Source organism: Rhinopithecus roxellana, chromosome 6, assembly GCF_007565055.1.
Source record: "Rhinopithecus roxellana isolate Shanxi Qingling chromosome 6, ASM756505v1, whole genome shotgun sequence".
Classification (NCBI taxonomy): Eukaryota; Metazoa; Chordata; class Mammalia; order Primates; family Cercopithecidae; genus Rhinopithecus; species Rhinopithecus roxellana.
Genome location: NC_044554.1, coordinates 12,069,597 through 12,141,685, shown reverse-complemented (window position 1 = coordinate 12,141,685; position 72,089 = coordinate 12,069,597). Strand labels below are relative to the sequence as shown.

General features: G+C 40.4%; 1 protein-coding gene across 3 annotated transcripts; it reads left to right on the top strand.

Annotated features, from left to right (window-relative positions):
- The first annotated feature begins 26,941 nt into the window (after nt 1-26,941).
- Nucleotides 26,942-71,117, top strand: PIK3CG (phosphatidylinositol-4,5-bisphosphate 3-kinase catalytic subunit gamma). 3 transcript variants are annotated; one of them, XM_010382412.2, is made up of 11 exons: nt 26,942-27,049; nt 29,242-31,248; nt 34,234-34,299; nt 34,410-34,635; nt 36,414-36,517; nt 41,251-41,397; nt 44,151-44,241; nt 45,052-45,182; nt 46,168-46,279; nt 48,125-48,282; nt 67,403-71,117. In XM_010382412.2, the coding sequence occupies exons 2-11, from the start codon at nt 29,254-29,256 to the stop codon at nt 67,679-67,681; spliced, it is 3,309 nt and encodes a 1,102-aa protein (XP_010380714.1). In that variant the 5' UTR covers nt 26,942-27,049; nt 29,242-29,253; the 3' UTR covers nt 67,682-71,117. The 3 variants fall into 3 exon arrangements, with proteins under 3 accessions (XP_010380714.1, XP_010380715.1, XP_010380716.1); XM_010382413.2 differs by having other exon boundaries at nt 26,991-27,125; XM_010382414.2 differs by lacking the exon at nt 26,942-27,049 and adding an exon at nt 27,148-27,481.
- The last annotated feature ends 972 nt before the right edge of the window (nt 71,118-72,089 follow it).

The window sequence follows — 72,089 nt, the reverse complement described above, 5'->3', positions numbered from 1 at the left end:
TCATTCAAAAATAAAACCTATGTCGAGAAAGTCTATGAATAATTGCACCAAAGATGACACATAGTCCTGCATGTGCAATTAAGTATTCAATTTAGAAAAGGTTACACTTCACGATTCCTTGTATCATTAGCTTTTCCGACACATTTAAAGTGTGATCTACATTATGAAAATTCTGTTCACCCTCACTTTGGCAAGAGAGCACATTTAAGGAGCAATCATACTCATAACATTAGAGGTAGAATGCTGGCTTTCATTCTGGTCATGATTTTCCCCAGTAATGCATGGCTTCACACTTCCATATCTAATTCAAATTGTTTTGTTCAAAATTATCTGAAGATCTGTGCTTGGCTGCTTTTTTTCAATGGCTTTTTTTTTTTCCATCTTAGTGGGACCACACTTCTGGAAAGAACTACACTCTATTTGATGTTCCACCAAGACACTTAACCAGAGACATGTTGCACAGTTGACTTCACTGAGGCTCTGAGCCTTTCTTGTCATTAGGACAACCCCCTGAGGGGACACCCTGCTACTTACTTGTGATGCAGTCACAGGAACTTATTCAAATAAGAATTTAAATAAGATGGATTTGCAGCTTCATAGTGATTCGTGTCAACTACAAATAGGAAGTAGTTTTATAATGAAATGTTTACAATAACACATGTGAAGTTTACAATTTTAGGTACATACTTAGTTTTATCATTAATGCAGAAGTTAAATATATCTAGAAATGATTGGTGAATATTACATATGTACACACACATATATTATGTATGCGTGTGTATCTATCTATGTATCTATCTATCTATCTATCTAAATGATTGGTAAGCAAGAAGCAGTTAGCAATTAATTTTTTCACACCTGTGGGCAATCTTACCTGCTAAGTTACCCTTAACATTTTCACAATTTAGTAGTGTATAAACAAGATGCATATATTTAAGAGTTGTCAGGGGTACGGTCAGAAAATTAGCTACTCAGGTCACAAATCACTGTGAATGACTCTGAGATTTCTTGTTATTCACAATTCCCATGATTTGACATATACTAATTGAAAATACTCAGTTCATCTCACAGCCAGACATACCTCAGCTCTAGTAAAGAATGTCAAGAACTATGTTGATTCTGAAATAGTAGTGAAAACTTTCAGCCCTGGTGCCATTGAAAAAAAATGTTTTACTCAGATTATTCTCAATTCTTTCAAAACATAACAGTTACAGTTGCTAACTTTTTTTTCTGACACACAGAAAAAATATACTCCTTCCCATTAGCAATAGTGACTTATTTTTCAGTAATGTTTAACTAAGTCTCTACCTCCTAGGGAATGCAAATCAGAAGGAAAGGCCCCACGCTGTGCATTTACCCCAAACCTCCCCTGCCCATGCTGACAGCACAGAAGGCTGATCTTAGGGATTGGGAGAGCCAGGAAAGCCCTTTTAGCCACCTTTTCTCTCCCACCCCATCTCCAGGCCTATAGTTACAAGACTACAGACCGATTTGCTTCACATTAAAATAAAGATCTCGAATGGGTTCAATGTATGTTATTCAAGTGGCAGATATCCTAAAAGGCTTGACTTGATGCTACACAATCTATGCATGTGACAAAATTGTGCCATAATTTTATACAAATTTAATAAAACAAAATAAAGATTTATCTGAGAAAGGTACAACATTTGAAGTTTTCTGTTATTTATAACCAGCGGAATTGCATTTATCAGCTTCTTTTCCAAGATCGCAAGGGGCCTAGGTGTGTATAAGTTGGTACTCTTGCCCTGTCTGCCTGGATGTATGTACATTTCATTCTAGGGTCCTGTTGCCTCCCTGGGTACTTCCAGAAGGCTGAGCCTAGGCCCTTCTACTTTATTCACATACTTCCCTCACATTTCTCTCTTTCCACCAGGAATTGGGATTAGGGAGGGGTGGGAGATTGTATTTTTATCTGAAGTAAAGTCTGTTCTCCCATTACTTTGACCTAGACAAGTTGTTTTTTTCCATAGTCAACATCACAATCTATTGATAAAGTTTTGGGAACAAAATCAAGAATTTCTTACCTTCTATACACCTCTCCTAAAGCAGTGAGCACAAAACAAAAATCCATGAAAACACATCTGTGATAGCATAATTTTGTTATAGCATGACTACCATGAACTCTAGGTCTCCAACTAGCCCCCATTCTCTAGCAGAGGTAGGATAATTATGACACATTCTTGGAGGGATTGGTGAATCACATGGAAGGAAGGGGAGGCTGAATGGACAGACGGCAGGCAACCCCAGATCAGAGAGCCGGGAGGCAGAGGGGACAGTTCTACCAAAAAACTCCATTACAGTCAACCCCATTATAGTCCTGAAAGTACCACTCAGACACAGAGCTCAGAATGGGCCCTTTTGACATTTGAGCTGTTGTGAACCACTACCACCAGGATAGTCAGACCCATGGAACAGTTGACCAGCTACTACACAGACTCACTCCACACATTTTAGGAACCATGAAATAACCCACGCCACAGTTTAAATATTAGATTTTTCTAACCTTACTTCTCCCATTTTTTACGGTAGATATTTACTGTAGATATTACTGTGCATGGCTGGATGGAGGGGATGTAAAAAGGAAAATACAGAAATAAAATAAATATATGTTTTTATCTCAAATGATATCCTACTGGAAGGAAAAGAATGGAAGGAAATCAGGTAGTACTGGGTCATCTAGGTATGACAGTGACAACCTAGACTGGGGCTTTGGCTGTGGGGCACAATGAAGTGGATCTATTCCAAGAGTTATTTTGGAGTTAGCATCAACAGAACCTGAGGCTGGTTAGATGCCGTTTGTGAGAGGCAGGATGGGCCAAAGGGAATCCCCAGGTTTCTGGCATGAGCATCTGGGCAGATGGTGATGTCATTGACTGAAACAGGACATGCATGAAGAAGAGAGGGTTTGAGTGAGAAGAATGCTGCGTTCGGCTTTGGACCATTGGTTTGAGATGCCTGTGGGGCCTTTCAGCAGACTGGAGGACACTGCTGCAAATCAGAAGGGGAAGCAGCCAGCTGTGAGAAGAGTGACGCACTGTGCGGCCCTTTTTTCTCAGCAGCCAGGGAGGTCTCCTAAAGATGGGCTGAGTGGTTGGTGATTAAGTCCATTAGAGGGGAGGCAAACATCTCCTGCAGAGTAGCTGTAGGCCATTAACACACTCTGCTTCACTTTTCACTTGCATTGTCCTCAGACAAATAGCACATCTGGAAAATGAAATGCCAATTCCACATCCCTTATAGTCTGAAAATCAAAATTAGTGTTTTAATAACATGGAGAGCAAAACAAAATGGCATTCAAGGGTATATAAGTGATTATTCCACACTAAGTGAAGCCAGAACTCATGGATTGAGTTTGATATTCAAAAATCTCACAAGGTGTCTCTTTGTCATTGCTCATTAACCAACTTGGCTCACTCAATCTGTAATTCTAAACCTCAGGCTAGGTTATGCTTACATCATCTTATAGGGGAAATCAGAGAAGTGATGAAGATTATTGTTGATCAATAAACTTTTTGCAGTACATTTTCCATCACATCATCAACAGCAACTGCCCCTGTGTAGACACATTGTCTGAGAAAAATAATCCCCTTTTTCCTGAAATTGAAACCCAATGTAACCTGAACAATATTTGATCAAGCTTTTATAGGGCAGGGGTATCAATATTTCAGTGTTGCATACCAACCTAAGCTAATTTGGTCAATCAACAACTGTCAGATTAGAAGAAAGGTGGTCACCGCTACAAACTCACTACCAGGTGGATGTTATAATAGAAGTTTCAGATCAAATTGTTGCCATGGCTGGGTGCAGTGGCTCACACCTGTAATCCCACTTTGGGAGGCACAGGTAGGTGGATCCCTTGAGGTGAGAAGTTTGACACCAGCCTAGCCAAAATGGTGAAACCCCATCTCTACTAAAAATACAAAAAAATTAGCCAGACATGGTGGTATGTGCCTGTAGTCCCAGCTCTTGGGAGGCTGAGACAGTAGGATCACTTGGGCCTAGGAGGCAGAGGTTGCAGTGAGCCGAGATTACACCACTGCACTCCAGCCTGGGTGACAGAGTGAGATTCTGTCTCAAAAAAAAAAATTGTTGCCATATATATATAAATTGATTAGTAATCAGGAACAAAACCTGGCCACTCTAGGAGAAATGTCTACTCTCTGTCCTTAGATTTGAGAAAAAAATGTAAGGCAGTTTTCAAGAGTATAGAAAGGCTAAGGGTTCTTCCAGCACAGGTGTTAACGAAGGGGCATTCCAGGCAAAAGGAACAACACACACACACACACACACACAAAAACACATCTAAGGAAATAAACAATGGTAGGAAGTTCAGAGAACGATAATGACTTCCGTGTACTGGACCACACAGTGGATGTTCCAGAGCAGGAAGGAGAGGTCATATGCAACCAAGAAATATGAAGCTTGAAGCACGGAGCCTGAAAGCCAATTAGTGAACTCTCAGGGGGCCAGGCATGGTGGCTCACACCTGTAATCCCAGCACTTTGGGAGGCCAAGGCAAGCGGATCACCTGAGGCCAGGAGTTTGAGACCAGCCTGGCCAACATGGTGAAACCATCTCTACTAAAAACACAAAAATTAGCTGGGTGTGGTGCACGCCTGTAATCCCAGCTGCTCGGGAGGCTGAGGCATGAGAATTGCTTGAACCTGGGAGGCGGAGGTTGCAGTGAGCTGAGATCACGCCACTATACTCCAGCCTGGGCGACAGAGTGAGACTGTCTCAAAAAAAAAAAAAAAAAAAAAAAAGGAAACTGTTGGGAGAGCAGTGGTGAAGGCTAGAGACAGGGAAAATGCAGGAGCACACGATTATGTCTAGACAGTCACAGCAACATTCCCTGCTTGCTTCAGATGGGTTTTCATTTGTTACCTCATCAGAGTGGTCTTCTTTAATCAATTTGTAATTGCCCAAAGGGTTAGCCTTGCCCACTGCTTAGATAGAACTGATTTATCAACACAGGGAAATTGCAACAGAGAAAGAGTAATTCATGCACAGTTGGCTGTGCAGGAGATTAGAGTTTTTATATTACTCAAATCAGTATCCCCGAAAACTCGGAGATCTGAGTTTTTAAGAATAATTTGGCAGGTAGGAGTTCGGGAAGTGGGGAGTGCTGATTGGTCGGGTTGGAGATGAAATCATAGGGGGTTGAGGTGAGTTTTTATTGCTGTCTTCTGTTCCTGGGTGGGATCGCAGACCTGGTTGAGCCAGATTACAGGTCTGGGCAACGTCAGCTGGTGCATCAGAATGCAGAATCTGCAGAATATCTCAAGCACTGACCTTAGGTTTTACAAAAGTGGTGTTATTCCCAGGAGCGATTTGGGGAGGTTGAGACTCTTGCAGCCAGAGCTTGCATGGCCTCCAAACCATAATTTCTACTCTTATAGTGAATTTGTTAGTCCTGCAAAGGCACACCGGTCCTCAGGCAAGAAGGGTTTTGGTTTGGTTTGGTTTGGTTTTTTCGGGTAAAGGGCTATTATCACTTTTGTATCAGTTAAACTATAAACTATATTCCTTCCCAAGGTTAGTTCAGCCTATGCCCAGGAATGAACAGGACAGCACAGGGGTTAGAACCAAGATGGAGTCGGTTATGTCTGATTTCTTTCACTGTCATAATTTCCTCAGTTATAATTTTTGCAAAGGTGGTTTCAAATTTACCTAAAATGGCAATCCCCCTCCACCACTTTTTGTTGGCACACCTTACTCTGCTTCTTTTCCCTAGCACTTAATACCAGCTATGATTACCGTGTGTATTTTGTTTGTTTGTTTGTTTACTGCCTACCTTCCCCTACTAGATATAAATTCCAAGAGCATGGACTTTATCTGTTTTGTTCATTGCCATCACTCAGGTGCCTGGTACACAATAGACTCATTTGTTGAATGAATATAGTTAAATAAGTAGGTAGATTAAAATGTCAAAGAGCAGAGTGGCCACAATTCAGAGACCAACTGGGTGTGTGAGGTGGGAAGGCGGAAGCACTGAGGATGGTTCTGAGGTCTCTAGCTCAGTTGGCCATGTAGATGTTGATGCCATCAACCAACAGAAGTGGAACAGGTCTGGTGGAGAACGAATGAAGCATCGGGTGGGGAGAGTGTGAGTTTGGTTTTGGACATACTGGGTTCAGGTTGCCTGTAAAACCTCCCAGAGTCTCTGTTCAGTAGGCAGCTGGGAATATGGAAATGAAGCTAAGGAGAAAGGAGTTGGGCATGTGGAGACCACCTGAGTCTGAGTGACAGGAAAAGCCCTGGGATTTTCCAGGAAGAGGCACAAAGTAAGAAGAGAGCTGTGACTGTATCTGGGGGGAGAAAGCACCCTTCAAGGGGCTGGCAGAGGAAAAGGAATCAAGGAGACGTGGGGGAAGAGTCAGGGACGTGGGGGGACAGTCAGAGAAGAAGAAACCAGAGAAGAGCTGGTACCAAATGAACCAAGAGAGTATATTTTCACTTGAGAAAATGGCCAGCAATTTCAGATGCAGCAGAAGGCTGTAATGGAAGGACTAGTGAGAAGACTCCAAAGATAATTTCTAGAATATTCCCATGGTGACTCTTACTGTTTAGCATTGGGTACAATTTAGAGAATTGCTATAACTTCTATAACTTGTTTCCTTTTTAAAATTTGTCTGCCAGCCTTAGACTAAAACGATTCCTAGACATAGAGACAAAAAATTATATTTCTGTAATTGACAGCTGCCGTCCCATCTCTATGAACAGATAAATCCATGGTAAAGGAGATATTAATCCAGCATTTTAATAACACTACAATTACAGCTATTTCGGCTAATCATTAGTGTGCTCTCACTAGGTAATGAACTCCTGTCTTGGGTAATTAATGGAAACAATATGAAGTACTGTTTTGAGTATAATTTACAGATGCCAATAGTTTGCTTCAGTCATTAATTGAAGTAAATGAGGCATTTCAAGGGAGTCAACAGTGAGCTCTTGGCTAAAGGTGGTAAAATTTTCTTTGAATTGCAGCCTGTGTCTTTATTCACTCTTCTTTGTTCTCTCAAATCCACTTGCATCTGAAGAAAATAGTTATTCCACCCAAAATTGCTCTCTCCACATCAGTACCAAACATTTGCCAACTGGGTTCAATGATCCGTTCAACATTTTCACCTGCTGTTTCTGACCTGGTTGATCACCATCCACTTTAACCTTCTCTTGGAAAGCTCTTCTCCTTTGGATTTTCTGATATCAGTGCTATGGTCTGAATGTTTGTGACTGCCCCCCATTCCCCTACACCACCACCAAATTCTTACGTCAAAATCTGAACCCCAAAAGTGATAGTATTAGGAGATAAGGCCTTTGAGAAGTTATTAAGTCATAGGGGCAGAGTCCTCATGAATGGAATTAGGGTTCTGATAAAAGAGACTCCAGGCCAGGTGCAGTGGCTCTCGCCTGCAATCCCAGCACTTGGGGAAGTCGAGGCAAGTGAATCACTTGAGGTCAGGAGTTCAAGACCAGCTTGGCCAATATGGCGAAACCCCATCTCTACTAAAAATACAAAAATTAGCCAGACATGGTGGTGCATGCCTGTAATCCCAGCTACTCTGAGGCTGAGACAGGAAAATTGCTTGAACCCGGAAGGTGGGGGTTGCAGTAAGCTGAGATCAAGCCTCTGCACTCCAGCCTAGGCAACAGAGTGAGACTCCATTTAAAAAAAAAAAGAGAGAGAGAGAGAAAGAAAGACTCCAGAGAACTTTCTTGTTCCTTCTGCCAGGTGAGGAAATAGTGAGAAGACTGCCATCACCAACCTCACCAGACACCAAATCTGCTGGTGCCTTGATCTTTGACTTCCTAGCCTCTATAACCATGGGAAATAAATTTCTATTGTTTAAAGTTACCCATTTGGCTGGGTGCAGTGGCTCACGCCTGTAATCCCAACAGTTTGGAAGGTCAAGGCAGGCTGATCCCTTGAGCCCAGGAGTTTGAGATCAGCTTGGGAAACATGACAAAACCCCATCTTTACTAAAAAAAAAAAAAAAAAAAAAATTAGCCGGGCTGGTAGCCCATGCCTGTAGTCCCAGCTATTCAGCAGGCTGAGGTGGGAAGATCACAAGGAGGTCAAGGTTACAGTGAGCTATGATCACTCCACTAGACTATAGCTTGGGTGACAAAGCAAGACCTTCTCTAAAAAAAATTATACAGGGTTGGGCGCGGTGGCTCACGCCTGTAATCCTAGTACTTTGGGAGGCTGAGGCGGGTGGGTCACGAGGTCAGGAGTTCGAGACCAACCTGGCCAACATAGTGAAACCCCGTCTCTACTAAAAATACAAAAAAAAAAATTAGCTGGGCATAGTGGTGGGTGCCTGTAATTCCAGTTACTTTGGAGGCTGAGGCAGGATAATCACTTGAACCTGGGAGGCAGAGGTTGCAATGAGCCAAGATCACACCACTGCACTCCAGCCTGGGCAACAGCACAAGACTCTGTCTCAAAATAAATAAATAAATGAAGCTACCCAGTTTATGGTATTTTGCTGTGGCCCTAACGGACTAAGACAGCAAGGTTCTCTTGATTCCTCTGACTGACTCTATACTTCTTCTTTATCTCTGTATGGCTAGATTTCCCTTCTTCAACTCCCCATTGTAGCTATCTCCTAAAATTCAGTCTCCGTTTTTCAGTCTTTCTACTACATTCATCCTTGTCTTATCTATTTCTCTGCTCTCCTAAAGTCTTTTAATTGGTGGCATAGTTATACCTTCTTTGAATGTTGTATAGAACACTAACACATATAGCTATAGACAAAATATTATACACGATATATTGGTGAGGAGGCAGCCCATTCAAGTCAGTGATCAATTCAAAGGATGCTTTCATTTTGGAGTGAAAGAGGGTATTCTTACTTAGGGTATATATAAACAGAGCATTCTGAGAGAGGAAAACTGAGGATTATCTAAGGATGAGATTGTGCAGAGTTTAATTATGATTGAAGACATTTCTAAACTAGTTCAATTAAGAGAGCATTAACTTAAAGGGAAAATTATATTAAAATTGAATAGCTAACCTTGGGGCACACTATGCTAGGTGCTAATTTACATATTTTAAAAAGGCAGTTGTATTGCAGCCAATTAAAGCTATTTCTAGAGAATTCATCACAGAGGTTAAAAGTGTATTATTTATTTCACACATTTTCTTTAATAAGAATTTAATTCATTTAATATTACCTATGCTTATTTTGCTACATTTTTAAAATTAACATTTTTATCTACAAGCTTTAAGATTCTGTTTATATAAATTTTTTAGAATCTAAAATACAGGTAAAAATTACACATTTATAAGATTACCAAATTTTCAGTCATTCCTATCAGATAGTTGGTTTATTCTGGCACTTGCTGTCAGCAAATTCTCACAGCCAAAGTAAAACATTGACTTGTTTTAAGGATTAGAGGATGGCTGATAATGAAGTATAGCTTTAAAAAAGTGAATTATTTAAAAAATTATTTTACCCGGTTTCAGGAAATTTTACTATTAAAAAAAGTAAGCCCCCAATGCAATAAGTGATGTTAAAGATGTTGGCCCTTCTAATGGACTCCCTTTCCAGCTTTCCCATTTCTGCCAAAAGTGTCGTTATTTTCCTAGTCCACAGGCTCAACACTTTAGAGACTCCTTTGCCTTTGCCCACTCCTTACTTACTGATATTCAGCTTGTGTACAGTTATTATTCACTTTCCTTCTCTATTTTCAGAGCCACTACCTGGTCTAGGACATGCACGCTGCACATGGATAATGGCATGGCTTCTGCACTGATCCTCTGGCTCCCTGTCTCTCACTCCTTCAGTTATTTCTCACCAGATGGGGAATTTTTTGTGAATACACAACTACTCAGTTGGAGAGTGCTCAAAGGCTTTCTGTTGACAGTGCTGTGGTTTGAATGCTCCCTCAAAAACTCATGTTAAAATTTAATGGTGACAATAAGAGGTAGGATCTTTAACAAGTGATTAGGTTATGAGGGCTCTGCCTTCATGAATGAATTAATGAATTATTGTGGGATTAGTTATCTCAGGCATGTGCTCCTCATGAAAGTTTATCCCCCATCCTCTGTCTTGCACACTCACTTGCACTTCTGTCATGGAATGACACAGCACAAAGGTACCCTTGGACTTTCCAGCCTCCAGAACCAGGAGCCAAATAAACTATCCTTTATGAGTTACCCAGTCTGTAGCATTCTATTACAGCAGCAGAAAATGGACTAAGACAGCTGGTCATACAAAACCAAGCTGAGAACCTGGGCTTTGGTTTCTTCCATTGTAAAATGGCCATGCTGGTCTTAAGGAGTGGTTTTCAAATACTTCAGCAGCACAAAACATAAAACAGATGAAAAACAGAGCCACTCATATTAAAGTACACAAAGGAACCAAATCCTACCCACTCCCACCATTGCCCTTTCCTCATCTAAAGGACTTGCCGTTTCAGAGTTGCCAGAACTTCCATTTTTCAAAAGAAGCTAGAATTCTGAATATTCCTTTTAAAATCTAGAGTTTTTTTAAACATTGGTAACTGTGACGGTAGATTGTATGTGTCACCTAGACTATGGTGGCAAGTTGTTTAGTCAAACACTGATCTAGATGTTGCTGTGAAGGTATTCTGTAGATGTGGTTAACATATAAAATTGACTGACTTTTAGCAAAGGAGATTATCCTCAATAATGCGAGGAGTCCTCATCCAATCAGTTAAGGGCCTTGAGAGCAGAACACTGAGGTTTCCAGAGAAGAGGGAATAAAGAATTCTGACTCAAGGCTATAACACAAAAATCATATCTGAATTTCTAGCTGGTTGATTTGCCCTACAGATTTCAAACTTGCCAGCTTTCACAATCACATGAACCAATTCCTTAAAAATCATTCTTTTTCTCTCTCTCTCTCTCTCTAAATACACACACACATATATGTATGTATATATGTATTCTCTATGTGTATATACGCATGCTTTCTGTACACATATAAACATACATACACACATATATACATACATATATAGACACATATATCTTCTACTGGTTTTGTTCCTCTGAAGAACCCTCACTGATAAAGTAGCCAACTCAAATTTTTGTGAAACTCTGTGTAGGCCAAACAAAACACATACATGGGCATAGATCCTACCCCAAGCCGCCAGTTTATAACCTCAGTACCCCCACAATCCAACCCATCTCCTCAGGCATTAATGTTCACCCACACATTCCTACCACTGTACCCCTGTCTGTACCAGGGAAGCCTTTCCCATATTACCTTCCCAGTCAAATCCATTGCTTCCTAAAAGTACGAGCCAAGAGCCAAATAAACTTCAAGGCTCTTCTCTTTCAGGAAGATTCTATAATAATTTGACGCCATGATGATTTCCACACATTACTTTTAGTTTCTTCTACATTTAGCATTCATAGATTCTACGTGATACTTTATACTATGTTTACTTTTTATTTATTTATTTTTTGAGACAGGATCTCATTCTGTTGCCCAGGCTGGAGTATAGTGGTGTAACATTGGCTCACTGCAGCCTCAACCACCTGGGCTCAAGCAATCCTCCCACCTCACCCTCCTGAATAGCTGGGACCACAGTCACATGCCACCATGCCAGGCTAATTTTTGTGTTCATTGTAGAGATAGGATTTTGCCATGTTGCCCAGGCTGGTATCAAACTCCTTAGCTCAAGAAATCCACCTGCCCCAGCCTCCCAAAGTGCTGGGATTACAGGTATGAGTCACCACACCCAGCCTTATGCTACATTTATAATCTTTTTAAATTGCTCTCAAAATATTATTGACTTTGTCTCTCAAATAATAACAAAGATCTAACCTGTAGAGATTGTCTGCCATCATTCAGCAACTTGTAATGAAAACAAATTGCTCTAGAAATTAGAAGACATGAGTTCCAATCTAAACTCTGCTATGAGTTTAAGGCAGAGTGACCTTGAGAAGGTCACTAAGCATCTCTTGGCTGGAAGTCCCTCATCTGTAAATCAAGATGGAGCTAGTTAATGGCTAAACGTATTTATTGGTTACCCTGTGTCAGACTTTGTTCTACAAGCTTTGCATATATTCATTCAGTTAATCTTAGAATTTTATGAGGAGGTACTATTATACAGAATAAACAAAGATGCAGAAATGTGAAGTTACTTGTCCAAGGCAGGCTTGCAAGCAATGGAACCAGGATTTGGATCCAGGCAGTCTGGTTCCTGAGTCCATGTTCCTAACCATTACATTAAACAGACTCATAATGCATGCTGCATAATTCCAAGCAGCTCTAAAGTTCAGTAATACTACTTTTAAAATCACCTTCAGTATGCTCTTTATTATAAACATACGGACTCAATAAATGTTTGCTAAAATGAGTCAACTACTTAATTTCAGGTTTGTTACCATGATGACCTGTCAGGTTGCCTAAGCATGGTGGACTAGATTTGACTGAGACCATTTTCACAGGTCACCAGTTGTATTAGTCCGCTTTCATGCTGCTGATAAAGACATACCCAAGACCAGGCAATTTATAAAGAAACAGAGGTTTCATGGACTCACAGTTCCATGTGGCTGGAGAGGCCTCACAATCATGGTGGCAGGCGAAAGGCAGGCATGTCTTACATGGTGAAATGCAAAAGGCATGTCTCACATGGTGGCAGACAAGACAGGAAGAAGTGAAAGGGGTTTCCCCTTACAAAACCATCAGATCTCATGAGACTTATTCACTACCACAAGAACAGTATGAGGGAAACTGCCCCCATGATTCAATTATCTCCTATGAGGTCCCTCTTACAACATATGGGAATTATGGGAGCTACAATTCTAGATGAGATTTGGATGAGGACACAGTCAAACCATATCACCAGTGATGGATTCTAATCTGAAGGACTTTCAAGCACTGACTTGGCCATGAAATGCCTGTCTACATTTCATCCTATATTCAGACTTTAAGTTACTTATGAGTCAGCTTTTATCAAACATCATTTGTTTCTTGTAAATAAGATGAAAAGATGTTCCCAGAATTTGTTTCTATGGCAAGTCCTTTGAAAATGTATTACATGCTACTACTGATCATTTAGTTGGTGCCAAAATAGGCAGTTTCAGCTGATGACACAACCCTAGAATATAAGAGGTAGCTTTTGCCAATAGGAGCAGAAGCAGTGACCTTAAAAGATGAGAGTTAACCTGGGTATGGCAGATGCTGTCAATAAACCTCTCATATACCCCTCTCCCCATGTAGAAGTCTTCAGAAAACAGTACCCACAAATACCAACAGATTCCGACTTAAGGCACCTGTATCTCTCTACCCAATGGCATGTTCAGTCCAAGCTTAGGAGAGACCAGAAGTGCCCAAGAATTAATATGCACAGGAGAAACCCCCAACCAATGAAGAATAAATAATCAACTTCCTTCTCCCTCGACAGGCCAGTTCTGAGGCATGTTTCACCTATTTTCTTAGAGGATACCAGAGGAATTGAGTCCTCATGCCCAGAGTAGTCATCAATATATCCGTTACTGACTTCCCCCTTCTCTGTCTCACCATCTCATTCTTTCACCAGGCTTCCTGGGATTATTTCCCAAATAAATGACTTGCATTCAAATCCTTACCTCAATTTTGGAATCCATTATTTTTAAGGAATTTAAACTAAGCCACTGAACCTTCTATTCCATGTTTGTTCATCCCTGTATCTGTTTTAGGAGCTGAGATCTTCAAATCAATGTGGCATCATACCGCCCATATCAGCCATCTAATAGTGCTTTGAGTTTGCCACTTGGGGAAGCTACCAATTGTGCATGACAATGCTTTGCAAGACTGTATAAATATGCATTGAACACACACACACACGAAGCAAAATAATTTAGAGCAACATTTCCCAAAATACATTCTGAGGAAGAGTAGTTTCCACAGAATTTTTAATAAATTTTACTTGAAAAACCACCCTAATGTCAAATAAATTTTGGAAATGATGGGTTACAGAACAGAGGGATATTATATATACCATGATACTGTTGTGCAAAGAAAAAATCACATCTATTTTCTATACCTGATCTCATCTTCTTTCAGGGCCTTCATTCCCACCAACAAGAAAAAAATTAAACTTTCCATTTAAGAGTACCTCAGTGTTACCAATTTTGAAATGGCCTCTTTGGAGGTAAATATTTAGCTAAGTCAAGGTTCAAACTCCTGGCCAGGTGTGGCGGCTCACGCCTGTAATCCCAACACTTTGGGAGGCCAAGGTGAGTGGATCGCTTAAGGCCAGAAGTTCAAAATCAGCCTGGCCAACATGGGGAAATCTTGTCTTTACTAAAAATACAAAAAAAAAAAAAAAAAGAGCCAGGCATGGTGGCACACACCTGTAATCCCAGCTGCTTGGGAGGGTAAGGCACAACAACCTCGGAGGCAGAGATTGCAGTGAGTTGAGATCACACCACTGCACTCCAGCCTGGGTGACAGAGTGAGACTCTGTCTCAAAACAAAAACAAAAAGTTCAAACTCCCTATCAGAGCTTTTTCTCCCCTCTCAAAGGGTGTCACCACCAGCACCACCTCAAGGTGGCTTCTGGGCACAGAGTCGAGTACAAACATATCCTCATGGCAGATGGAAGACAAGGAGGACACTCTGCTCCATGTGCTGTCCTCTGGATGGCCCTCTATGCCCTTTGCTGAGGCAGACCCATCTGCCCACCATAATTACCTAGAGAGATTGTTAAGAATACAGATCCCCAATTCCTTTCTTTTTTTTTTTTTTTATTATTATACTTTAAGTTCTAGGGTACATGTGCATAACGTGCAGGTTTGTTACATATGTATACTTGTGCCATGTTGGTGTGCTGCACCCATCAACTCGTCAGCACCCATCAATTCGTCATTTATATCAGGTATAACTCCCAATGCAATCCCTCTCCCCTCCCCGCTCCCCATGATAGGCCCCAGTTTGTGATGTTCCCCTTCCCGAGTCCAAGTGATCTCATTGTTCAGTTCCCACCTATGAGTGAGAACATGCGGTGTTTGGTTTTCTGTTCTTGTGATAGTTTGCTAAGAATGATGGTTTCCAGCTGCATCCATGTCCCTACAAAGGATGCAAACTCATCCTTTGTAAGGCTGGTTCAACATTCGCAAATCAAGAAACATAATCCAGCATACAAACAGAACCAAAGACAAGAACCACATGATTATCTCAATAGATGCAGAAAAGGCTTTTGACAAAATTCAACAGCCCTTCATGCTAAAAACGCTCAATAAATTCGGTATTGATGGAACGTACCTCAAAATAATAAGAGCTATTTATGAAAAACCCACAGACAATATCATACTGAATGGGCAAAAACTGGAAAAATTCCCTTTGAAAACTGGCACAAGACAGGGATGCCCTCTCTCACCACTCCTATTCAACATAGTGTTGGAAGTTCTGGCTAGGGCAATCAGGCAAGAGAAAGAAATAGAGGGTATTCAGTTAGGAAAAGAAGAAGTCAAATTGTCCCTGTTTGCAGATGACATGATTGTATATTTAGAAAATCCCCATTGTCTCAGCCCAAAATCTCCTTAAGCTCATAAGCAACCCCAATTCCTTTCTCTGGATGTTTTGATTCAGGGAAATTGGAGGGAAACCTAGGAACCTGAGTTTTTAACAAGTTTCCCAGAGGGTTTTGATGTAGCCAGGACATAAACTGGCATTTGTGAACCATTAGTATACCCCACCCTGTTTCCTACCAAGCTTTGAACTTCATTCTGTACTATGAAATAGACTCATAACCCATTATCTCACATTAAGTTGTATATACATGGTTTAGTATTTTCATCATCTTTATTCATTTTGAGGAATATGGGGCAAAGAATATAAGGTATCCACAGTGAATCTTGGCACTATTAGCAAACATACTGATACTGCAATTTAAATACGGTAATCACAGAATTTTCAAAACAGAACTGAGGAGACAAAAGGAGAAACAAGATCATGTGGTATTAATTCTGGTTATTTCAATACCATTAAGAAGGAGAAGGTTCTAAGAAAAGCCACACAAAATCCCGTGGGAAAGGAGGAACAGTTTCATAAAGAAAGACAAAAAGATTTAAATATAATTTACTTTTACTAAAAAACACATCTAAAACCCTGAAAATTTATCTCATTTAAAAGCTGCTGATAAAAGAAATTTGCTAATATTTTTCTATAATTTTGTACCTTAAACATTACATAAATTATTAGTTGTCTCTCTGGTATTTGTATAATAAAGGAGTTTATAATATCATACTTTTGAAGCATTTTTAAATTAAATATTACATTTAATGAATAAATCAAATTTTTTATATCACTTAAAGTTGATTTCAACTAAATTTCCACCAAGAAATCCTTACATTTCAAATCCTATCAAGTGAAATTTAACCTTATAAAAATCTGATCCAAAATATTATGTCAGTCTAGTTTTTCAAGAATAATCTTTTGTATCAATGAGAACACATTAAATTGGACAATGATTACAAACATCCCCAAGATTTCAACAGCTTAACTCGCCAAAGGTGTATTTCTTGCCCACATACATGTCCAACATGGGTCAGCTGGGGGTTCCACTGACCCCAGTCTCTCAGGGGCCAGGTAGACACAGTTCTATCACAAGTGCTTCCATGGCAAATTGTGACAAATTTCTGCTCACATTTCATTGGTCAAAGTAAATCAAATCATCACCCCTAATTTCAAAGGGTGAGAAAATATAGTCTTACCTCCTGCCTTCTTGCAGGAGGAGAATTGGAGTACGCATGACCGGCCCTATTGACTACCACACTTGCCTTTGCTTTTTTATTTCCCTTGGACCTTGGCGAAACCTCGTCTCTACTAAAAATACAAATACAAAATACAAAAATTAGCCGGGTGTGGTGGGGGTCACCTGTAATCCCAGCTACTCAGGAGATTGAGGCAGGAGAATTGCTTGAACCTGGGAGAAGGAGGTTGCAGTGAGCCGAGATCACGCCATTGCACTCCAGCCTGGGTGACAAGAGCAAAACTCCATCTCAAAAAAAAAAAAGAGAAGTTGGTAGCCTGGCTGTGACAGAGATGACTAGTTATTCAGCAAAGACTGACCCTATGTCTCCACCCCATCCCTGCCCCCACCATAGGGTAGAGTCACTGCTGAACTGCAACAGGAGCTGTATTTCTCTGACTCCCATTCTCACAATAGGCAATGAAATGTTGATGGAAGCGGCATTTCCCACTGTCTGACCCAGCCCTAAACCTCCCACACCATCCTCCACTCTCATCTTCTGGCCTGGTATTGATGCCTGAGGCCTCCTTGAAAGCCACGTGTTGAAGAAGGCAGAGTCCCTGTCAACCCAGTCTCCAAATGACTACATCACACAGATTTTCCACCAGTCTCCCTCCCTGCTGACAGTACATACAAACCTATTACAAAAAATAGTTTCATTTTTAAAGTTCACAAAAATAAACTTTTATTAAGATAAACTTTCACAGTGATAGGGTAGAAGAATAAATTGATAAAACACTTCAAAAGTGTGAATTTAAAGTTTCTGTGGGCTGGGTATGGTGGCTCATGGCTGCAATCCCAGCACTTTGGGAGGCTGAGGCGGGCAGATCACTTGAGGTCAGGAGTTCAAGACTAGCTTGGCCAACATGATGAAACCTCATCTCTACTAAAAATACAAAAATTAGCCAGGCATGGGGTCAGATGCCTGTAGTTCCAGCTACTTGGGAGTCTGAGATCTGAAAATCACTTGAACCTGGGAGGAGGAGGTTGCAGTGAGCCAAGATCGCACCACTGCACTCCAGCCTGGGTGACAGAACAAGACTCTGTCTCAAAAAAAAAAAAAAAGAAAAGAAAAAAACCATTTCTAGGGTTAGCCTTGACAATGACAAGTTCTAACAATGTAATCCCGTAGCTACCTATTAATCTCTCTTCATGTTATGTGTATTCTCTGGGTTACCGCACCATCTGATTAGAACAGAATTTCCTGGCGAGTGAAGGAAGAACTGCATCATTATAGAACAGTTTGGAAAAGGCAGCAGGGTAGGACTGCCAGTAACAAGTTTTGTAAAACCCTTTACTTATCACTTCCACTCAACATAGAGACAAGATATAATCATGACATCAATGATTGTCTAATGCTGGAAGGCTGTAATTCTAAGTGTGTCATGATAGAAGTAATTCATAACACATGCAATTAGATGCAGGATAGTGCTTAAATTTTATCATATTCATAAAGTTATATTATGTATAGTATTTTTTGGCAAACATAATGCTATGGATTTGCCAAACCTATTCTCTTTTCCCTCTAGGCACACAGATAGGCTGTATTTCCCAGCCAATCCCATGGTTAGATGGGTCATGGTGACAGAGCTCTAGAAAACGGGCATAAAAATGTGAGCCATTCTCAGACCGCATGGAGGATTCAAGGCCCAAGGGAAAATCAGAACCACCAATTAGAAAGAGGCAGGTCCAGAATGAATGCTTAGGACATCTCCTCTCCATCCAACCTGCATGGGACTACAGGGTGAAAAAGAAATATGCCACTGAGATTTTGTTACAGTGATCAGTACAGTTAGCATAACCTAATGAATATGTTAAGACTACTGCATTTGTCTCAGAGAACTATGTCAAAGATTAAAACTGGCGGGGGTGGGGGTGGAATGTTAAGTATACTTGAATAAAGCCATGATTTTAAAAAGAAAGCAGGGGGTCTTTAGAGATGTACTGCATCCCCTCACCTACTCCCACTTCCACCCTGTTCAATTTGGTTCTTCGTAATTATTTCCCAATGTCTACAAATGAAGGCCATGTTTCTTGCCATGGCATTCTCAGGAACACCATGCCTTGACCACAGCCCACCCTCCCTGGGCCTCCCCTCCCATTCAAGGTTACTTAAGTGAATGAATTTCACTCTTCTGAACTTTGGCTGCCTCACACTATTCCCTCTCTGGAATGCTCTTTCCCCTCACCCCTGCCTAGCTAAATTGTGCTGTTCTCCCTGCCACTTCTACTGTGGCCTTTCTGCTGGAAGGCTCAGTTGGAAAGGGCAGCATCCTGCCGTGAGTCCTGCAGCCCTTTCCCTGTACAGCCCTGAGGATACTTCTTACATGCCATGCTTTGTGATGATGACAGGTGCACATCTTCTCTGCCTTGCTAGGTTTCAAGTTCCGTGCACACAGAAACTCCATGTGCCATTACATAAGACATTCAATAACAAATGCTAAATGAATGCATGAACACAACGCACTCATGGCATTCATTTATTGCATAAGTCAACGAATAATTGAACGGAATTCCACAATATCAGCTTGAATGGGAGACTCCTTTCCCTCCAAATGAGTCTGAATTACCCATAAATGGCCCCCAGCTAATATAAAGATGGAGCCACTATGGCAAGGGCAGAGTTTGTGAGAGGCAAACCCAACAATTCCGAACTGGGCTCCACTTGAAACATCAAGGTTCACATGGAAAGCAGTCTGCAAGAATGTAGCAGGAAAAGAGGGGTGGGGTGGGCAAGGAACACTCTTAATTTTTTAAGAAAGTATGGCCAGGTGCAGTGGCTTATGCCTCTAATCCCAGCACTTTGGGAGGCCAAGGCTGGAGGATTGCTTGAGGCCAGCAGTTTGAGACCAGCCTGCGCAACACAGTGAGACCCATCTCTATGACAAATTTAAGAATCAGCCATGCGTGGTGGTGCACCACCTCTGGTCCCAGCTACTTGGGAGGCTGAGGTGGGAGAATTGCTTGAGCCAGGGAGATGAAGGCTGCAGTAAGCCCTGTTTGCACCACTGCACTCCAGCCTGGGAGACACAGTGAGACCCTGTTTTCAAAAAAAAAAGGTATAGGAAGTAGCTTAAATCTTAGGCATTTTTGAGTACAAATAACTTTAGGTAAAAGTAATTTTTGACATTCACACACAGAAAAGTGATCATTGAGTGCACAAGCTTTGTATGTGCCACACTTCATGGACTTCCACAAACTCATCATAAGCCAGGCCGGCACCCCATCAAGAAACTACCAGCAACCCAGAAGCTCCTCCCCTTCAGGTTGTACATACCATTTTAATAGAAAAGGAGGCAAGAGGGGAGGAGGAGAGAATGAAAAAGACTCGAGGAATGGAGACAATCCAGGCATCTATTTGAAAAGAAAATGAGAAACGCTATGGCAGGAGAGGGGCACAACCCAGAGAACTCGAGCACTCACTGAGACACACCCTGCAGGGCATTTCCCGATCTGCAGAAAATTCTCTCGTGATTCAACAGATACACACGATGGGTAATTCCAGAAAATGCAGGCTAAGTTTTGGAGGCAAAAGGATTCCTCCTAGGTATAGAGCAAGGCAGGTAGAAATCCCTCCCTGCCCTGCCCCAGGTCCCTGCAGGGGCAAGTGCCACAGCCCTCAAGGTCCTTGTCTAGCCATCACAGAATAAAGCAGTGCAGACGCCACTGGAATAAAGTTGATTTTTGCTTGGAAAGAAGAAGGAGGTGCAGGGCCGTGGCCTCACAGTGACCCAGCTCACCCTCCTGGGGGTCAGGAAAGCACTTGGCTCCTGGCCAACCCCACCACCCGCTTCCCAGCCCCAGCCTGCTTTGCTCCTGTGCCCTTTTTCTGAACCTGGAGAGGCGGGGCACCCTCATGGCTTCCTTCCAGCTGGATGTGACTCCTGCCAGACTCAAAGCTGAGAACCCAGGGCTTTGGAAGGAACAATGTTCCCTAAGAAGGCCTGAGAAGCAGCTCCCATTATAATCTCACTTTCAGCCTCAGGACCAGGGATTTGAGAGCAGACTCCAACCAAGCTGGTCTATTCAGTCTTCCTCTCTCCTAGGACCCTCTGCTATGCTCTTGAGCAGGGAAAATCCTATGAAGGAAGGAAACAGATTTGGTTCGGAAACTATTCCCTTATTGCAACCAGCTTTGTCTCTGTCAGGATCATGGTGTGTGTGTGAGACAGTTAGGTAGGTGATTAGATAGGTGCATAGGTAGGTAGATAAAATTCCTTAGCAGCATGGAGGTAATTCTGAAGGCAGAGACTCAGGGATGGGTCTGGATGTCCATTCTATGGCAGAATTTCTAGCTCACAGGACATGGTACCGACAGTCTTTGGTCTTATATTTCAATCAATATTAGGAATGGAACAACAAAGAAAACTACTAAATTGGACCAAATAAGAGCTACAAAGGAGATGTTTCTAAAGCATTGTGGTTCCTTATAATGTCAAACTAGGTTCCCTCCTAAGTTCCACATCCTACAGAGCATTTTCCTCCCAAGTTTCACACTGCAAGGTTTGAAGAGGAGGCAGACTGGAGAGTTTTATGTTAGGTGGTTACATGGAAGGGAGGGGCTGTCTGGGTTTTGGTTAGTCTCGGAGGCTTTGGGAATATCACTCAGTACTCCCATTGCTTCCTGGAAATACAAAGGAATCTAATGGCTTCCAAAAAGAGAGACTCTATACAAACAAACCATTCCAACAACATTTATCGAGGCCCTAGCTTTGTATGTGGCAAGCACTGTGTTAAGCTCTGGGCAATACAGCAAGTGAATACAGAGCAGTCACTCAAAGAACCCAGTCTGGTAGAGGAGGCAGCCCAGTCACCAGCTATCCTCACCCGGGAGAAGTGCTATGATGTCTGCCACTTACCACCTGTGGCACCTAGGGCAAGTCATTCAACTTCTCTGTGCCTTGCTTTTAGCACCTGTAAATGGAGATAATATTAGTGCCTCTCTCCTTGGAAGGATGTGAGGATTAAATGAATGAAGGTACTAAAGTTCTTAGATCAATGTAAGACTCAAAGAAAGTGCCATAAAAGAGTTTGTGAGCCAGGCACAGTGGTTAAAGCCTGTAATTGCAACACTTTGGGAGGCCAAGGCAGGCAGATGACTTGAACCCAGGCATTCCAGACCAGCCAGGGCAACATGGCAATACCTTGTCTCTACTAAATATACAAAAAATTAGGCAAGTGTGGAGGCTCACACCTGTAGTTCCAGCTACTCGGCAGGCTGAGATGGGAGGATCACTTGAGCCTGGGAGGTCAAGGCTGCAGTGAGCTGAGATTGCACTACTGCACTCCAGCCTGGGCGACAGAGTGAGACCCTTCCCTAAAAAAGGGTTTCTGCTTGTTGGTGGTGATATTGTTATTGTGGTGGTTTCTACTAGGAGAAAGCTTCCCTAACCCTATGCTTTCCCGACCAGAAAGCCCTCTCAGAGGAGGTTACTCACTCTGAATACCAATAAAGCCAGAGCTGGTCAAATGGCTGAGGGGATGAGAGAAGGAGGAGAGAGAGAAGAGAGAACGACGGGAGGGGATAGGACATAGGGAGTGGCACACAGGGGCACAGAGGTGTGGTGGAACACAGAAGGTATGAGAGCAGAAATTGGTGGAATTCAATCATGGAAGGGACTTGGAAGAGGAGAATCTGGAAGAGAGAGTTAAGGACAGTTGATAAGGGATAAATCATAAAAGGTCTGAAGTATTATGTAGGCCTGGTGTGGTGGCTCACACCTGTACTCCCAGCACTTTGAAGGCTATGGCAGGTAGATCACTTGAGGTCAGAAGTTCAAGACCAGGCTGGCCAATATGGTGAAACCCAGTCTCTACTAAAAATACAAAAATTAGTCGGGCGTAATGGTGCATGCCTATAATCCCAGCTACTCAGGAGGCTAAGGCAGGAGAATCACTTGAACCCGGCAAGTGGAGGTTGCAGTGAGTTGGCATCACACCACTGCACTCCAGCCTGGGAGACAGAGCTAGACTCTGTATCAAAAATAAAAAATAAAATAAAAATAAAGTATCATGCAAAGGATTTTGGATTTTGAAAAACCAATTTATAGAAAAATCTTTTACAGAAATTTGTGCAGTGCTTACTACTATGTACTGGCAAAGTTTAACTAAACAAGGAAACAGAAAAATGTGCTCAATGGTCAGTTTCTGATACTAAGAATGGAGAATGAAGTGGAAGGTCCCATAGGGACCTAGATCTGGCTGTAGGTCCATGGAGTTGTGTTGACTGTGACTGATTTCCCATAGCTTCTTTTCTTAGAACCTGAAGTGGCTCCCCTCCACCCACATGGCATAATAATAGCCTAGATTCCTAAAGGCATCAAGACTAGTACAGTCTCCTACAATCCTCCCTAATGCCATTTGTCCTTACAGTCAGAACCCTGACATTTGGTTCTGGTGTCCACCACTCTCTAGCCAGCCAGGAACTCAAGAGGCAAATCCTGAGTAGCTTAAACCATTCACATAATTCTATCCCCTTTCCTATTGATTGGCTGAGGTATCGACGGGCCCTTGCCACAGTTCTGGCCAGAGACATAAGGGAATCCAGAAGACCTTTGGGAAAATCTTCCTCTCTATGAAAAAGAAACACACAAGATGGCATGCACTTTTCTTCCTCTGTGTGTCATGTTGGTGTTTGATACCCGGCATTCTGTATCTTCTAGAGTCATCTAACATAATATCCAACATAGTACAGTGAGACAAATTTTTGTTCCATTGAAAACTGAGTATTATAACAACTTCCTATGAAATATGTAGGGTAGTTGTTATCCTTTGGTAGATTAGGAAGCCCAAAGAAATGAAGGGGCATATATGAGGCCTAAAGAATGTGCAGGAATAAACCTAGGTCTCATGAATGAGTGTGTTTCTTTTTTTTTTTTTTTTCTTTTTTCTTTTTTTTTTTTTTTCTTTTTTTTGAGATGGAGTCTCACTCTGTTGCCCAGGCTGGAGTACAGTGGTGCGACCTTGGCTCACTGCAAGCTCCGCCTCCCAGGTTCACACCATTCTCCTGCTTCAGCCTCCCAAGTAGCTGGGAGTAAAGGCGCCCGCCACCACACCCGGCTAATTTTTTTGTATTTTTAGTAGAGACAGGGTTTCACCATGTTAGCCAGGATGGTCTCAATCTCCTGACCTCGTGATCTGCCCACCTCAGCCTCCAAAAGTGCTGGGATTACAGGCGTGAGCCACCACACCCAGCCCGTGTTTCTACAATACCAGGATGCTTCTCTTAAATCTTACCAAATACAGACCAAAAAATATCAGGCACAGCTTCATAAAGGTTTGCCTTTGTGCTCAGACAATAAAGCAAGGTATGAAGGTGAACTAAACTGTTAGATTAGATTAAAATGCCTTTTTGCATTTTTATCACAATGTATAAACCATCTGAAGCTGAGTTAAAAAAATATATGAAAAGATGATCATGTTTTTTCAACATGCAAGATTCCCTCAAGTCTGAGTGGACATAGATACTCCAACAGTAAATAACCAATAACAGAGTTCCCAGCCAGTATGCCCAAAGCGGTGAGGGATTTGGGGATGCACCCATTGTCTCATGCTTTGAGGAGCTTCCTCAGTTCACCCCAGTGTGCCATACACATGTCACCACTATTTACATGTGCCAAGACGTGAAATACATGTGGGAAGCACACATTTGTCTTGCCGTGTTTCTCCCCGTCTCTCTCACTGCTGTCTTTTGCAAACTCTCCATTTCAGTGAACTGATCTGTTCACTGTCCCACAGACGCCTTCTGGCTTGAGGACTTGCCCCTGTGAATCCTCTTCCTGGAATCCCGGACCTTCCCCTGCATATTTAAAACAAAAATTTTCAAATCCCACCCAAAGTGAGCTCCTCCAGTAAACCGTTGGCTTGCATAATGAAAGTTACATCACACAGTTAAACTGCTTGGACTGCATATGCTAAGACATCGTACATGTTATTCTTTCCTCTGCATGCTCTGTCTCTCCAAGCAGACCATAAATAATCTCTCTGAAGGCCTTTGCAAAGAGCCTTCCTCATAACAAATAATTAATTTTTAATGTCTATTGATCACCAATACTTCCTACTGTGTTATTTTCTAAACTGTTCTATCTTGTCATTGCTGTGATCACTGATGTGATATTGAAGGTCTGAGCCTTTGATTGTGTTTTTTTTCCCCCCCAGTCAAAATGATTTGTATGTCTACAGATTCACAGAAGGGAAAAATAGTATGTTATTAAAACAGGACATTAATGAGGACTGAAGGTCTTCTAAATACTCTGGGGATATAAAATATTCTTACTCATAAAGGATGCCTCTGCATGGAGGAAGTATCCACAGAGGAAGGAAATCTTTGCCATTACTTCTGCCTGGGAGCATTTACTACAGATAGTCAAATCTTAGTGGCTATATTAAGACTTGTGGAAGAGCAGGGTACTTTTAATCTCAAGCCACCAATAAACCTGACGTATTTGCAAATTTAGTCATAGAACAGAAAATCCTTTGCCTAATCAAACTTAGCTGACTAGTTCCTTCGGAAGCAGGCAGGGCCAAGAGGCTGACTCTCATGTTTCTGGAATAATGTGGGGTGTGTGTGTGCATGTGCAGTGCCAGATTGGGACCTGGCCCCCTGGAAGTGACTGAGTCAGGACAGGGAAGGGATGTGTTGAATGGTCCGGGGAACAGAGCTGGCCAAGCTCATGGTCCCTTTGAGGTCAGCCCTCCCACCCTCAAACCTCCTCCCACTCCATCCACCCCCAGGAACCCTCCCACACACTCTGGGTAAAACACAGCTTGTCAAGCTCTCACATCATGGCTTGGTGGCTGCAGTGTTTTGATCTTCCCTCAGGACCAACCAAGAAGGCCAGCCTTGATGCTTCTAAAGCTGCCAGCCTCCTAAGGGAGTATTCCTACATAGGAATATACTTTGGGAAGCTGATAAGCCCCCTCTAAATATTTAGGAGGCAGCCTTTGAATTAAATTATTTGCCTGCTGATGTCAACTATTAGAGTTCTATTTAAAAGTTAAAATCCAAGGGGCATATGTAAAAGGAGATAAGTCAAATCAATCATTTATCTCGGTATCAGAGTAATTCAGAGGAACTCTTAATTATATACTTCCAAGAGACTTGTGAGGCCACCTCCATTCTATCTGCTGCCCTTGAAGCTCAGCTGGAGTCCCTGAACACCCCGGTTGGAGGATGAACTCTCGCACAGGGAACTCGGAGATGGAGGAGAGGGGGCGCGGGTTCAGGATGCTTGGAGGTTCTGGAAAGAACTGAGGTCACCTGGAAGATGCAAAGCTACTCTAAAAATGATTTAGGATGGCTTTTCTATGCATTCTCTACTCCCACAGGCATCAGGAGCCAACTCCCAGGATGGACTCTGCCTGATGCTGTAACAGCGTTCAGCTCCCCAATGTCCCCACGATACCAAGCAACCTCCTTCTCTTTTGTCTACAGTCAATTAATCAATCATTGCTGACAATAAGGCTCCATCCTCAACACAGGATATTTTCTGAATCATTAATTTTTGTTTCAGTACTTGATCCTTGTTTGGAATATAATGTATTACAATGTGGTGGTACTAAGTATTAAAATCAAAATATCTTTTTATTCATCTTTCAATTTTAATACTTTTAGCATTTCAACCATTATTTGAAGGGTTACTTATTGCAGCATGTCACATTTATATACACACACATGCACATGCTGCAGTGCTTTCAGCTTGAGCCAGTGATATTTTAGGCCCCAAATGCTCTGAAAAAATAGACAAAGCTCTCACCAAGCTAAGGAAGTGAGCTCTGAGACCATGCCTTTAAAAATTTTCAGCTGGATAACTTAGTCCTCAAGATGACTACGTTTCTCTTTCCCCACTCCTCAGTTAGTGTGTACGAACAAGGATTCTTTTGAATTCCCAGGAGGGAAATGAGTTTAATTTGACTGGTAAAAGTCTTCTTAATAGGACACTTAATACTGTGGCTCTTAAACCTTTTCTTTTACTTAGAACTAGCTACAAAGATATTTCATATGTTTATATCTCATAATGGGTAATTTTGGTTTGGATTTATGTCATTTTGTCTCAGTATCACAATTTTTGAAAAATTAGTTCAAAGAGAAAAAAAGAAAGAAAGAAAAACCATGGTAAACATTGCTTAGTCTCATACTCTTACCCTCTCTCTCTATGCTAAAACAGGAAATGCATTTCTGACACTTTTAAAATGAGCAATCACACGTATAATCAACTTGGTTAAAACTTCCTTCCTGGTAACTGCAACACTTCCTCTGCATCTGGATATGAAGGGAGCCCCAGAAAAGCGGAAGAATTTAGAGGCACACTGGGTAGGTCTGAATTTGTTTTGTTTTTAAAAATTAAACAAATGATCCTTCAGCATCATCGCCTCCGCTGCTTTATCAGGTATTGCTTCCTTCTATTTTTTGCTCTTTGTTGGGTCTGACTCGGAATAGTGGCACTTCCTCCTTGGCTAGATTATTTTTATCTGGAACTGTTGTCGGTTCTCGAGATGATACTACCACCGAATGTCTGTGTTTCATTGTCTAGTCCAACCTGTATTGTGGATATTCACAAGGTTCCGGCAATAGTTTTGCAGGTGCATCAGATTTTTGTTTTTGTTTTGGGAGGAAAAGGGAGGGCACGGTGGCCAGGCTTCATATTCCTACAAGTGCATACTTCAAGATTACTGTACTTACTGTGTTTCCAACATCTTCTCATAAAAGGGGAAAGTGTCACAGCCTCAGCCATGAAGGAAACCAGTGAGTATTAGCTTGTTTTCCTCTGCATCTTATAAGATCGTTCGGTATCACTGAGGCAGAAGTTATAGCTGTGTATTTATATGCTGCCTAAATTTGGACGTGTTTTATTTCAAGTTAGTGTCAACATCAATGCATCTTACAGTTCTCTTGTTAGTTATTCTATAATGTAGCAAAAGACCAAAATGAATGTTTTAAGCCACAAGAGACAGTTCTTTGGGACAGTTGGTTTCACTTACTAAGTATAACTTCATATTTTAAGAGAGGGAATATTGGCTTTAAAAGTTAAGCCAAGATTTGAACATAAGTTTGGATCAAATGAAATGTGTCTTTCTTATCTTTTTATCAAGCTCTCCTTTTTGGTACACATCAAATGCTCCACTATTTCTTAAAGAAATAATGTAGTTTTGAGTCTAACATTAGTTATTTAAGAGAGTAAATGGTATTTTCTGAAACTTTTTTTGTTTCAGCGATTGATTCTTGTTTAGAATATAATGTATTACAATGTAGTGATACTAAATATTAAAAGCAAATACCTATTAATCTTTCAGTGTTAATACATTTCAAATTTCAATTATTATTTGAAGGATTTCATATTGCAGTATGTTCCATTTATACTTAAGTGCTTTGTGAAGGGTAGGTACTTATTGAATTCTGTGGAAAGAGTAAGTTAATGAGAATAAATCTGTGAATTTGTGTTACAAAAATGAAAATATTAGAGCAAAAAAGAAGTTAAATGATTGGGAGTCTAAACAGAAGGTCACTGGAGTCCAGAAATCCTGCCTTCCATCCTGTGGCTCTTCCACTATTAAGCAGAGACAGATCAAATTAATTTAAATTAATTAATTAAACAATGTTAAAATTACCTACATGTTCCTATTGGGAGAGTACAGTCTTGGGTGACTCTTCTAAGATACTGACCTAATATAGCAATGACAGCCACAATGCTGACAAATTCAGTGATTCAAAATTTTACATATCTGCAAATGGTTTTGACTGTAACTTTACTAATTCCGACATGTTTTAGCTTTACGAATAAAATGACTTGCTTTTCTAATTAGAAAGAAAAAAAAAATGAAACCAAGTGACAGGAAATTTATTAGGGAGCAGATCCTGGGTCCAGGCAGTTGGAAAACAGACAACGTGAAGCAAGGTTGGGTGAGGTGTCTGGGTTCCAAGAAGTGTGAGACTGAACAAAGAGGAAGTAAGTTAAAGGCCTGTTTTCAAAGTGAGGTTTTTTGGCATCTCATGTTGCACCTTGTAAACTAGGACTTGATCCTTAACTGTACTATTTTAGTCATCTATATGTTTCAGTATGTTTAAGAACAATTTCCATTCTGAGCCATTATAATGTGTCATGCACTGTGCTGGCTGAGTGTTTTACCCACCTCTTTAAAATTTTCAAAGTATACAGAAGTAGAACGACCAATAAGCCCCCATATACCCGTCACCCATATTGAACAAGTATTATTTAACTCTCCCTCTGGGTCATTCATTACTAACCCGTCTGAGAGATGAGAAACAGGATCAGAGATTAAACAGCCCAAATCACCCAGAAAGTAAGTGGCTGGACCAGGACTCACGGGCCCGACTCCAAAGCCCATGCTCTGAAGGGCTGTAGTGCTTCCAGTTTAAAATACTTGGTCCCTCTGGGTCCCTGCACACATGTACGCCGCCTATACCTTCTCTTTCCTCATCTCACCACAAAATATAAAGGGAAAGTGCCTTTCTTGTGACAAATCCGTGTGTCCCTCCGCTCCCAGGTCGCGTAGGGCATGGAGCTGGAGAACTATGAACAGCCCGTGGTGCTGAGAGAGGACAACTGCCGCAGGCGCCGGAGGATGAAGCCGCGCAGTGCTGCGACCAGCCTGTCCTCCATGGAGCTCATCCCCATCGAGTTCGTGCTGCCCACCAGCCAGCGCAAATGCAAGAGCCCCGAAACGGCGCTGCTGCACGTGGCGGGCCACGGCAACGTGGAGCAGATGAAGGCCCAGGTGTGGCTGCGAGCGCTGGAGACCAGCGTGGCGTCGGACTTCTATCACCGACTGGGCCCGGACCACTTCCTCCTGCTCTACCAGAAGAAGGGGCAGTGGTACGAGATCTACGACAAGTACCAGGTGGTGCAGACTCTGGACTGCCTGCGCTACTGGAAGGCCACTCACCGGAGCCCGGGCCAGATCCACCTGGTGCAGCGGCGCCCGCCCTCTGAGGAGTCGCAGGCCTTCCAGCGGCAGCTCACCGCGCTGATTGGCTATGATGTCACCGACGTCAGCAACGTGCACGACGATGAGCTGGAGTTCACGCGCCGCGGCCTGGTGACGCCGCGCATGGCAGAGGTGGCCAGTCGCGACCCCAGGCTCTACGCCATGCACCCCTGGGTGACGTCCAAGCCCCTCCCGGAGTACCTGTGGAAGAAGATTGCCAACAACTGCATCTTCATCGTCATTCACCGCAGCACCACCAGCCAGACCATTAAGGTCTCGCCCGATGACACCCCTGGCACCATCCTGCAGAGCTTCTTCACTAAGATGGCCAAGAAGAAATCTCTGATGGATATTCCTGAAAGCCAAAGCGAACAGGATTTTGTGCTGCGCGTCTGTGGCCGGGATGAGTACCTGGTGGGCGAAACGCCCATCAAAAACTTCCAGTGGGTGAGGCACTGCCTCAAGAACGGAGAAGAAATTCACCTGGTACTGGACACGCCTCCAGACCCGGCCCTAGACGAGGTAAGGAAGGAAGAGTGGCCGCTGGTGGATGACTGCACGGGAGTCACCGGCTACCATGAGCAGCTGACCATCCACGGCAAGGACCACGAGAGTGTGTTCACCGTGTCCCTGTGGGACTGCGACCGCAAGTTCAGGGTCAAGATCAGAGGCATTGATATCCCTGTCCTGCCCCGGAACACCGACCTCACAGTTTTTGTAGAGGCAAACATCCAGCATGGGCAGCAAGTCCTTTGCCAAAGGAGAACCAGCCCCAAACCCTTCACAGAGGAGGTGCTCTGGAATGTGTGGCTTGAGTTCACTATCAAAATCAAAGACTTGCCCAAAGGAGCTCTACTGAACCTCCAGATCTACTGTGGTAAAGCTCCAGCAGTGTCCAGCAAGGCCTCTGCAGAGTCCCCCAGTTCTGAGTCCAAGGGCAAAGTTCAGCTTCTCTATTATGTGAACCTGCTGCTGATAGACCACCGGTTCCTTCTGCGCCGTGGAGAATACGTTCTCCACATGTGGCAGATATCCGGGAAGGGAGAAGACCAAGGAAGCTTCAATGCTGACAAACTCACGTCTGCAACTAACCCAGACAAGGAGAACTCAATGTCCATCTCCATTCTTCTGGACAATTACTGCCACCCGATAGCCCTGCCTAAGCATCAGCCCACCCCTGACCCAGAAGGGGACCGGGTTCGAGCAGAAATGCCCAACCAGCTTCGCAAGCAATTGGAGGCGATCATAGCCACTGATCCACTTAACCCTCTCACAGCAGAGGACAAAGAATTGCTCTGGCACTTTAGATATGAAAGCCTTAAGCACCCAAAAGCATATCCTAAGCTATTTAGTTCAGTGAAATGGGGACAGCAAGAAATTGTGGCCAAAACATACCAATTGTTGGCCAGAAGGGAAGTCTGGGATCAAAGTGCTTTGGATGTTGGGTTAACAATGCAGCTCCTGGACTGCAACTTCTCAGATGAAAATGTAAGAGCCATTGCAGTTCAGAAACTGGAGAGCTTGGAGGACGATGATGTTCTGCATTACCTTCTACAGTTGGTGCAGGTAGGGGATGTTGGTGTTATCAATGGAAGCCTTCTCCAAAGGAATTTATTTGCATATGCACAGGCACCCCATTCAGTTGTCATCAAATGCCCTTTGTTCAGAGCTTCATCATCAGCCAAAGTAGATCTGATGAAGCCACCTCAAAAAGTAGTAAACTGTTCCATGTACATTTTTACTGTCTTGGAGGGTTTGCCGACAAGCGTTTTGCAGACATTAGTACTTCACGTTTTTAGAAGAATTGGCCCTGTGGGAATACTTTGTTCTCATTTATTATTTTAATGATAGATTCCACTTAATGCTTCCTTGTGCCAAGGCTCCAAGTGACTGACATGCTTTCAGTGTATTATCTCATTTAACTCTTTCAATAACTATGATGGAGGTCAAATTAACATTTGCACTTTGTACATGAGGAAACTGAGGTACAAAGAGGCTAAGTAATGTGCCCAAGATCACATACTTTGAAAGAGGCAGACCAGAATTCAAACCCAGGAGGTCTGCCTCCAAATCCTGCTCTTTTCACTACCCTAAACCCTTCGCAAATCCACCACCATATCCTTCATCAGTCTGGTGTCAGGATTCTGGGACTAGAGATAAAAGGTCTTACTCTCTGTCTATGTCTATTACAGTTCACAGAATAATATCTCATATCTGGGTAGAATCTTGAAAGCTCCTCTCTGCAGATAGGTACAGGACTGTATGTATTCCTACTCTGTTTCTCATGATGTTCCTTGGGGTCCTGAGAGGACAGGTGATTTTTCTAAGGTTTAGCTAAGAAGTTAAAGAAAGAAGGGGGAAGAGTTCCCCTGCTCACTTTAGCAGTTCTCAACTTATATTGTACTGCTTGACAAGGGAAAGGAAGTAAAGGAATTTGAATAGAAATGCTATTTTAGAGCACAGACCTATTCATTCATTAATTCAACAACATGTACTGAGAAGACTGGCATTAAATGAGTAGACACACAAACAGATGTTTAATACCAAATTGTGACAAATACTTTCGGGAAAATTGTACCGTATTATGAGAAAACAGTCCAGGGGTCCAAGGGACACTTAATTTTGATTAAGGGACCCAGGGACAGTTCTGAGTAAGTGACGTTTGACCTGAGATCTTTAGGAGTAGCCAGGCTAAATATTACACACTAAACTGTCTAATCATTATCTGTATTTATAGGAAGTTCTGGAGTTTTCTGATAAGCATTTTGGATAGCCTCAACTTTAACTCTCAATCTTCATCTTCCTGTTAGTCAGATACTTGAAACATTACATTTGGCTTTGTTTTCATCCGTTAAATATATTCAGTAGTTTTTTCACTAGTTCAGATATTTGTATAACACTAAAGAATTTTAGAATAATTAAATCGTCTTCAGTTTTCTAGCTCTCCATAAGAAAAACAACATGAAACAAACTTGAATGAACTCTGTTGCAAATCCTAAGGCTAACATGAATTATTTTTCATTGTCATGTTCACAAGTAAACTTTAAAGAGCTGGAAAATGAATAATCTTCTTTTTAGAAATGTGTTAAATGGAAGAGGTCAATACATAATATTAACATTGAATTTGTGGTCTTAAATCTGAAGAAGAGTAGTCATTTGTAAAACTACTTGAGACATTTTCAGCTATAGCTAAATGACTCATTCCTGATCAAAATGGTCTCCTAGTTGAGATCTGCACTGCCTTTACAGAAGTGAAACCTGAAGAAGGTCAGAAAGACTCACATCTGGGTTAGAAACTTAAAACATTGTGAAAATGAGTACTGGTGGCTAAAAGACCACATTCTCAGAATTAAGGCCTTTGATGCAGCTACAGTGGCACCCATTTGACCATAACTTTGAAAAGTATTTTTGTAAAAACTTGTATAATTGAAACATGATGAAGTCACTACTGATCATGTCCAAACTGGAAAACCAGAGGAAGAATTGTAAATCCTTCCAAGAAGCCTCCAGTTCCTAAAATATAAACTAGAATGGGAATTTCTTCCATTCCTTAGGAGAAAAGGATACACCATTTCTATTCATAAAGTGCACACTCTGAGATATTTAATATTAAGTCTCTCTTCATGTTTACATATGATATCTATCCTCTAACTTTGTATATGCTTTTATAATAATCTGAACAATGTTAGTGTTGCTGCTTTTAAAGTTATGAACTATTTCAAATTTACAGAAAAGCACAGAGAACAATGAAACAAATACCCATGCACTCACAAGATTTAATTGTGTTTTTTACATTTTATCAGTTCTTCCTCTTCAGTAATAGAGCTGTACTAAGTCAATATTCTCTAACATCAGCCAAGTGATATGAAAATTACTAAACACCAAAAATGAAGATGAAATTATACCTAAGAAAACATAAAATCAGGGACTTTTGGACAGAAAGCTCTGTACACACCACAGTGTGGCAAGGGGTAGTGATTGCTCTATGTGGATTGATCTAGATCCACTGTTTACTTGTAGTTAAGAACCTGTGAGACAGTTCAGTGACTTGCCAGTAAGATGCCAAAAAGAGAGGCTATAGGGCTTTTAGGATCTTTTCATCTAACAAATATTTTTCTCCTTATGTGTATTATACTATATGTCCACTGTCCATTTTCTTTCTCACATCCTCTCTTACCTTCCACTTTATAGATTTGTTACAGTGTCTCCATCTTTCCCCTCTACCCCTCCAACAAAACCAGTAAGACCTAATTAGAGCAAATTCCCTCACCTCTTCACCTTTGAATTTATCAACAGCACATGACTGTGAGTCAAGAGTTTCAGCCTCTAATCCCAGTTATGTCATTGGTTGCTCTATGATCTTAAGTCAAGTGGTTCAGTCTGGTCCTAAGTGTCCTCTAAAAGACAGAATTAAACTTAAGTGACTGTTAAGATTTTCATCTTTCTAGCCATGAAGTCCCACTAAAGCAGAGCACCAGTTCTCCATTTACTTTTCCCTGCTTCAACAACGTAGAGTACAGTCCTACAAATGCCAATGTGTTCTTCCTTTAGGCAGTGAAATTTGAACCATACCATGATAGTGCCCTTGCCAGATTTCTGCTGAAGCGTGGTTTAAGAGTAAGTACTTCCATTTTGATAATAGCATGAAATTTTAAGTTGCCAAGAATTGACTGGTAGACCTAAAGCATTAGTCATAATAATTTCAACTTTCTTGTACCTGCCCTCAGAACAAAAGAATTGGTCACTTTTTGTTTTGGTTCTTGAGAAGTGAGATAGCCCAGTCCAGACACTATCAGCAGAGGTTCGCCGTGATTCTGGAAGCCTATTTGAGGGGCTGTGGCACAGCCATGCTGCACGACTTTACCCAACAAGTCCAAGTAATTGAGATGTTACAAAAAGTCACCCTTGATATTAAATCGCTCTCTGCTGAAAAGTATGACGTCAGTTCCCAAGGTATGGTGGCTATATTTTCTTGGTTCTTCTTCCAAATGCCTTTGTCTCCAAATGCCATTGTTCCTATAATTCTTTTTCTTCCTGGAATCCAAGTTGCATCCTCCTGAAGGCACCAAGAACACATTTTTGAGTCTTCTGTCTGCATAGAGTAAACAAATTTAAAGTTCTCCTTTTACAAGTTCATAATTTTTAACTATATATTTACATATTCTTAACTCTGAAAAATTAACTAGTATTATGCAGATGTAAGATGTATTTTTAAGAACAGTTGCATACACAAAGATTAGATATTTCCAAATCTTTACCTTTTTCTTCACATCTCTGAATATGCACATATAGTTTTCAAGTTTTCAGTCTTATTAAATGATGAATTTTTGAGGGGTTATTTTAATTTTTGGCATTTCTTCATCTATATATCTCAGAGTAATATGTAGAGATACATTCATTCTTCCCTATCTGTGGCCCAACATCTGTAAATTCAACCAAGCATGGATAGAAAACATTTGGGAAAAAATTGCATCTGCATTGAACACGTACAGACTTTTTTTCTTGTCATTATTCCCTAAACAGTACAGTATAACAACTATTTACTTAGCATTTACATTGTATCAGTTATTATAGGTATCCAGAGATGATTTACAGTTTATGGGAGGAAGTGCGTAGGTTATATGCAAATACTACACCATTTTATATCAGGGGCTTGAGCATTCATGGATTATGATATCTGCAGGAAGTCCTGGAACCAATCCTTACAGAGACCAAAAGATGACTCTGTATCTGTGTGTGTGTGTAAAGGTAATAAACACACACACACACACACACACACACACACACACACACACACTCCACCTTCTCTCTCAAGCCGTTTCCAATATCTTATCCCTACCCTAAGAAAACCTGCTCCTGCCCTAGGAAAATTAATCACTCCTTCTCTGTAATTCTGTAGATTTTGATTGATACTACATTAAATTAAAGTATTTAACATATCTTCCTGGTCTGGTAAACTGTATGAACCTTGAATCTAGAGAATATCTCGTTTTCATTTTTACATACCTAGACCTAGCACTGTGGCTTATTACATAGAGACTTCATATACTCAACCAGTATTTTAAACTCCTGAAAATTTAAAATGTCTTTCTCCCTCTGATTCTTACAGTGCTTCCTCCTAAAAATGATAATGGTAATAATAATATTTTATTTGTATCTTAAGAAAGGAAAACATTTGTACTGACTCTCATTCTGTCAGTTATCCAGTAATTTTTAATTCACATATTTTACCTTTAGAATTTTGAGGCTGTTGCATCCATCTTCTCTACTTCTCTACAGAACCTAACTTCCTCTTCTGAAAAGAAATTACAGAACCCTAACCAAATTCCATTTATTATTTTCCTCAAATGTCTGTTCCTCAAATCAGATGGTAGTTTAAAGTTTAACATGCTGGAAAGAAAACTACAGTATTAATTCCTTAGCATTACCCTCAGAGCATCCTTCTCTACTTCGATTGTGTTGGTGTCTATGTGTTAACCCACATATATTCACATATTTCTGTCCCCTGTTGTAGTATGTGCACATGGTTATGTTGCTCACAGTAAGCCCAATGTATCTTACCACCTCATATGGTTAGTTCCTCAAAGGCAAGGCCCACCCACTTTTCTCCTGCTCTACACCAGAACAAATATATAGAATGCTATGAATAAGTGTGTTCTCAGGAAATGTAATAGATAATATTGATGATTTCTTGAACTCACATAACTCTTGTGTACTTTTGACAATTACAGTTATTTCACAACTTAAACAAAAACTTGAAAACCTGCAGAATTCTCAACTCCCCAAAAGCTTTAGAGTTCCATATGATCCTGGACTGAAAGCAGGAGCGCTGGCAGTAGGTATCACTTGGATGTCTCCATGTGGTCTTTATGTCTTGAAGATGTCTAACATGCTTGCTGGGGCCCAGTACTTAAAACCTAATGTTTGTGCATAGACAGGGAAGCTGGAGTATCTCTGGATGGGTTTCTCATAAGCCCTTGTCTAATCACTGGTTATGAAAGCCTCAACACCAGATAATTTCCCTTCCATATTTTTTAAATCAGCTTGAGATACTCTTTGTATACAATAAAAATTGTCCATTTAAAATGTAGAATTCAGGGAACAGGCGCAGTGGCTCACACCTGTAATCCCAGCACTTTGGGAGGCTGAGGCGGGTAGATCACAAGGTCAGGAGTTCAAGACCCAGCCTGGCCAACATGGCCCATCTCTACTAAAAACCCCATCTCTACTAAAAAATACAAAACAAAGTTAGCTGGGCATGGTGGTGCATTCTTGTAATCCCAGCTACTCAGGAGGCTGAGGCAGGAGAATTGCTTGAACTGGGGCCCAGGAGGCAGAGGTTGCAGTGAGCCAAGATGGCACCACTGCACTCTAGCCTGGGTGACAGAGAAAGACTCCATCTCAAAAAAAAAAAAACAAAAAAAAAAAAACGTAGAATTCAGTGAGTTTTGAGAAATGTATACAATTATATAACCACCACCACAATCAAGATCTAGAACATTTCCATAGACATGTTATAGAAAAAGTTCTGTCATGTCCCATTGCAGTTAATCCTTTTTCTCCTCCCATTCTCTCTGCAAATGTGACAGATCTACTTTCTATCATAAAATGCCTTTTCTAGACTTTTATTAAGAGGAATCATACAGTATATAGTTTTATATCTGAATTATTTTACTTTCCATAACGCTTTTAAGATTCATTCATGTTATTGTATGTATCAGTAATTTGTTTCTTTTTATGAGTGAGTAGTAGTCCCTTGTATGGATATACCACAGTTTGTTTTCCATTCATTTTTTGAATAAATGTTTAACAGTGGGGTAGTTGGGTCAGATGGTGTGTGTGTATAATTTTTCAAGATACCCATTTTTCCAAAGTGGTTGTACCATTTAAATTCCAGCAATGTATACAATGAGTTCTAGTTGTTCCACATCCTGGCAAGCACTTGTTATTATCAGTCTTTTTAATCTTAGTCATTCAAATGAGTATGAAGTGATATCTCACTATTGTTTTTATTTGCATTTCCATAATGAGGTTGAGTGTCTTTCTATGTGCTCATTTTCCATTAGAGTACCTTCTGAAAATTTTCCATTCAAATATTTCACCAGTTTTTTAGTTGGGTTGCCTTTTTTTTTTTTTTTTTTTTTTTTTTTGAGACAGAGTCTCACTCTGTTGCCCAGGTTGGAGTGCAGTGGCGTGATCTCAGCTCACTGCAAGCTCCATCTCCCAGGTTCATGCCATTCTCCTGCCTCAGCCTCCCAAGTTGCTGGGACTACAGGCGCCCAACACCATGCCCAGCTAATTTTTTTTTTTTTTTCGTATTTTTAGTAAAGACGGGGTTTCACTGTGTTAGCCAGGATGATCTCAATCTCCTGACCTCGTGATCCACCCACCTCGGCCTCCCAAAGTGCTGGGATTACAGGAGTGAGCCACTGTGCCTGGCCCTTATTTTTATTTATGAGAGTTACTTATATAAACTGGATACAAATTCTGTATCAGATATACATTTTACAGATATTTTCTGTTAGTCTGTGGCTTGCCTTTTTATTTTCTTAGAAGTGTCTTTTAAAGAACAGAAGCTTTAAATTTTGATTAAGTCAAATTTGCAACTTTTTCTTAAATGGTTTGTGCTTTTAGTGTCTTATCTAAGAAATCTGTGTAGGCCTAGCACAGTGTCTCACACCTGTAATTCCAGCACTTTGGGAGGCCAAGGCAGGAGGATCTCTTGAGGCAAGGAGTACGAGACCAGACTGGGCAACATGGCAGGACTCCATCTCTATAAAAAATTTAAAAAATAGCCGGGCATGGTGGCATGTGCCATAGTCCCTGCCCTTGGAAGGCTGTGGTGGGAGGATCACTTGAGCAAACATAGCAGTGAGCTGTGTTTGTGCCACTGCATTCCAACCTGGGCTACAGAGTGAGACCCTGTTTCAATAAAAATGAAAAAGAAATCTATCTAATCCAGTGCCTCAGCTTGGGGTAATCCCTTTGTCTGCCAAGGCCACATTTGGCAATGTCTGAAGACATTCTTGATGGTTATTTATAGCTGGGAGAATGCTACTGGCATCTAGTGGGAAGAGGCCAGGGGTGCTGCTGAATACCCTGCAAGGTACAGGATAGCCCCCCAGAACAAACACTATCCACCCCAAAATGGCAACAGTGCCAAGGTTAAGAAATTCTGGTTTAACTCAATGTGACAGATATTTTTTCTGAGAAGGGTTATGGTTTTAAATCTTACATTGAAGTCTGCAATCCAATTTGAGTTAATTTTTGTGTACAGTGTGAGGTGAAGGTCAGAATTCACTTTTTAACATGAATATCCAGATTTTTCAGCACCATGTGTTGAAAAGACTGTTTTGTTTTGTTTTGTTTTTCCTGGAGAATTACCTTGGCACCTTTGTCAAGTATCGACTGACCATATATGTGTGGGTCTACACCTAGATTCTCTGTTCTTCTTCCACTGATCTAAATGTCTGTCCTTACATCAATACCACACACTCTTGATTCTGTTTAAATAACAAAGTACTTCATATACGTGTGCTTATACAGGCAACAGTATACTTCCATTAACCCGCACATCGTTTGCATTATTTTTATTATGATTTTAACTTCTACATATGTTATAAATGGCACAATACGTTACTATTTTTGCCCTAAAGAGTTAAAAAATAGACTTCACAGACTTAATAGGTGAAATAATTTTTAACTATTTACCTACATATTTACCATTTTTGTTACTCTTTATTGCCTCATATAGGTCCAGATTTCCTTGAGCTTCTAACATCTTTTTTACTGCAAGTTTGCTGACAATAAATTCTTTCAGCTTTTGTTTATCTGAAACACTTTTTATTCTGCTTTCATTTTTGAAAAATATTTTCCCTGAATATGGAATTCTAGATTAACTGGTTTTTTTCTTACACTAGCATTTTTTTCTGGCTTGCATATTTTCTGATGATGAGTCTTATCTTTGATTCTGTCTGCATGATATGTCTTTTTTTTCCCCCAGGCTGTTTTTAAGATTCTCTTTTATTTCTGGTTTTCAGCAATTTGATTATGATGTACCCTAGTATGGGTTTCCTTTGTGTTTAGCCTACTGGAGTTTATGGAGCTCCTTGAATTTGTGAGTTTATAGTCTTATCAAATTTGGAAACTTTTCAACCAGTTTTTTCTGTTGCCTCTTTTTTCTCCTCTCCGGGACTTCAGTTACAGTAATTTAGACTGCTGGACTCTGGGCTCAGTCTGGATTTCCTTCCTCTGTGCTGTAGCCTAGAAACAGCCCCCAGGCAGTAATCTGGGGCAATTACAGGGCTCACTTCATTTGTCTTCCTTTTCTTGGGGGTCAGGGACCTCCACTGCCTGTTCAATGTCTGGAAAGAGTTTTATATATTTTTCATAGTTTTCTAGTTGTTTATGGCAGGATGGCAACTCCCGTAGCAGTGAAGCCACGTGAAAAGATGAGGAAGTTCTTCCCCTGAATGTTTAATTTTATATACAATTACCAGCAAACTAGCCTTATAGCAGAAGCACACAGTATCCACTGTCCATTATTTAGAGATTAGAAGGAATTATGACATATTAATACAGCTTCAAATTGTGTTTGCTTCTTTTTTTTTTTTTTTTTTGGAGGTGGAATCTCATTCTGTTGCCCAGGCTGGAGTATAGTGGCATGATCTCTGCTCACTGCAAGCCCCACCTCCCAGGTTCAATGCCATTCTCCCACCTCAGCCTCCCGAATAGCTGGGACTACAGGTGCCCGCCACCACGCCCAGCTAATTTTGTTTTTGTATTTTTAGTAGAGACGGGGTATCACCGTGTTAGCCAGGATGGTCTCGATCTCCTGACCTCGTGATCCACCCACCTCATCCTCCCAGAGTGCTGGGATTACAGGCGTGAGTCACGGCGCCCAGCCTGTGTTTGCTTCTTTAAACGACTACATAACAATTTTGATCTGTGGTGAACTCACCTTTGCCTGAAACACCTACTTTTTTTATGTTTAAGTGAATGAGTGCCAAGCCACATTTCCCCTACCTTGAATTTATTTAGATGTATGAGGTTTAGGGGGAGGGCATGTTGTACCTAAATGCCAGATTTTCCATTTATTTCTGTTAAATTTCATCTTCTTAGATGTAGCCTATTGCATCTGATTCTGCAATAATAGTTTTTTTGACATTGTGGAAGCATTAGAATTCTTTTTTCAAATTAAATCTTAGACGGAGGACAAATGTAATAGCCAGGTTGCTGTCCATTAAAGAGGATGTGGGAGTGCCAGAGCTCTGTGTGCATGGGGAGGGTGAGATCTGCCATACCTCTTAGGCACCTCCAAAGACTCTTGCAGTTCTTTGGAGCACAGTTTGAGAGGCACTGGTTTAAGAGTTGTGAATTCACTCTCACATGGAGTTTCCAGATTTGGTGAAAACAACTTCTGTATTTTTACCCAAATATTGAAAATCATTTTCTAACTAAGGCTTTGCCCTTGTTGTTTATAGTGATGTTTTGCAAGAGAATTTGTGTCTCCACCATGTGTGTTCATTATTCATTGTGTGTGGTGAACATGTGACTGCTTCCTTATAGATTGAAAAATGTAAAGTAATGGCCTCCAAGAAAAAACCACTGTGGCTTGAGTTTAAATGTGCCGATCCTACAGCCCTATCAAATGAAACAATTGGAATTATATTTAAACATGGTGATGATCTGCGCCAAGACATGCTTATTTTACAGGTATGCTAATTTTAAGATTGTTTTCAATTATCTGGAAACACAATTCTGTATTACATCGAAAACATGCCTTCTCCTACTGGCTCTGTTCCTACACTCTTCTTTCATATGATGAATTGTGATCAAATATTACCTAATAGAGAGTTTTCACTTGGGGAATATGGCTGCAGACTATTAGATATGCAATCTAATGAGCATTATGGTTCTGTCCAAGATGCATATCTGGCACTCCCAAGTAGCCAGATATACCTCCCTCACCTAATGTGTTTTTTATACACCCCATTCTAAGCTTGATAACATAGAAAATAGCCATGTTTATCCCCAGCACTCACTTCATTCCTGCCCATAGATATGTCTGCACATCTCTAGGCACTCTTAGATGCATCTCCTCTGATACACATAAACAAATTAAGCAATGATTTGATGGGAAGGAGAGAGAAGATGCGCAAGTAGGTCACCACAGAAATCCTGCAGGTAAGTGACAAGAGTGAAGTACTATTAGGGCAGAAGGTGAATGGTCAATGTATCAGTGCTAATTATTTTCATATTTTGTAACATTTCTAGATAAACTTTAGCTTCACAAGTCTGTAATGTTCTCCAGATTCTAGTTGGTCAGTATTGTAGGGGTAATAATTTCTAATACTTAATATGGTTTATTTAAAGTAGACGAATCACATTGATTTCAAGGTAGCCTATTTAAAACTGGTCATGTTTCCAATTCTAAGTTTCTGTTTTTACTTATTTCTTTGTTTGTTTGTTTGTTTGTTTGTTTTTTGAGACGGCGTCTTGCTTTATCACCCAGGCTGCAGTGCAGTGGCGCCATCTCGGCTCATTGCAAGCTCCGCCTCCCGGGTTCACGCCATTCTCCTGCCTCAGCCTCCCGAGTAGCTGGGACTACAGGCGCCCGCCATTATGCCCGGCCAATTTTTGTATTTTTAGTAGAGACGGGGTTTCACCGTGTTAGCCAGGATGGTCTCGATATCCTGACCTCGTGATCCACCCGCCTCGGCCTCCCAAAGTGCAGGGATTACAGGTGTGAGCCACCATGCCCGGCCTACTTATTTCTGATATAGAAACAGGAATACCTTTGTTTTGCCTTTGCTTTGCTTTCATTTCAAGAATGGTCTATGTATTGTCCAGGAGGTATTTTAGAAAAGAAAAAGAGAAATCCTTCAAACTTTTTACAAGTTTATTAAATTTCAAATAAATCTGTAGAATATTTTGAATTGTTTGAAGATGGACACTTTAAAAACACAAAAATTACTCTGTTGGTCTTCTCATTTTAAGGGAAAGTTTGCCTTTGTCCTTTAGGTACTTCATGGTTTTGTTTTTTTAATTTTTTAAGGTAAGGTCTTGCTTTATTGCCCAGGTTGGAGTACAGTGGCACGATCACGGCCCACTATAGCCTCAAACTCCTAGGCTCAAGCAATCCTCCTGCCTTAGCCACTGAAGTAGCTAGGACTATAGGTGTGCACCACCATACCTGGCAAATTTTATTTTTTGTAGAGATGGGATCTTGCCATGTTGCCCATGCTGGCCTCAAACTCCTGGGCTCAATGAATCTTCCCACCTCAGCCTCCCACACAACTTTCACGTTCTTCTCCTTTTCTTTCTCTTCCTCATAAGAAAACCAACAGTGTGGACCTAGAAAATAGCTCTCTGGTAAAAAAAAAAAAACCTCTCGGCCCGTCACTCAACAAAAACATAGCCTTTCCTTCTCTGGGCCAGGCATCAGCCCCCAATCTCCATTAGACCCTTCATCCTTCTATAGGAATGGTCAAGATTGTGAAAGACACCATGACAATGGCCAAAATTGCTGGGATTCTAGGCATGAGCCAGATAATTGCCAAAATTGCTGGGATTCTAAGTGTGAGCCATCATGCACAGCCTACTTTGTTTATTTGTTGGGACACATAATTTGGCAGCTAAGGGCAAGTTATTTAAGTTCTTTAAGGCTTTGTTCCTTCACCTGTAGAATGGGAATAATAATCTTATCCACATTATAGGGCAATGCAAGGATCACATAAAGCAGCATTCAGTATATATTCGCTATCATTATCATCATTGTAGTTACTGCTGTTTGGTTGTTGCCTTAGTGTGATAAATATGTGTAAGGATGTTAGAGTTTTGTGGTAAAATAGACACAAGTAGAGCAGAACATTTTGAACAGAGAGGTGATGAACCACAGCTAAAACCTACTCCAAAAGAAATTTATTGGCTGAGCACAGTGGCTCATGCCTGTAATCCCAGCACTTTGGGAGGCCAAGGTGGGCGGATCACTTGAGGTCAGGAGTTTGAGACCAGCCTGGCCAACATGGTGAAACTCCATCTCTACTACAAATACAAAAAAAATTAGCTGGGCATCATGGTGTGTGCCTGTAATCCCAGCTACTCAGGAGGCTGAGGCAGGAGAATCACTTGAACCTGGGAGGTGGAGGTTGCCGTGAGCCAAGATCACACCACTGCACTCCAGCCTGGACAACAGAGCGAGATTCTGTCTCCAAAACCAAAACAAAACAAGAAATTTGTGTATCCGCTTCCCCAAGGTACATTTCGGAAACCAAAATTAACAAGCTCACAAAGAAGAGAAACTTTAGTGTACCAGATTGACCAATAAACATACAGTTGTCACTTACATGTTTTACATTTACTTTTATATTTTGTGTTACAAGATGTGATTGCTATTTTCAAGAAAAATATATTAAGTTTATATATATATATATAAAATATAAACATTTTTATCTTTTGATGCCCAGATTCTACGAATCATGGAGTCCATTTGGGAGACTGAATCTTTGGATCTGTGCCTCCTGCCATATGGTTGCATTTCAACTGGTGACAAAATAGGTATGTAGTTACCTCAGGAGATGAATAGACCACTCAGCTCATTTGAAAAGATTATAATTCCTTCAGTATAGACATTTAATAACTGAAAAATCATAATCTTAATAAAAAGGAAGAAAATATTTCAATGCTGGTGAATGTGACTATCAATTTAATGTGGATATATTGAAAATACATGAATGTGTGATTCAAATCCTTGTGACTATACATGGAAATGATTTTAGTAAGAACTTGTTCCCTCCTCTTTCCTTCTCCACCTCTAAACTTTAACTCATTTCATTACATATTAAACTTTTCTCTCACAAATAACATTTAAAAATAGATGGAAAGATCTGTCACTTATTTTAGTATTCCAGAATTCACATTATCAAAGCTATTACACACTCTACTATCAGGTATTTTTATAGACATTCACCATTAGTTTCAATGAAACATATGTTTATTCAAGTTTCTGATCTGAGAACTCTACAAAATCATTTACATTGAACCCTGTAATTTAAAAAAGGAAAAGGCACAGATTGCCATCTGAGGAAGAATATGCTCAGCATATAAATGCTTTTATTTATTACTATTCAAAACCAGCCCTTTCCTCTTGTCATTCTGGGATATTGAAAGAAGCATATCCCACACAACTTCCATGTCCTCCTTCTTTCCTTTCTATTCCTCATAAGAAAACCAATAGCATAGACCTGGAAAATAGCTCTCTGGTCAAAAAAAAAAAGCTGCCCTTCACTCAACAAAGACATAGCTTTTCGTCTTCTGGGCCAGGCACTGGCCCCCAGTCTCCATCAGACTCTGTGCATCCTTCTATAGGAATGATCGAGATTGTGAAAGACGCCACAACAATTGCCAAAATTCAGCAAAGCACCGTGGGCAACACGGGAGCATTTAAAGATGAAGTCCTGAATCACTGGCTCAAAGAAAAATCCCCTACTGAAGAAAAGGTGAGCTCATGCTTTTTCCCAGTCTAACGGCTCCTTACAAGTTGTCATTTATATAGCAATAGTGGCTTCACGTTTTCAAAGAATCTGTCAGTGTCTTGCCTCCTGACATATTAGTGAAGTTTTTTACTTGTGAAATAATGAAGTGCTCTCCCATGCTGACAGCACATCTGTGTGAAACAGAGGCACTCAGTTCAGGACTCCATGAGCATTTGCTTCTCTTTTGATTATCAGGCATGCTTTGCTTAAAATTTGGTTCTGTGAAATAATCTGTTAGCACTTTTTATGGCTATCTATTTTTGTTGTTCAGCCAAAATATTTAGTTACCATGTATAAATTATTATGTACCTGGGAAATACAACATACACAACAAAGTAATTTATAATTTACTGCTGAACTGTACTCTAAATGGTAAATCATGGATGCTGAAAATGTCAGTTCCACCATTCCTTGGAAATGCATATGCTCCATCCTTCACAAGCTGTGTGGTTAGGCTGTTTGGCTGCCGTTTAAAGTTCTGCTGCACAGGATTAGCACTTCTCATTTGCATGGTGAGCAGCCTTTTGGGGAGGAAATATAATGAGTAGCACTTATTAATCTGTTATACATGTAGATCTGTGAACCCAAGCATACTCTTAGTGGTCACAAGCAAAACATGTTCACAAATGAAGGAGAAATTACCATGGGTTCTGTATAGTTGTTGGCAAGTGATGCATGGAGAGGAAGTGAACCCTTTGATTAAATTACTGTTGCCCTTTGACTCTTGTTTCTTCCTCATGCCATTGTGCTTCATTGAATCTTCACCTAAAATATAAGCAGGGCAATGAGAAAGACGGCAATTCATAGATACAATGCTAATGAAATCTGGCACAACTAACTTGCTCTCTGAAAATGGTTTCCAGAATAGTCTCTTTTTAGAAGTCATTTGTAGATTCATGTTGCTTTTTATAGTTAGAAGACAACTAATATTCAAATGCATTTTAATTAGTTTCAGGCAGCAGTGGAGAGATTTGTTTATTCCTGTGCAGGCTACTGTGTGGCAACCTTTGTTCTTGGAATAGGCGACAGACACAATGACAATATTATGATCACAGAGACAGGTGAGTTTATTTAGTGCAGAATAAACTTTTATTGTGGTAAAATATATATAACATTTACTATTTTAACTGTAATTTAACTCTTAAGTGTTTAGTTCAGTGGCATTACATATGTTCACCTTGTTGTACAACCATCATCACCATTCATCCCCAGAATTTTTCCATCTTCCCCAGCTGAAACTCTGTACCCATTAAACACTCCCCATGTCCCCCTCCTTTCAGAACAGAGTAGTCTTTAAATGGAGTTTAAGACTGGAGCACATATTTAGAAGTCATTGTGTAAAGACACTGGTGCTTCAGTTACTCTAGAGCGGTGGCCCCCAACCTCTTTGGCACCAGGGACCGTTTTGTTGGAAGACAACTTTTCCACAGACAGGGATGGGGGAGCAAGGATGGTTTCAGGATCATTGTACACTTTTTTTTCAACTCGCTTGCCACTATAAAGCCTGCCACCAGATGCAGCTCAATCGTCACTTGCCACTCACTGAGAGGGTTTTGATATGAGTCTGCAAGGAATTGATTTATTATGGTCTTTGTGCAGTGAAACCTCTCTGCTAATGTTAATCTGTATTTACAGCCACTCCCCGGTGCTAGCATCACCACCTCAGCTCCACCTCAGATCATCAGGCATTAGATTCTCATAAGGGGCACACAGTCTAGATCTCTCTCATGCACAGCTCACAATAGGGTTTGCATTCCTGTGAGAATCTAATGCCACCACTCATCTGACAGGAGGTGGAGCTCAGGCACTAATTCAAGTGTTGGGGAGCAGCTGTAAATACACATGAAATTGCTCACTTGCCCATCGCTCACCTCCTGCTGTGTGGCCCAGTTCCTAACAGACATGGACCAGTCCATGGCCCAGGGGCTGGGGACCCCTGCTCTAAAGAGACCACCTCACTTGAGGACTGAGGTGTGAGTGAAGGAGGAAGAGGCAGGAAATGAGTCTTAAGAAGACAAAGTTAGAGCGACAGCTGGGAAACTAGGAGAGGGTCATATCCCAGAAGCTGGCAAAGGTGGAAGTGATCACCAGTGACAGATGTTGCAGAGAAGCAAGAGAAAGAACTCATAGATAACCTTAAATCTCCCTAACCCACTAGACTTTAGTGGTTCACTGTCCACTCTGACAACAGTCAGTAGTGGCCACCAAAGCATGAGACTTTTCTCTATGAATTTGGGCCGTTTTAAGAGTAGAGTCTGGAAAAAGCATCAGATGGGGATAGATTGCTTACTTCCTTTGAGAATTAAAAGAGATAATGTATTTATGGCAATAGAAATGATAAAGGGCTAAACAAATAAGATGATGTTGATTGTGGTGGTGATAGTAGTAGAGGTAGAAATTGACCCAAAGGAGACTCAAAATGATTTGCTTCTATCATGCTGCCCAAGTTTCCGAGATCGGACATGCTTAAATACATTCAGGATGGTATGGCCATAGATGGCTACTCAAAAGGAAAAGGTGAATATCCCTGCCCCCAAGCAGAGTGAAACATCAGTCTATCCTGAGTTATGTAAAGAGCATAAGAGAGTCTTAGGGATAATGATGACATACTGGCCAGAGAGTTTGATTTATGTTTCTGAGAATAATTTTGAAATGAGAATTTTATAGTGGCATCTGGCTGTCATCTAAAGAACACCAGAAGGATATCAAAAACATACTTGTTTCAAAGAATGTTTTGTGGCTACGACTTTCACACACCTGCTAAGATGAAAAATATCACAAGCTGACAAACATTGTAAAAAATACTTTCATCACAAGATAGCTCATTTTTAGGCAACTCAAAGAAATATTTTAAGGAACAAAGTGCTGTGTCACTGTAATGATGTCAGATACTTTCTTCTCTTAAGGAAACCTATTTCATATTGACTTCGGGCACATTCTTGGGAATTACAAAAGTTTCCTGGGCATTAATAAAGAGAGAGTGCCATTTGTGCTAACCCCTGACTTCCTCTTCGTCATGGGAACTTCTGGAAAGAAGACAAGCCCACACTTCCAGAAATTTCAGGTAAGTCACCTCCTTCTTCATCACCTGCTGAGAATAGCACCCAAGCAGATGGTACCTGCAGCATGCCACAGCCCTTACCTCTCACTCAGCTTGGAGGCCAGTCCAGCCTCCACCCCTACCCTCTTCTGGCATGGCCAACCCTACCTCCTCCCTGTCACTTCCATTCATTCCTTCCCCAAGTACAAAATGACACTTCTCAGTAATCCTCCCACCTAAAACCAAACAGAAGTAGAAATATTTCATAAGCAGTGAGATGGGAAAATGTGGAACATCAAGATGACGCTGGCACTAAAGACGACTTTCAGGAAGGGTGTCTGCTGAGCAAGTTAGCCACTAGATATTTGTCTATTAAAGACCTTAGCTAGAAGACTCAAATTTTACACGTATTTTTCAGAACTCACAAAAGGTTGTGAGCTTCTCTTGGTTTTTGCTACAGGTGAATTCTTGATGCGCCACCTGCACTTATCTCATTTTTTTAAGGCAGAGTACCCAGTATTTCATTTGAAATCTGTTGGTTTGACTACAGGTTCTGCTAAGACTTCTAGCTTTTCCTGCTCACCTGTAAACAAGCTCCTGCATAAGTCTGTCCATCTCCCTGGGAGGGTGTAGATCAGGGGAGTCCGATCTTTTGGCTTCCCTGGGCCACATTGGAAGAATTGTCTTGGGCCACACGTAAAATACACTAGATAGCTGATGAACTAAAAATAAATTACAGAAAAAGCCTCACAATGTTTTAAGAAAGTTTACAGATTTGTGTTGGGGCACATTAAAAGCCATCCTGGGCTGCATTTGGGTTGGACAAGCTTGGTGTACATTCTACCTGCTTTCCATTCCTTCCTGGTCTGTATCCAGTTTTGACTATCAAATACTTCAAATACCCAAGAGAATTAAACACTGGCAAAATTAATACCTGTTAATGAACATAATTCATAAGAGTTGTAACTACTACTGTAATATATCTACGTTATAGCAATACAAACACAAAACAAAGACAAAGAATAATTACTTTATATGTACATTTGCCTTGGGTGCCCTTTAAATAGCCACCTCCCTTAGTGCATCTGAAACATGATGTGCTTTGCATTTCACATCTCAGACTAGCTCTCTTTTCCTTGAGTCTCTTCTTGAATCCATGGTTACCCTTGGGAGACGACATGACCCTTAAAGTTCAATAGAACAGGAACTAGGATACATTGTTTTGAAACCTGTCTGTTCTTGTTTGTTCTCCTGACTGATTTTCAATATGGTGATTACAAGACTTACCCTCCCACAGTTCCAGTGGTGTTGTCAGAGAAACTGAGATCTCTGTGGCCAGATGGTCTTGTGATTTTTAGTGTGTGTTTTTCTGCATAAACTCAATTGAGTTTCAGACTATTTCCAGGGACTTGACACATTTCAGTCCTGTTTTTCTTTAAAGTTAAAAATCACATGTTTTGACAACTTCCTGGAACGGAGAAATGGTTCCAAAAAAAAACCCTGGAAGAATTTCACCATTCAAAGCGGGAAAAACACTCATTTCTTCTCTCCTCTCAGCGGGGTTCATCCAACTAGCTTCGGACAAACAGAGCAGCAATAAACTGCAACTTAAAGAATCAGACATGCACAAGGAATCTGGCCTCATTGACAGGCTCTTTTTTTTTTTTTTTTTTTTTTAGATAGCGTCCTGCCTGCCACCCAGGCTGTAGTGCAGTGGTGCAATCTCAGTTCACTGCAGCCTCTACCTCCCAGGTTCAAGCAATTCTCCTGCCTCAGCCTCCCAAGTAGCTGGGACTACAGGTGTGCACCACTATGCCTGGCTAATTTTTGTATTTTTACTAGAGACAGGGTTTCACCATATTGGCCAGGATGGTCTCAATCTCTTGACCTTGTGATCTGCCCACCTTGGCCTCCCAAAGTGCTGGGATTATAGGCATGAGCCACCGTGCCCAGCGGGCTCTCCTTCTTTTTGTATATATGTTCTCTTCCTTTTAGCCAGTAATTTTTCCTAGAATGACTGCACATTTGTCCTGTTGCTAACAACATTCCCATAGACCCCCTGGTGCCCATATCACCCTGTCATATCCCAGCAGTACTTCTCTTTCTTCGGTTGTTACTGTTTTTAAGTTTCAAAATATTCTTTCACAAAAAGATTTGCAGTATAGGGAGGCCATGGAGAGGTTGCTTCCCCCATCAGCCTCTTCTACCCAAAGCAACAAACCTTTGCAGTGAGGCTTTGTGCACCCTGTCCTCTCAATCTGGAGTATTTCTCCATCCTTAGTGACCAAAGCTTGTTTCTCAAGTCACATACCTTTTTTACTAAAGCAACGTTCAGGCAGTGTGCTCCACTAAAAACACACTTTTGTACATTTGTTGTACTTGTGTGGTATCTGTGTTTTGGAGTACTGTTAAACATACATGTTAAGCATACACGTTAAACGCCTGTGAATCTGTACACGTTGAGTCTTAAGCACACATACGGCTTAACATGGTGGTTAAAAGGATGGGCTTTGTAGTGGAGAAACTTGAGTTTGAATGCTGGACCTGCTACTTAATAACCACATCTATAATGATTATTCATCCTTTCATAACATCAACCTCTTCATCTGTAAAGTGGGAATAATAAGACCTACTTGCTGTGGTTTTTTTGGATTACTTAAATGAAATATTCAGAATGCTTAGCCCAGTACCTAGATCACAGCAGAGAATCAATAAACACCAGCCACCATTGTTGTAGTCATCACGGTGTGTCTTCAAACTTTGAAAACTTTTGAGAAACCATTTTTGAAATGAGATCTCAGGTATATATAAAACAAAGTAGCATGCTCTGCTTAAAGAGTAAATGGAGTTCCAACTCAACCTGCTCTGCTTCCCCCTTCCCCACCCGCTCTCTGCTCACCCTCTCCCTGTGTTCCCTCATACTTCACAACAGGAAAAAAACCTGAATACCACAGCTTTAAATTACATATATGCAGAATTTCCAAAGTTTACAGCATGACAACGATGGGCAGCAGATTTTTTTCATCATTTGACTCTGACCTTGTGGTAATTTTTTTTTCTTTTACATACTGCTAAGCCTTCCAGAAAGATTTTCTGTTTCTTGGTTTTATGTTTTCTTTTAGAATTGAAGTTCTTCAGGATCAGGGACCACATCTCTAAACCCTCCGAATAGTGTCTCAGAATCTTGTATAATAAAGGCTGCCATTTTTAGGGAAGCTGGGAAATGTTGTATACATTTGCATTTTGAATTAAAGACGTCCTCATTTCCAGTGAATTGCTTATTTTGAATTGATAAGGTTAACTAATACATGCTGCATATTTTAATAACGTGTTAGGAACAGTGGAGAAAAATTGACCCACTTTTTTGTTAAGGGTGAGGTGAGCCTGGTCCACAAAGGAAAAGAAAAACATACCTAACTAGTGGCTTGAGCATGGAAGTAAGAGGAGCTGAAAGAAGCTCTACTGCATCCCTCCTCTCTGCTTCCCAAGGGAGCTACTTTAGCCTAGGACCAAAGCCACAGTTACTTCTAGAATAGGGGAGAGTTCAGGAACAAGCTATAATTAGATAGAGAAACACAAAACCAAGGCCCACCATTTGAACCCAGGAGTATCTGTTGGCCTTTGGAGCAGCATCCTGCACACAGGTGCTAAACAAAACATTTCAATGATGACGATGTCGATAAATTCTCCACAGAAAAATCTCCCTTATGGGAGGAATGAAAAAGAAAACAGTGCTTTTACTCATTGGTAATTTATTCTAGACCACGTTATTTTAAATTTCACTGAACAGTTATAGAATATATATAATACACAAATATATTTATATCATTGGCAAATGAAATTTGGCCTCTAAGTTTTTTAAATGTCAGAATGTGTTGTTTTGTGTTGTTGCTGTTGTTGTTGTTTTGAGATGGAGTCTCGCTTTGTTGCCCAGGCTGGAGTGCAGTGGCACAATCTGGGCTCACTGCAAGCTCCGCCTCCTGGGTTCACGCCATTCTCCTGCCTCAGCCTCCTGAGTAGCTGGGACTACAGGCGCCTGCCACCATGCGCGGCTAATGTTTTGTATTTTTAGTAGAGACGGGGTCTCACTGTGTTAGCCAGGGTGGTCTCAATCTCCTGACCTCATGATCCGCCCACCTCAGCCTCCCAAAGTGCTGGGATTACAGGCATGAGCCACATTGCCCGGCCCCAAATGTGTTGTTCTTTAAAATTTTTAAACTAGTAAATGTTGTTTATTAAAATCAAGAGCCAGCAAAATATTGAAAATACCAAAAGATATAAAAATCCATTATCCTGCTTTCCAAAGATAATACTGTCAACATGTTAAAGTTTCTCTTTCATTCAGTTAACTGTTTAGTCTTTTTAGAAAATTATAAATTAATCAGAATTTGCTTAAAAACTAAAGAAATAGCTATGTTCGTCTCTCCAAACTGAGTACAGCTGATTAACATCCATGAGATGGTAGTTTGTCATTTTGAATAAAATCTAAATATCCAGGCTTGGCCCTGTGTGAGGAAGCGCCTGCCCCTCCAGCCTTACGCCACACTGTTCCGCTCATCTGCTTCCTTATCACTGTGGCCTTCCTCCACATCTTCCCCCATCCCGGCTACCCACTGCCTTCTTCCCAGAATGCTCTATGCTACCCTGTGGTCTCAGCATAAATGTCATTCTGCAGAGCAGTGTTCTAAATCAAGTTCCCTCCTGTTACCCTTTGCCACAGTCCCCTGCCAGGTCCTTCATTGCATATATCACAAAATACAGTTATTTGTACTGATTTGCTTTTGGTCTTTCCTTCTCCCAACTGTGAGCTCTGTGCAGCAGGGCCACATGTGTCCTGTGTCCCTCATAAGGGGCTGAGCCACAGTAAGCACTCATTAGGTGTTTGCTGAGTGGAGTAGTGGAGGGACAGCACCTCGTAGGGGAGGAGCTAGATAAAACTGGATGACCTCTGGGGTGTCTTCCTTCCATATCATACATTGTATTCTGTGAGTTTCACAGTAACTCAGGCCCGGATTGACAGACCACCATCACGTGGAAGGTAATAAGCCTTCAGGAGGCAGGTTAAACATGCGTGCTTTAGATGAGGAACTAAATCCGACTGTGAAATCTAATGTTTAATTAAATAATACAAAAATGTGAGTGTAATATGGTACATATTCACATTTTTGTAGAGATTTCCTTATTGACATAAATCTTACATATTCCTTTCCAGTTAGAGCTGTACCTTTTGCCAAGAGAACAGAACATGGAGTATATACACATAGTGTACATTCAATACAGGACAGTGGTTAAAGGGCAGGAACAACTTGTTCTTTTATAAACAAGCATTTTGGAATGTTGTGCACACAGTAGGCACCAAGCAAATCTGAAGTCATCAGGGGAGCCAAATAACACATCCACAGACAAATCTATGCAAAGCAGGTCGTTCGAGGAGTGTCTTTAAAAGACACTTGCCCCTAGATGTCACTCTTAAGAAGCATTTTATAGGAGAAACGTCTGGAGCCCATTCATTATGTTATTTTAATCTAGGATGACTGTGGAAATTTTCTTGCCAGTTTCATCAGGCCTGCCCTGTTTCCAGTTCCGCAGTCTTATCCCCATGCCAGGGTATACCCACGCCTCCAACCTAGAGGCTTAGCCACATGCCCAGTCTCTATGCAGGGTCCTGACTCAGGAGGTGTTTAAGAACCTTTATTCAACCACAGTCCATCTCTTCTGTGGTCGAGCTCTACTCTTGGGTCCCACATTGTTTTAATTGCTTCTGTTTCAGTTTCTCCACCAGAGATGCCTCTGTGTGTTACCCAGCTGCTAGAACTAGGGCCCTAATCCCTTCTGTCATTTTTCTTGCTGGAGGCTCGAGTATTCTCCCAAGCCCAGCCACAGGGACCACAGAGACCTTGTGATCTGACATTCTTCCGAGGACTGCAGCCACCTCAGCATCATTTCCAGTCACTATTCTCTACCTCCCCTTCCTTTGTGTGGTAGCCCTCATCCTTGTCTACACCTATAACCTGCTAGGCTGGATTTTCTCAGCCTCCTGCTCTAGCCTGTTGTAGTTACCAGGCCTTATTCACCATATCTAAAGTAAGACACTAATTTAGCACACACTGACTATATACATACTACATTTTAGGCACCATGCAAGGCATAAAGAAGGGTCAGGTACCGCCTTTGGCAAGGCAAGATATTTTCCCAGTTTGGTCCCTTTCAAATACGATTGTTCCCTAATGCATCCTGATTTTAAAGTAGTGAATTATGTCCAATATTGAACTTGGCTTCTGTACATTAAGCATTCACCCATCATATACAGATTATCTGTAGTGTGTCAGACACTGCACTGGGCACAGGTGAGACAACAGAGCATGGCCCCAGAACATGGCAAGAGAGCTACTTACACAACTTTGTGCCAAGGAATACTTTGTGCTAACAGTGTCCACGGTGGTTTGCAGAGGGAGCAATTAATCCTGCCCTAGAGGATAGAAAAGGGCTATTCAGAGAAGCATGTGTTTTTCTCAGGCCTTAAGGAATGAATTCAGTTTCATTTTTCCAGGCAGATACAGGGAAGGGAGGGAACATCCAGACAGAAAGAACAGCACAAGCAAGTGCACGAAGTTAGAAAAGTACACACAATCAGTATTTAGGAACAAGAAGTGTATTTACCTGGTGTAGATAGAAAGTAGGTTTTCTGGAAGTGTGTAGTAGAATTTGAGTCAAAAAAGGAAATTTGGGTCCAACTTGAAGCAGTACATAGGCTGGATTAAAGGGGTGGAGGGGAGAACAAAGCAAAGAAGCCATTTGGAGCTCATTCGATTAATCACAAATAACCACAATTAAGGTCTATTATAGGTCAAGCGGGAGATGACCAGTTTATCTGTCACCCATAATGTACTGAGCTGATAAAGGATTCCGTCTTGGGATCTGCACCCCAACCCACTGACTAGGCCAGGCTCAGCCTCCTCTGTCTCATTATGAAGACTTTCAGTACTATCTCTCCATGTTATGCATTGGAACATATTCTCAAAGAAGGGTCTGATATCAGCCATTTGTAGGAGTTTGAATATGTTGGTGTGGTATCTCCCCCATATGTAGACTTGTGGGGGTTGTCAAACTTAGGACTTTATTAAGCTTGTCAAATTTAAATTACTATTCTGGAAAAGATACAAGTCCAAAACTGGAAAGATAATAACCTTTTAACTGACATCATTCTCTCAAATTTAGTTTCTTTTAGAACATTTTGTATAACATAGAATATTGTCAAGGACATTGTTTAGCATGTTACAAAACATACTCTCTCTATAAAGATCTTCTGGTGAAATTTCTGTTGGTCTTAGTTTCTAGAAACGCTGTGCTTCTTCTAAATAGAGATGTTTTCTTTTAAATTTTCTGAACATTGACTAGAGTAACAGATTAGTGTCCTTTTAGCTAGAGATGTATTTGAAGACTTCCTGTAGCAAGTACTGTCATGCATTGCTTAACAATGGGGATACATACAGAGAAATGCATCATTAGGCAATTTCATCATTGTGCAAACATCATAGAGTTAACTTACACAAATCTACTACACACCTAGGCTGTATAATATAGCCCATTGCTCCCAGGCTTCAAACCTTTACAGCATGTTACTTACTGAATACTGTAGGCAGTTGTGACACAATGTTATGTACTTGTGTATCTAAACACATCTGAACAGAAAAGGTACAGTAAAAATATGGAATTATAATCTTATGAAACAACTATGATATATGCAGTCCATGGTTGACCAAAACATTGTTACGCAGTACATGACTGTATATAGGACTTGTGATGTACAGTTTTAAATTAGCCTCCTTCCCCAACCCATTGTGGATTGTTTCCTTTCTTTTTTTCACCTACTTCTAACTAATGTTATTTTGACTTTTGTATCTCCAAATATTCCAACTTAAATCCTTTTTGGAACAAGGCTGAAAGATAAATCACACACACACACGCACACATACACACACACACACACACTCCCCTATGTGCACACTGTTCAGAATATTGACTAAAGTAGAATAGCTTATTGTAGCATTTAGGTTTCTAATATGCTTCTAGCTAAATATTCGAGAAGATGGCAGTACAGCCCTTCCCCTGGTAAACAGAGCTAGTCTGAGAATCATTTTTCAAGTAATTATAGATAAGAATCCTAATTCAAACTCATCAAATGCATGGCCAAGTACCAGACACACTCCTCTTTCGGATTTACCAGAAAGTGTGCTCTCATGCACTATTAGGTCTAATAATCCGTGACCTTCTCTGTTTTGCCAAAATAATGCCTAGAGACTGGCTAGCCAATGCCTTGATTTTTATTTAAAAAATAAAATAAAATCCTCTGCCTTTGACTGAAATGATTTTTATCCATTGTCTCCTTCCTCTAGCATACAGAGGCAACATTACCATTTAGGAAAAGTCAGTGGAGGTTCCACTTCATTTCTAGATGAAAATGGAGGATTTTGATCTTAAGAAAAGTATTTCATGTGACCTCAGACAGTCTGTAGCAGCCACAGCTCATCAGTGGTTAAATTAGTAGGCTGTATATAAAAGTAGTTTGTTTTCCGTTTAGTGAACTGATAGTTGGGGCAGTTAGCAAATCAAGTAAAAGTTTGGGCCCTGAAATGATAATGAATCCCTTTGTTCCCAAGACTTCTGAGGGCGGTAGCTTTGTAACAACAATTCTTTCTGTTAGTCCTAGATGCTATAATTAAGGCATTTGAATCAACAATGAAATTGAGAGCAGATGTACTACGTAGGCTCAATCTATTTATTAGCTACTAATGGAGAATGTTCTAGCTAATGGCATTAATAATAATGTAATGTTCCCCACATTTGTGCTCATTAACAAGTGCATTAAACCAAGTCCCCGAAGTCAGATTTTTCCCTTACTCTTCTCTCAATAATACAAATCCTTCAACAGTCAGTTGAAAAGGAGAGAATGAGGATGTTTGAGGTCAAGGAGAGGCAGCCCTGGCAGAAGGGAAAATTACAGCCAGTAACTTCTGTGTTCTGTGTTTTCCCCTGAGCTCCCCAGGCCACATCCTCATAGTCCCTGAAACCACAGGCCTCTAGGCCAAGGTAGTATCAGAACACTCCCACAGACCCTGTGGCTGAGTCCAAAGGGCAGAAATGAAACTTCTGGGGCTGAGTGGGCAGGGCAGGTGCTCAGCTGTGCCCCCCAAGGTGAGAGAACCACCTGCAGGAAGCCAGTGTTGCTGTAGGTTTCCATCCTGCCAACCTCAGTGGGCTAGCACCATGACAGCCTCCCTTTGACACTGGTTGGAGTGAAGCTTATCCCCGATTCCAACCTACCTTACCCACTAGGCCTTTACTAAGAGACCTTGTGGGCAGGTGGTCTAGAGGGACAGTGAGCCCCTTAGCATTGAACAGAGTGTGTATTCAATAATGCAGCTCCTCGTGGTATTGATTAGTAATCATAGCCAACTACTTATGTAGCACTTAAATCTCACCACAACAATATGAAATGGGTATCATTCTTATTATTCTTAATCTATATTTAAAAGAGGTTAAGTGACTTCTCCAGTGATATAGTTAACCAGTAATAAAGCCAAAATTAGAATTCATTCAGCCTGATGTGAATCTGTGTTGTTAACCACCACAACACACTGCCTTTCGGCAGAGGGTGGTTAAAGCTGCACCAAGTCTCTAAGTGTGTACAGCCAGTCAGAATCTGGACACTGTGTTTGACAAGCATGGGACATACAGTTAAACTGGGGAAGAAATTTTCTCATAGAAGAGATCCTTGTGTGTGAAAATTAGAACTATCTGAATAAATTAGAATCAACAGAAATTTTTTTTTTTTTTTTTTTTGAGATGGAGTCTCACTCTGTCGCCCGGGCTGGAGTGCAGTGGCCAGATCTCAGCTTGCTGCAAGCTCCGCCTCCCAGGTTTATGCCATTCTCCTGCCTCAGCCTCCCGAGTAGCTGGGACTACAGGCGCCCACCACCTTGCCCGGCTAGTTTTTTGTATTTTTTAGTAGAGACGGGGTTTCACAGTGTTAGCCAGGATGGTCTCGATCTCCTGACCTCGTGATCCGCCCATCTCGGCCTCCCAAAGTGCTGGGATTACAGGCTTCAGCCACCGCGCCCGGCCAGAATCAACAGAAATTCTTTATGTGAGTGAAAGCCTTCGAAAAAAGCAGGGCAGTTCTTTCCTTTAACTCCTCTCCTTGAGTGCAGCAGGGATAGGTGAATTTCTGCATCAGTGCTTAACAAGTATTTACTGAGCACCAGTGGATTGGTTTTATAATAACTTGGCCTTAGGTTAATTTCCCTCCTCGAAAATTTTCTATTAAAAAGAGTTTGACCACACAGTGGGCTCACACAGCAGGGGATTTGTGTGGATCCCCCAGTGTATAGAAGGATAGAAAATAATTAAAAATCAGAATGTACTCTAATTCAAAACCAAAAGGCGTCCCCATCTATGTCCTTGTGAAAATTGTGCAAGTTGGCAAATTAATAAGGCTGTTGCCTGGGGTGAAGTCTGCACTTAGCCTGTGTAATTACGAAGAAATGAGAGAGACCTCAGTGGGTCCTACAGATGAGCAAAAGAAAATAATTTCCGGACATAAGTGGAGTCATTAAGAATGCAAGAGCACTAATGCACTGGGGCCACTTCCAGGGAACAAGTGATGGCTGGGCAGCAGCAGCAACAGCCCACACAAATGTCCCACTTCTTGGTGAACAGGGAGGAAATGCAGAGGGGATGGTAGGCAAGGGAGAGGACTGACGTTTATTGAGCCCTCACTATGTGCCGGCCTCCATGCTGGGCACTTTATGTATATCGTCTCACTTAGAAAATGCCAGAATAGTCCATGGGTTTTTTATTGCATAGGATGATGTGTACTCTGCCCAGCCTTGACATACAGAATGACATAAGCCTGACCTCAATTATCATTGCAGTCACTCTGCCACATACAAATGTCACAGACAATATCAGCTAAAGGCAAAATAAAACTATTAGTATTTTGTCCTATAAACTTATGTTCTTTTTTCTATATAAATATTTTGTGTTAATTTACTAAAATGGGATGCGTTGTTTTATGCCTACTTCTTAAACACTTTTACATGTTTATTAAATATCCTTCCACAGTATCTTTCTAGTAGTTCCAGGACATGCAATTTTAAGTACTTTTCGTGAATCTTTTTTTATCATCCCCTATTGTAGGACATTATTAAACTGTGTTCTAATGAACATCCTTGTAGATAAATCACTGCAAAATTATTCAGTATTTTTAAAGGTAGATTCCTAGCATGGAAGTTGCTGGGTAAAAGGATATAGATATTTTTTAAGCCAAGTTTATTGAGGCATGTTTTACATAGAGTAAAAATCACCCTTTCTTTTATTTTTGGCGTGGGGTACATGTGAAGGTTTGTTACATAGGTAAACACATATCACAGGGGTTTTGTTGTACACATCATTTTGTCACCCAGGCGTTAAGCCCAGTACCCAATAGTTACCTTTTTTGCTCCTCTCCCTCCTCTCATTCTCTCCCCTCAAGTAGATCCCAGTGTCTGTTGTTTCCTTCCTTAGGTTCATAAGTTCTTATCATTTAGCTCCCACTTATAAGGGAGAATATGCAGTATTTGGTTTTCTGTCTCTGTGTTAGTTTGCTAAAGATAATAGCCCCCAGCTCCATCCATGTTCCGCAAAACACATGACCTCATTCTTTTTTATGACTGCATAGTATTCCGTGGTGTATATGTACCACATTTTCTTTAATCGGTCTATCATTGGTGGGCATTTAGGTTGATTCTGTGTCTTTGCTATTGTGAATAGTGCTGCAGTGAATATTTCTGTACATGTGTTTTTATGGTATAATGATTTCTATTCCTCTGGGTATATACCCAGTAATGAGATTGCTGGATCAAAATGGCAGTCATGCTTTTAGCTCTTTGAGGAGTCGCCACATTGCTTTCCAGAATGATTGAACTAATTTACGCTCCCACCAACAGTGTATAAGTGTTCCTTTTTCTCCACAACCTCACCAGCACTGTTATTTTTTTGACTTTTTAATATAGCCATTCTAAGTGGTGGGAGATGGTATCTCATTGTGCTTTTGATTTGCATTTCTCTAATGATCAGTGATGCTAAGCTTTTTTCGTATGCTTATTGGCTGCACGTATGCCTTCTTTTGAGAAGTATCTGTTTGAGTCATTTGCCTACTTCTTAATGGGATTGTTTTTCTCTTGTAAATTTGTTTAAGTTCTTTATAGATGCTGGATATTAGACATTTGTCAGATGCATAGTTTGCAAATATTTTCTCCCATTCTGTAGGTTGTCTGTTCATTGTCTTGATAATTTCTTTTGCTGTGCAGAAGCTCTTAAGTTTAATTAGATCCCACTTGCCAATTTTTCCTTTTGTTGCAGTTGCTTTTGGTGTCTTTGTCATGAAATCTTTGCCCATTCCTACATCCAGGATGGCATTGCCTAGGTTGTCTTCCAGGGTTTTTATAGTTTTGGGTTTTACATGTAAGTTTTTAATCCATCTTGAGTTGATGTTTGTATGTGGTATAAGAAAGGGGTCCAACTTCAATCTTCTGCATATGGCTAGCCAGTTTATCCCAGCACTATTTATTAAATAGGGAGTCTTTTCCTTGTTGCTTTTGTCAGCTTTGTCAAAGATTAGATGGTCATAGATGTGTGGCCTTATTTCTGGGCTCTCTGTTCTGCTCCTTTGGTCTCTGTGCCTGTATTTGTACCATTACCATGCTGTTTTTGTTACTGTAGCCTTGTAATAATACAGTTTAAACTCAGGTAACATGATGCCTCCAGATTTGTTCTTTTTGCTTAGGATTGCCTTGGCTATTTGGGCTCTTTTTTGGTTCTATATGAATTTTAAAATAGTTTTTTCTAGTTCTGTGAAGAATGTCATTTGTAGTTTGATAGGAATAGCATCAAATTCCTTTGGGCAGTATAGCCATTTTAATGATAGTGACTCTTTCTATCCATGAGCATGGTATGTTTTTCCATTTGTTTGTGTCTTCTCTGATTTCTTTGAGCAGTGTTTTATAATTCTCATTGTAGAGATCTTTTTACCTCCCTGGTTGGCTGTATTCCTAAGTATTTTATTCTTTTTGTGGCAATTGTGAATGGGATTGCCTTTCCGATTTGGCTCTCGATTTGGCTATTGTTAGTGTATAGGAATGCTAGTGATTTTTGTACACTGATTTTGGATCCTACAACTTTGCTGAAGTTGTTTATCAGCTGGAGGAGCTTTTAGGCAGAGACTATGGGATTTTCTAGATATAAAATCATGTCATCTGCAAACAAAGATAGTTTGACTTCCTCTCTTCCTATTTAGATGTTCTTTATTTCTTCCTCTTGCCTGATTTCTCTGGCCAGGACTTCCAATACTATGTTGAATAGAAGTGGTGAAGAGGGGTTCCTTGTCTTGTGCCAGTTTTCAAGGGGAATGCTTCCAGCTTTTGCCCATTCAGTATAATGTTGGCTGTGGGTTTGTCATAAATGGCTCTTATTATTTTGAGGTATGTTCCCTCAATACCTAGTTTATTGAGAGTTTTTAACATGAAAAGGTGTTGAATTTTATTGAAAGCCTTTTCTGCATCTATGGAAATAATCATGTGGTTTTTGTCTTTAGTTCTTTGTATGTGAGAATCACATTTATTGATTTGCATATGTTGAACCAACCTTACATTCCAGGGATGAAGCCTACTTGATCATGGTGGATTAGCTTTTTGATGTGCTGCTGGATTCGGTTTGCAAGTATTTAGTTGAAGATTTTTGTATTGATGTTCACCAAGGATGTTGGCCTGAAGTTTTCTTTTTTTATGTCTTTGCCAGGTTCTGGTATCAAGATGATTCTGGTCTCATAGAATGAGTTGGGGAGGAGTCCCTCCTCAATTTTTTGGAATAGCTTATATAGGAAGGGTACCAGTTCTTCTTTGTACATCTGGTAGAATTCAGCTCTGAATTGATCAGGTCCTGGGCTTTTTTTGGTTGATAGGCTGTTTATTACTGTTTCAGTTTTGGAGCTCATTATTGGTCTGTTCAGGGAATCAGTTTCTTCCTGACTCAGTCTTGGGAGGATGTATGTGTCCAGGAATGTATCCATCTCTTCTAGGTTTTCTAGTTTGTGTGCATATTTGTAGTAGTTTCTGATGGTTGTTTTTATTTCTGTAGGGTCAGTAATAACATACCCTTCTTCATTTCTAATTGTGTTTATTTGGATTTTATATATATATATATAGAGAGAGAGAGAGAGAGAGAAAGAGAGACTACTTTATATGTATATTAAGGATAGTTAAGTCTTCTTGTTGAATTGAACCTATTACCATTATGTAATGCCATTCTTTGTCTTTTTTCATCTTTGTTAGTTTGAAATCTGTTTTGTCTGAAATTAGGACAAACCCCTGCTTTTTTTCTGTTTTCCATTTGCTTGGTGTATTTTCCTCCATCCCTTTATTTTGAGCCTATGAGTGTCATTACACATGAGATAGGTCTCTTGAAGACAGCGTTACCATTGGGTCTTGCTTTTTTATCCAGCTTGCCACTCTGTCTTTTAAGTGGGGCATTTAGCCCATTACATTCAAGGTCAGTATTGATATGTATGGATTTGATCCTGTCATTGTGCTCTTAGCTGGTTATTATGTTGGCTTGTGTGGTTGCTTTATAATGACACTGGTCTGTGTGTTTAAGCATGTTTTTGTATTAACTGATAGCAGTTTTTCCTTTCTATGTTTAGTGCTCCTTTCAAGGTCTCTTGTAAGGCAGGTCTGGTGGGAATGAATTCCCTCAACATTTGCTTATCTGAAAAGGATCTTATATCTCCTTCACTTAGGAAGCTTAGTTTGGCTGGATATGAAATTCTTGGCTGAAGATTTTTTCTTTAAGAATGTTGAATATAGGTCCCAAATCTCTTCTGGCTTGCAGGGTTTCAGTGGAGAGGTCCACTGATAGCCTGATGGAGTTCCCTTGTAGATTACCTGCCCTTTCTCTCTAGCTGCCTTTAACATTCTTTCCTTCATTTCGACCTTGGAAAATCTGATGATTATGTATCTTGGGGATGATCTTCTTGTGTAGAATCTTGCAGTTCTCTGTATTTCCCAAATTTGACTGTCAGCCTCTTTAGCAAGCTTGGGAAAGTTTTCATGGACGATATCCTGAAATGTGTTTGCTTTATCCTCCTCCATTTCAGGGATGCCAGTGATTTGTAGATTTAGACTTTTTACATAATCCCATACTTCTCAGAGGTTTGGTTTTTTGTTTTTTTTTGTTTGTTTGTTTGTTTGTTTTTTTTTTTTTTTCATTTCTTTTTATTCTCTTTTCGTTATTTTCGTCTGACTGTCTTATTTCAGAGAACCAGTCTTCAGGTTCTGAGATTCTTTTCTCAGCTTGGCTTATTCTGCTATTAATATCTGTGATTGCACTGTGAAATTCTTATATTGTATTGTTCAGCTCTGTCGGACCCATTAGATTCATTTTTATACCAGCTATTTCATTCTTCAGTTCCTGCATCACTTTATTGTGATTCTTACTTTCCTTGGATTGGGTTTTTCCATCCTCCTGAATCTCGATGATCTTTGTTCCTGTCCATATTCTGAATTCTGTGTCTGTCATTCCAGCCAGTTCAGCCTGGTTAAGAACTCTTGTTGGAGAACTGGTGTGGTTGCTTGCAGGACATACGACAATTTGGCCATTTGAGTCACGAGAGTTCTTTTGTTGGTCTTTTCTCATCTCTGCATGTGGGTGCTCCTTTAACCACAGTTGTAGATTGAGTACAGTCAATAGAATTCTTTTCTGGATGTTTTCACCAGGCCGAGGCTTTGTGAAGGGTCTTTATTTGAAGCTAACTTCTTGTCCCTGGTTTTGGAGGGAGGTATGTTAGTGAGGTATTTTTGGTGTTGAAGCTTTGGGGTGTGATCCAGCAGGTGGCACTTAGGCTTATTGGTCAGTTGGTAGACTCTTGCTTGGTTATTTGGCTCCCCCAGGTTACCTCACAGTTGCAGCCATGTTCCCTCTCAATGCTCTGAAAGTGTGGGTTTCTCTCCCCCTTGAGTGCTGGCTGTAGATCATGACTTGGCACTCCTCGGATGCCCACTGCAGCTCTCAGGTAATCTCAGTGTTTATGTTCCTTCCCCAACTTGGAGGCAGCAGAGGAAGGGACTGTGGTAGTGGTTGTGGCCAAGGGTCATTTGCTTGTCACCTGGGGACTCCACCCCAGAGAGATGCAGGTCAGCAGTGGCTCAGTGCAATCAGCCCAGGATGGAGAGTCTGTGCTATTGGCCCAAGCCAGGGGTTTCCTGTCTTTTGTCAAGCAGTGTGGGGGATGTGTGGGACGCACAGGAGACAGACTGGCCTCCTCTCCTTGGGTCAACTGCAGCTTGCTGGAGGTGTAAAATCACCCTTTCTAGGTGTACAGTTCTATGAATTTTGACAAATGCATCAGTCATGTAACAACCATCACAATTAAGTTATATAACATTTATAAGCACTTAAAACTTTTGACGCATGTTAATCGAATTATCTACTGGTAACATTATATGTATTCCTATCTACCATCAGCTTATAAAACGTGTACATTGGGTATTGTCCTTAAAAGACTAAAAAAAAAAAAGTCCAGTTTGTAGGTAAATTTTCCATCTCATTTTAAGTTACATTTTTTTGAGTATTAATGAGGTTGCATATTTTTTCATAGGTTTATCCGTTTTTATGTCTTACAGTGTGAAGTTTTTTGGTTTTGGCCTGTATTTCTAGCCAACTATCTCTTTCTTATTGATTTTTAAGAACTATTAGGGGGCTGGGGTTGAAAGAGTGATCTGTCATGTTGCAAATACATTTTCTTTTGTCATTAAGCCTCTTTTAATATTATGTATAGCTTTTTTTCTCTCAAAAGTTTTAAGTTTCTGTAGTCTCACCATCTTTTCCTCATAAAGTCCACCATGGAAGTCATCTTCATAAAGTCCCTTCCCACTCCATGAATATTTAAATATTTTCCCTTTTTACATTTAATTCATCTGGAATTTATTTTTGGTATATCACATGGAGTAGAATTTTATTTTCTCCGCCAAATGATGAACCACTTGTCCTGGTCCCATTTATCAAATAATAGATCTTTTCCCCACCAATTTGAAAAGTCACCTGTATTATATATCATATTTATGTATTTAAGTATGTCTCTGAACTTTCCCTTCTGTTCCACAAAATTTCTTGTCTTTGTGGGAGAAGAATAGATACGGTTCACACTGTTTTTAATAATGTAGTTTTATAAAATGGCTTAATATCTGGTTTGGCAAGTACTACTTTTCATTATTATACTTTTTCAAAATGTTCTCTCAGGCCCTAATTATTTCAGATGAACTTTAAACCATATCTGAGTTTAAACACCCAATAAGAATTTGTATTGAAATTTTATGTTTATAGATTAAGAATAATTTATATCATTATAAGCAGTCTCATCACTGAAGGATGTTCAAAAACTGACTCATTGCTCTTCAGAGATTAAAGTTTTATAATTTTTTAAGAGTATAAAAATTATAAATTATAAAAATTATAAAAACATAGGTTCTACATGTTTATGTGTTAGTCCTAGGAATCATGTTATTGTTACCATTGATTATAGCATCTATTTTTGCATTTTACTTTCCAACTTGTGGATCCTATTTATAGCATTCTATTTATTAATTTTTATAAAAAGCCAGTTTATTAAAAACTAGTTACAGTAATATTTAATTTTTTTCCTTCAGTGTTACAAGACAATTAGGTCATTTGTAACTAATAAGTTTACCTTCACTTTTCTGATTTTATTTTATTTTATTTATTTATTTAGAGACAGAGTCTTGCTCTGTTGCCCAGTTTGGAGTGCAGTGGTATGATCTCAGCTCACTGCAACCTCTACCTCCTGGGTTCAAGCAATTCTCTTGCCTCAGCCTCCCAAGTAACTGGGATTACAGACACTTGCCACCACGCCCTGCTAATTTTTTTGTATTTTTAGTAGAGACAGAGTTTCACCATGTTGGCCAGGCTGGTCTTGAACTCTTGACCTTAAGTGATCCACCCACCTTGGCCTCCCAAAGTGCTGGGATTACAGGCGTGAGCCACTGCGCCCAGCCCACTTTTCTGATTTTATCCTTCTTTTTCTGGTATTTCATTATTTAGAATTATTTTTATAATTTCAAATAATTATTCACATTGTTATATTTTAATGACATATGAAATCATATATTTTTAAATCAAAAATAGATGTTAATATAGTACCTTATGGTGAATTAATCCTTCAGCTTTAGAATAAACCTTATTTGGCTATGGTGTATTAATCTTTTAACATTATACTCAATATTATTTGAAATATTTATATATATAATCACTAACTTTAGTTTTCTTTAGTGTACGATCTTCGTCAAGTTATGGTATTAAGGTTGGGTTATTCTCCTGTTGTAAAATTGAGACTTGCGTTTTTCTGTGCTTTGGAACAATTTAAATGGCATAATTGTACCTGTTGCTTAATAAGCAGACTTAACTCACCTGTATCACCTGCTCCAAAGCTTTTTGGGGAGCCATCAGCCATGGCATTTTTTAAAGCCCTCTCTCTCACTCAGTGTTCAGAATTTGTATTAAAATTTCAAAGTTCATGTAACAATTTTGATTATCAGACAGTGAAAAGCTAATTCATCTGTTTTCTTAGACTTGAACAGAGTATAAAATAAAGATGAAAACTACATCTCAAACACATTTCCATTAATTCTATGGATTTCATTAGTTCTTGGCAAACATTATTTACACTTACATAAAGTTTATTGATTCCAGTATGATGTTCAAAAGCTGACTCATTGCTCTTCAGAAATTACAGAAATTTCTACCCTCAATCTCTTGGGAAAGAAACCGAATTAAAAAGGTAGAGTAAGAAATAAGATGAAACTTGTCTGTATCAATTAGTTTTCCTTGAGCACTCCCTGGATATATGCAACTACATGAAAGTATTTAAGAGATTATAAAAACAGTTTCTCATCAGAGGCAGGGACCTACCTTGTTTGTGATGGTTTCTCTTCATGGACAGGTAATGCTATGTACATTTCACTACATCCCTGTAATCTTCAGCCTACTTGTTAGTTACCATAACAACAGTAACAGCATTTTCTTCTCCCTTATCCAGGACACCTGTGTTAAGGCTTATCTAGCCCTTCGTCATCACACAAGCCTACTGATCATCCTGTTCTCCATGATGCTGATGACCGGAATGCCCCAGTTAACAAGCAAAGAAGACATTGAATATATCCGGGATGCCCTCACAGTGGGGAAAAGTGAGGAGGATGCTAAAAAGTATTTTCTTGATCAGATCGAAGTGTGCAGAGACAAAGGATGGACTGTGCAGTTTAATTGGTTTCTACATCTTGTTCTTGGCATCAAACAAGGAGAAAAACATTCAGCCTAATACTTTAGGCTAGAATCAAAAACAAGTTAGTGTTCTATGGTTTAAATTAGCATAGCAATCATCGAACTTGGATTTCAAATGCAATACACATTGTGAAAGCTGGCATTCCAGAAGTATAGCTCTTTTCCTACCTGAACTCTTCCCTGGAGAAAAGATGTTGGCATTGCTGGTTGTTTGGTTAAGCAATGTCCAGTGCTAGGATTATTTGCAGGTTTGTTTTTTCTCATTTGTCTGTGGTTTTGGAGTATATTCTCAGTTTAAACAGACTAATGACTTCCTTATTGTCCCTGATATTTTGACTGTCTTACTATTGAGTGCTTCTGGAAATTCTTTGGAATAATTGATGACATCCATTTTCATCTGGGTTTAGTCTCAATTTTGGTTATCTTTGTGTTCCTCAAGCTCTTTAAAGAAAAAGATGTAATCATTGTAACCTTTGTCTCATTCCTTAAATGATGCTTCCAAACATCTCCTTAGTGTCTGCAGGTGTTAGTGGTGTGCTAAAAGCTAGGAAAGTGAGTTAGTCTTTTCAGTGTCTTTTGCAATTAAATTGTTTTATCATGTACAACTAAGACACACAAACACAACAGGGGAAATCCAAACCACTGTGCCTTGACCTTCCTCTGCTGGTCTTGTTCCAGGGTTATGAATATGAAAAAATAGAGATGAGACTTTTTGTGTCAACTCTGTCCACAAGAGTGAGTTATCTAGTATGATTAGTATAGCTTTCTCCTGCATGGCAGCAGGATGTAACTACAGGGCCCCTTTTATGCCTGACATTTCTTCCCTTCCTTTTTCCCTGCCTCCCTTTTTCATCAATTGCAATGCTCCCACAACTCTTTACAGACTTGTGAAATCTTCAAGAACACCTTTACTCTAGAACTCAAAAATTAGTTGAAAAAGAATTATTTCTCAAAAATTATTAGAATCTTAGGTACTTATTTGTAAAGATGTTTAGTGTTTTTTTTTTAAAGTGTCTTATTAAAGGAGGCATTCTAGAAAATATGAATTAGTTTCCAAATGCCTTAATTTTAAACTTTGACCTGAACAGTTTCTTCTTTTTTTAATGGAAGAAGATATTTGATATCTTAAAACTATTCCAAGTTAGGAAGAACACTACTTGCCTTATCCATTTCCCATTTAAAGGACTTTTAAACTTTGACACATCCTTCAGATTTCCTAAAAATAATTGAGATATCTTACTTTAAAAATATTTTCATCTCTTAAATATCTTATTTATTGGAGGTATTGTTTAACCTTAGAGAGACCATTAAATTATTTATAAAATATTGTGTAATTACCTGTAGTTAATACATTACATAGAAAAAAACTCTATGTTAACAGTGTCTGTGTTTAAGTATAATCAGATATAAATATATACTTAATTTTTTAATTTTAAAAATAGATACCTGTTTGAGGTAGTTCGGACTTTTTTTTTTTTTTTTTTTTTTTTAATGTGTGCAAAAGCCCAGTGGTTCCTAAGCCTGGCTGCAAAGAAAAATCCACAGGGACACTTTTTAAAAACACCCTTATCAGCCTGGGCAACACAGTGAGACCCCATCTCTTTAAACAAACAAACAAACAAAATAGCTGGGTATAGTGGTGTGTGCCTGTAGTCCCAGGTACTCGGGAGTCTGAGGCAGGAGGATTGCCTGAGCCCAAGAGGTGGAAACTGCAGAGTCATGATCATGTCCCTACACTCCAGACTGGATGACAAAGCGAGACCCTGTCTCAAAAAAAATAAAAAATAAAAACACCCTTGCCTGAGCTCCATTCCCAGGTTGTAATTTAATTACTGTGGGATGAGGCCCAGACATCAATATTTTTCTAGATTCTTTAGGTGGTTCTAATTCACAGCCAAAGCTGGAAGCCCTGCGTGGCCTTTGAAGGTCTAGATGATTCTTCTTCCTTGCCCTTTGAGCTTTTTCCCATCTCACAGGCATCTAGAAAAAAACTCCTCTTCTTTGGCAACCTGTCTGTCCTTTTAAAATCACACTCTACCCGCCTGTACGGAGGACCATGCCCTATAATGAAATGTTTATTCCTGTCTGTAAATGGAGGATAAACATTTTGCGGCACTTCTGGACCAACTATCCCCTACTCTTTTGAAGAAAGACAGGAAGAGTACTTTCTAATTCAGAAGAGGATGTTTTCACTATTCTGATAAACAATAGCCAAGTTCAGACCTTGTACAGATTCTTCTTTTTATTTGAATTGCTGAAATAATTTCTTGATGATGAAAAAAAGATTAGAGAGGAATATATTTATATTTAGCTTATTGGCACATGTGCATACATATTTCCTCCTCAAATGAACCAGTTCTTTCATTATGCCTATATAAATATATATATATATATATACACACACACACACACATATATATATATATATATATCTCACAGTTGGGCTTGATTCTTCCATATTCCAAAGAGGATAATTTCAGCTCTATAATCTTACATATAAATAAAAATCATCTTTGTGGGCTTCCTTCCTTTACTGTTCCCAGTGAATTACATGACCAACAACTTCTATACCTTTGAAAATGTTCTAGAACTAGAATCATCCTGCTGCTGGGAACTACCCACAGCTCTATCTTCGATGCCAAATGAAAACACAGATCAAAAGTCAGATGAATCAGGCCAAAGCAACTTTTATGTATATCTAGGACTGGCGACATAATTTGCAGAACCCGGTGAAAAATGAAAATGCAGGCCTGTCACTCAAAAATTATTAAGAAATTCAAGATGGTAACAACAGTTGTCACACCAAGCACAGTGCCCTTCTGAGCATGAGGCTCTGTGTGACTGCATGGGTCCATGAGACCAGCACTGTGTGCGTCTGAATGATGGCTTTGGTGTTCAGTTTAGTACACATGGTCTACCACGTCTGCATGAGTGGTAAATATAGTGCCTGGGTCAAAATGTTGCTTCTGTTCAAATTGAAATACCTCATCTCTATGGCTGTACATTAGGACCTAGAACAGTGGCCCATTGCCCTTAGACTGGAACCATGTTCACTAAAATAAACCTAAGTAAATGTTGTAGACCTACCCCCAAAGGACTGCCTTTGACTGCTTCAGTGATACTTTGATGAAAGTATGGGGAAGTGGAGACATTATAGATAAAATATATCAATTCCCAGAGAAAACTCTTGACTTAAAAACTTAACTGTAGTAAATATATCTTTCTCAGGTGATTAATTTTTTTAAAAAAGATTACATATAGGAATTCTGCAGTATAAGTTGGAGGCTGTTAGTGCTCTATTAATGGAAATTAATTATTTTTTAAGTAAGTCCAAAAAATTATCTAGAAAGTAAGTTTCCAGAACAAATCTGACCTAGCATTTGGTATGCTAGGCTCTGCTTTTCATGACTTTGAAATAAATTGATAATTAGACTTAACAATATAAAGAAAATAAACTTGTATTTTTAAGTGTTCTGTTGGTTTATTTTCTGTTTCATCCAACCCAATAATTCTGGTAAATAAATTTGGTTCTAGTTTGGGTGCTTGTCTGCATATTCTCAAAGATTCATTTCAGGACAGGTATCTGGGGAACATAAAACACACACCTTGGCCAGGCATGGTAGCTCATACCTGTAATCCCAGCACTTTGGGAGGCCACGATGGGCGGATTGCTTGAGTCCAGGAGTTCTAGACCAGCCTAGGAAACAACATGGTGAAACACTATCTCTACAAAAAATACAAAATTTAGCCAGGTGTAGTGGCACATGCCTGTAGTCCCAGGTACCCAGGTACTCAGGAGGCACCAAACTGCTTGAGCCCAGAGGGTCAAGGTTGGAGTGAGGCATGATTACACCACTGCACTCCAGCCCGAGCAACAGAGCAAGACCCTGTCTCAAAAGAAAAAAAAATCACTGAGGGGCCACTACCTACCAGACACTGTGCTACATACTGAGGATTCACATATGGAGCAAGATTGACCTAGTCCCAGTCCTTACCATGTTTATAATATGTTAGCGATAGCTCATACTTCATAATGGGTGCATGTTTATTGTGGGTTGAACTTTGTCCCCCAGAAAGATATGTTGAAGTCTCAACCCTGGTGCCTGAAAGGTAACCTTACTTGCAAATAGTTTGCAAATAAGGTCATAACAGTAAGGCATAGTTATGAGAGTGGCCCCAATCCAAGTAACATCCAAGGTGAGTGCCATGTGATGGAGGCAGAGATGCGTCTACAAGCCAGGGAACAACCTGGGGCTACTAGCAGCTGGAAGATGCAAGGAAGGATCCGCCCCTAGAAGCCTCCAAGGGCGCATGCCCTGCCGGTGCTTTGATTTTGGATTTCTAGCCTCTAGAAGTGAAAGAATTTGTTTCTATTATTTTAAGCCACCAGTTTGTGGCACTTTGTTATGGATCCCTAGGGAACTAAAACAGTGTCGATAACCAAA

Coding starts and splice junctions, on each gene's coding strand:
- PIK3CG (XM_010382412.2), top strand. CDS start 29,254: ATGGAGCTGGAGAACTATGAACAGCCCGTGGTGCTGAGAGAGGACAAC. Junction 31,249..34,233: donor ACCTTCTACAGTTGGTGCAG/GTAGGGGATGTT, acceptor TTCTTCCTTTAG/GCAGTGAAATTTGAACCATA. Junction 41,398..44,150: donor AAGACATGCTTATTTTACAG/GTATGCTAATTT, acceptor TTTGATGCCCAG/ATTCTACGAATCATGGAGTC.